This window comes from Mustela putorius, unplaced genomic scaffold (genome assembly GCF_011764305.1).
Source record: "Mustela putorius furo isolate JIRA1106 unplaced genomic scaffold, ASM1176430v1.1 tig00000868_pilon_pilon_pilon, whole genome shotgun sequence".
Classification (NCBI taxonomy): Eukaryota; Metazoa; Chordata; class Mammalia; order Carnivora; family Mustelidae; genus Mustela; species Mustela putorius.
The window spans coordinates 3774704-3846792 of NW_025421502.1; the positions used below are offsets into that span (position 1 = coordinate 3774704).

Below are 72089 nucleotides of genomic sequence, written 5' to 3' on the forward strand. Positions count from 1 at the left end.
CTCTTTAAGGTATTGGTGAAAGTTATAAATCATGGATGGTTTAAGACAGTGGTTTCTTTTCCAGTCCAATATGCTTTCCTTTTGCTCTTTGCTTGTTCCACTTCTATAGATACTACTCTTTGCCTATTATTTTGCAGGATTATCACTTTGTGTACGTTCCAAATTCACTGTAAGCATTGAATTTTTATAAACGATATTCCTAAGAAAGTTTACTTCTATAGTATGCTCTGTAAAAGCACTAGAAATTCCTCTGCCACCATTTTGTTGATGTCAATTTCCCATACAATAGTATTCTAACTTCATCATATTCAACCACAGAATTGGATTTATAATCTATTTCTATCTCTTGCTGTTGCTATTAAAGCTTTTAGAGTTATTTCTGATATCTTCAGTTCGTTTATAAACTGTAATAATAAGTACTAGGGTTTATAATTTGAATTTCTTATAACATTCAATGTCTATATTGCTTTGCAGACTGTAGGTGTTTAGTAAGTGTTTGTGGATCAAGTGATTCAAAAGAAAAAGCACACCTCCAAAACCTTCGCAAAAAAAGCAAAACAAAATAAAACAAAAATCTCAGTATGGAAGCAAATGCCCACTAAAGTTACAAACTGATTCCAAAGAGTTCTCTTCTCTATGCAAATGTCTCTATAACATACAGGTAAGAAATTTTCACTTTGACCATTGTTTTGAGAAAACGTTGAAAGAAGTAATAAAATCTTTTAAAAATCTCTATTTAGATTTGATTTTTATGTTTGCAGTGTTTAAATTATACTTTTATATGAAGGGACAGACAAAAGCAGTGGTAGGGCTTGGCGGATGGACAATTGTCCATAGATCAGCAAATCACTTGTGAGCAGGATCAGATTATTTGGTTTCAGGTCTATGCCTCTCCAGATTATGGGAAAGCAGGTTTACAAGATACTTTGGGTATCATAGAAGAAATAAATAAGATTTAAGAAATAAGAATTTCAGGCCTGCTGTTTATTTGATCAGTTATATTAAAATAAGCATTATTGTTGACTTGAGGGTAAAAACAGACTTTTCCAGCAGACAACCCATGGGGGCTTCAAAAGGAACATCTTTCGGCCTCGGTTTGGAATTACTCCTTTCCTTCCTGGCATTCTGTTATGGAAGGAGTGATTGAGCAACAGAAGTAGGGAACTTTATGAAACACGTGTTCAGGTCTAGAATTTAATTCCAGGCATGCAAACAGTTGAAGAAATAACTGTAGAAAGTAGGTTCAAAGTAACTGGCAGTAACCAGTTCTCAGTTCAAATGGTTTTCAGTGTTAACAACTGACCTTTCCATGACATTAATTTCATTTTCTCAGCAACCAATTATGCCATCACCTTTGGGGCACTTTGGGCCCCCATAGACCAGGTTCAGTGTAAAGAAAAAAGCTCAGCATCTGGCCCTTATTATCTTTTTTGTCATCCAGGCATCACCAAGTGTTCCCATCTGTGTTTAGGCCTGACCACTCATGCAATTTTTATAGTAGCAAGTGAAAATAGTTTGGAAATTTCCAACTTGGAGGCCAACACTTCATGGAAAACTTTGAGAAGCATTTTATTTATTAATAGGAACTCAGTATATTAATATTCTTAGTGTATATTTTTGTAACTTTTTTATTAAATAGATTATCCTTTTAAAAACCACTTTTCTGCTAGGCAGAGAACAGGCAGAAAGTAGAGAAGTTTAATGCACTGAATGCACAAATTAGCATATATGAAAAACAATAGCCTTTTATTATTAGTGTATATATTGTGTAGAATATAAATTAAACAAAAAATATTAAATAAAAACACAACTACCACTCAGAAATCACTACTATTAGCTCCTTACTATACTCCTGGAAAATGTTTATTAAAAAAATAACTATAATAAGCATTCATAATAAATATATAAAAATTTGATATATAAGTTTAACCAAGTTAATTTAAATTTAATATTTAACCCAACTCAAGATGTTTTTTAAACCTTATCTGATAATGTTTTCCTCTTTGAGAGTTAGATCAAATTGGCATTTACAAATAAGAAAGACAAGACAAGGTCTGATTCCTAGAGGGCAGGAGTTAAAAATACATAGAAAGTGCAATTGTTTTTCTCTGTCATGTCACCTGTTCAATGTACAGATAGTCTTCATAATCACATTGGATAGTTGGAGTAGCTGACCTTCAAAATATGGTCAAGAGTATACTGGAGATAGTTAGGCAGAAATGTTTTCAAATTCTCCTAAGCCAGAGGTCTCATAATAAGAAGAAAACAGATGTTGCTGTCAGCAGCAGTTATCAAATCTGGTAAAATCTTACACTTCAGAGAGTAAACAGTACCGGCTATTTCCTCCTGGAAGGCCCTCTCAGTGAGATTCAGATATATTGAGGATGCCCTATGGCTAGGCAGGAGTGCAAATGGGGTTGCCAGGCTCATAGGACCTCTCCCTACATGCTTCGTCTTTGGGGTCCTCCAAGGCTACAGATGTATTTTACATTGATACCAACCCTGGGAAACTGACCTAAAAGACTCTTTAAAATATTTTGGGGCTTCCAAACTCTAGTGAGTAGACTGTCTTTGAGACTGAGACTGTTCTTAGAGCATCGGGGAGGAAGGGGATGGTGTTCCTGTATAGTATCATCCTGAGCAGAGAATAACTCAACAGTGGTGAGGCTCTTCAGGTCCCCTAAGCTAACTGTCACTGTTCCGGCCTACCCACTTCTGGGGTGTTCTGGAGACACACCCATATCTAGTAGGAACCTATAGAAGTCTGGGAGTATATGTCAAACCCAAAGACTCTATTGGGAGCGAGCTAATTGCTTTTGTATTACAACAAGTAGATTCCTATTATTTCTCTCTCCACCTCCGCGGGAAAATTATTAAACATTGATCATATGCTCACATGGAAAATAATAGATCAGTGATTTTACAAAGGAGAGTGAGTTAAGTGAATTTTATATTGCTGCTGTAAAATAATCTATAAAAAGGAGAGTGAAAAAGCAGAAGTCATTAGAAACACATGTTGTCTGATAACACAAATTATGTTCATTGTAAAGGGGATAATATGTAGTTACTGACATGACTAAGAGTTCAGTTGAAATTTGTTAAATTACTTTTTTAAAAAATAAACTTTTAATTTTATTATTATCTGTTGTTAAAGACTTTATTTGAGAGAAAGAGAAAGCACAGAGGGGCAGAGGGAGAAGGAGAGGCAGACTCCCTGCTGAGCAGGGAGCCTGAAGTGGGGCTCCATTCCAGGACCCTGCAATCATGACCTGAGCCGAAGTCAGATGCTTAATGGACTGAGCCACCCAGATACCCCTAAACTTTTAATTTTAGAATAGTTTTAGATTTATTGAAAAGCTACAAAGATTATACGTATGGACATTGTATATCCAGCATCCTGTTTCTCCTATTGTTAACATCTTACATTAATATTTATACTTATAGTATATTACATTTCACACAACTATTGAACCAATATTGATACACTATTATTAATTAAATCCATATTTTATTCAAAATTCCTTAGTTTCCCCTAATGTCTTTTTTCCGTTCCAGAATCCATTCCAGGATACCACATTACATTTAATCATCATGTGTCCTTAGTCTCCACTTGTCTGGGACAGTGTTTCAGACTTTCCTTGTTTTTGATAACCTTGACAGTTTTGAGGAGTACTAGTCAGATATTTTGTAGGATGATCTTCAGTTTGGGCTCATCAGATGTTTTTCTCATAAGCAGCTCAATTCTAGAGTTTCTTGAGTGGAAGACCACAGATGTAAAGTGACATTCTCATCATATCCTATCAAGGGCATATGCTGTCAACATGACTTATCACTGATGGCATTAAGCTTGATGACCTGTTTGAGGTAGTGTTCGTCAGGCTTCTTCGATATAAAGTTACTCCCTCTACTCCCTCCCATACTGTACTCTTTAGAAAGTGAAAGCTCACGTTTAAGGGAGTTATGCTCCACTTTCTTGAAGGGGTATTATCCTCATAAATTATTTGGAATTTTTCTTTGACAGGAGATTTGTCTATTTTTTCCCATTAATTTATTGATGTCATCATTTATTTATATCAGGATGAACTCATGGATATGTATTTTATATTTTGGGTTATAATCCAATACTACTTTATGTATGTTCTTGCTCAAATTGTTCCAGCTTTTGTTATTGGGAACCCTTTTAATAGGCTCTTACAGTGTGTGTGTGTGTGTGTGTGTGTGCGCGCGCGTGCGCGTGTGCACCTTCTTTCTGGCACTTTCTGGCACTACAAGATATCCCAAGCTCATCTTGTATATTTCCTGTCCAGCCCTAGAATTGGCCATTTTTCCAGGAACCTTAGATTCCTTTTATTGGACAATAGTATTAGACACAAAAGTCTGGGTGCTGGTGTGCTGGTTACTACCAGGGTGTGTTATTTCTAAGTGATCTCAACTTGGATATATAAGATTGTATATTGTAGGGAAAAGACTATCTACCCTTCTAGGTTTGTTTGGCTGGGTCTATGAAATAAACTGACAGTAGGCAGATCAACAAGAGAAAAGGTATATAAATTTGTTATTAGGTGCACAGAAGTATCACAGGAAAAAAAAGTGAATACCCCTCGCCCCCCAAATCAGTGAGATTTGAGAACTTTTATATTATTTTGAGAGAGGAAGGGAGTGGGAATGGAGGATTTAGGAGGCAATATATGATCTTTAGGGGAGATGAATGGACTCTTTGAAGAATAGATAGGAGGGAGGTATGGTGTTTTATGACAGAATTTGGGTGTGGTGTCGACTTCCAGTCTCCTCTCTTGTGATAAGAATTAATGTTCCCTGGTTGGTGAAACTCGCAGGGAGGTTATGACAATGAGCTCCTTTTGGAACATCTTTCTTTAGGCCCATAAGGAGAGCTCAGAAAAAGCCTTTTCCTGCATTTGCTATTTTTCAAGTGCCTTCAGTTCAAAATAATCAATGTACCAAAGTGGCATATTTTGGGATGGCATGTCATGAACTCCTTCAGTAAAAATGACATATATATATATATATATATATATATATATATATATATAACCTGTACTTATTTCCATATCTTTTATCTGTATCTATATTAAACTGAATATGAGTTCATACTGATGTCCCTTGTTCTGTATTTAAGGGGAAAAGTTGGCAACAGATGGTGTCTCACAGCAAGTTTTATTTCAGTCCTGCTCTGATCGTATGTGCCAAATCTACTCAAAAAATCATTGTCCATTCTCTGGGCCTCCTCTGAAGATCAGATTGCATTGAAAAAGCACGCTTCTGCTGGGAAGAAAGCACGGCATCAGACTGGAAGTGCAGTAGACGTTAGGGGAAATACAAGAGGCAGGCAAAGGGTGCAACAGTTTTGCTCTTTGACTAGATGCCAGTGGAGATATGAAATATCAAATATGGATATATTTTGAGGCATTAGCATTATTGTTTCTCCGGGTATGAACATTTCTGACAGTCACTGATGAAGAGAAGTGACTCACCCGGTCGAGGTAGTTTGTCTTACTTGACTTGGCAGAGATGAAGCAGGAGCACCTAGCACTAGTAAATGGTATCAGTAAGGTGCCTGTAATTTAAAACAAGTATGAAAGCTGAGGTCTTTTTGTGTCTGAATCTTTTTGCATTGCAAAAATAATGTATTCTTTGTTAGTCTAGGGCCTTTGCAAGCCAACTTAGTGGGAAAGAAGCCCATGCCATCAAACTTGGGTGTCAGTGATAGGGGGAGGGAAGGAAAAGCACAGTATATTTCCATTACAGCAGGAGGCGATTGTGATGATAGGGTAGCCGGGCAAGGAGCTCTCAAGATATGTTTCTTACAACTTGAAAAAGGGAGAAATGCCTGGGGAGAACTGTATTTGGCCAGCATCAGCTCTCTCTGAGCATCTTATTAAAATATCTGAAAGCATAAGTTGACAGGTAAGGAAAATGTGGAAGAACCAGTTTTGAAATGCATTAAGAGATGGCACTAAAGATATGCCATAGCTTATTATAAAACATTCATGTCTGTAAACATCTGATTTGAGAAACTTCCACTTTTCAGGTAGGGAGGATTGTTTGAAAGAAAAGGAAATAAGAGGAATGGAAGATAGAACAATGTCAATGAAGACTTGTTAAAACAAAGATTACTTAAGATCATACTATGCTTTTAGCATGTTTTCACAGACTAAAAAGATAAGACTATGAACATATTAATATTCTTGTAAGCATTACATGTTAATAGTATTTCTAGCTCATTCTATCTAGCTGTACACAGAATGTATCCATGTGTATTAGTAGGTACAGGATTTTTTTGTTAGAGTATTAATATATAATTATATTTATCTTGGTAAACATTTCTAGTGTGTATTGATAAATACCATAATGTAACAGACCAACAAATTAGTCTCAAATTTACCTTTGAAATCAAAGCAAGATAATATTTGTGATTCTATAAACATAGCTTAATATTCTTGGCCTAATGCAATTGGACTAAAACAGAAAAGTATTTTTGGAATTGATTTCATTTTGTGAATTGTTCACATGCATAGCAGAATTCCCCATGCATTGGTGAGTGTAATTGTGCACCTAGGTTTATTAAGGCAAAGAAGCAACGGAAAGTGCATGGCATTGTAGTACGTAGATGTTTAAAGAAAACACAGTATTTCATTAAAGAAGGTGTGGTTGCATAGAGCATATTTATTTCATTTCTGTTCATCAACTCTTTAGGTTCTTCATTCCTTCTTTTTATGATCATTTTGATTCAGGAAGCACTAATACTTGACAATAATAAGAGAAATCAAAAAGATTTCAGTCATGAGGAACTGGGATCACAGCATAGAATTTGCTTGTATTTATCAGTCTTTTGCCAACAATAAAAAAGATCCGGCCTTTTATGGCTTTCAATGTACAAGCTTTCCATGGATAGTGAAAAATGTCCCCTCTTATATGTGGTTATATATATTTAATAATAAGGACCAGTATTTACTGAAAGCTTGCTATGTGTAAGGCACAAAAAAGATAGGCAATAATTTAACTAATCATAACAGTTCCCCCATTTTAGAGATGAGGATCTTGGAGTTTAAAGAGATGTGGGTAAGACTTATACAAACTGTACACTTAGTCAATAGCAGAACCAAGTCTTAAATTCAGGTCTTATAAAGAGATCTTTTAATCTGAAAGCTGATTTGCCTATTGTTCTAATGTTTTCATATAACTAAGGGGGGGTGGAATATGCCTAACCACTGCTACAGTTTTAATATGTACTTGGCTTATAGCCACTGTCTTGCTTGATCTTGCCACCTCCTAAGATTCCAGGGATAAAAATAGCAGCTAAAATTAATACTTAGGGGCCCCCAAAATATTCTGGACCAAGACTGGAGAAAGCTCTTTTCAAGTGCCTATCAATTACCAATTCCAGTTGCTGAAAACTTTTGTGCTAAAACTAAATAGGAAAGTCATGATTAGGACCAAATCTCCAAGTCATAAATCAGTCGCGATTGTGTGTTGGGGTTGGGGAAGACACAGTTTCTTTACAAGTGAGTTCTGCTCTGCTTTTGAAAATTTTATTTTAAACATGCTCTAAAAATTTGAGAAGTAAAACTGCTTTGGAACTTGGGAAAGAGGCCAGAAAGCACAAGGCAGACTTAGGTATGTCAGGCTTAAACATACCCAACCTCTAAGACACACCCTAATGATGGTTTGTCCTGATGTCTTGCGAGACCCTATCTCAGGGATTTATTAGCTTATAGTTGATCTAAGCAAGTTACATATACAAAAATCTCATGGATTTCCTACTCCTAGTTTTAAGTAATGGGCTTTTCTGTCAATCATTTTTTTTCACCTGTTCCTAGTAGCTTCAAGCCTTTGCTGAATCCTGGATATAATGTTTAGTCAACTAAAATGTTATCAAAGCCGAAGACTTGAATCTCACAGTAGCAGCAGACAATATAGAAGACTAAAGGCGCAACCACTACTTTTTAAAAAATCCATCTTGACCAAACCAATGAGTTTATGATTTAAATTAGTCATCCTCATATTGTATTCTAAAGAGTGGGAGTTTTTGGAAGTGACTCAGGTATCATGGAGGGCAAGGTGAGAACAAGAGTCCATAGTGGATGCTGTGTTGGGCGGCTCAGCTCCTCTCCTCAGAGCCAAAGGATTTACTCTGTTAACTGCTGGGAGTGCTGCCAGATGACAAGCCCCAGCTGTCAGCTCTCTCTGGGAATTGCTTTTGGCTGAAGAGCTCCCCTGTCCCAACACAGGTCAATGCTTAAGGGCTGTCTCTGTTTGAGGGCACCCCATAGAGTCGCTGAGGCCTTGCTGTGATTGTATTGCATGCCTCCTTTGGTCTAATCCTGTTTTTTTTTACTTCCTTCACAGTTGCTGATCCCAGAGCACTCCCTAATAAACTTCCTGCATGCTAATTTCTTCTGTTTCCCAGGGAACTGGACCTACAACAAAATCAATTATAGCAGCTCTGCTTTTATTGCTGAAAAATATTGGCTATTCATGTAAGATTTCACTTAGGGCAAACCAAACTAAAAATCTTTGAAAGCCACGGATCTCATTTTAAACAAATGCTTCACCTTATATGAAAAACCATCCTTATAGTTTTGTGCAAGGCCAATTTATTTAAGTTAATCCTTCCAAACCAACAATAAGCAGTGTGTTTTCCTTTTGGGATTGTTTCTTCTTGGGCTTTATTTGTATGTTGCCTATTAAAGCTGAAAATACACCAAATAATGGAATCATAAATATTTTTGATATTACATATATAAAACCAAGAAACTATACAACAGAAGCAATTTTAGCAGATCACAGAAGGGCATTCAGTAACTGGCATATATACTCAAATATTGATAGGATTTTTTACATATCCCATCCCTTCCCCTCAATGAATAACTCTTAAGATTTTGTCTTAAAACAGCTATGGTATAAATAAGGATATTGTATACAGAATTTTCATTCTTCTGTTAAAAAAACTCACATTAAAAAATATACCATCAACTAGCTTCTTATAATAAAGGAGTAAACCAATTAAAAAGAGGCAGGGCTTTATGATAAAATTCATTGTGTTCTGTGGTGGACTGGAAAGTTATCAAAGAAATTTCCAACTAATTAAGTTGTTGGAAGGCTAAATGATAAAATGTTAACTGCTGAAAAGATAACTCAAATTTAATAAGCATGTGTATGATTAAGTTCTGGATCTTAGCAGGTCCTTGCAGAGCTCATTCAATAATTCTAACTTACACAATAGTCAAGACAACAAAGGAGAAAAACAGTTTGGATGCAGAGGCTGATTTTGAGTTAGGTTTTCCTACTACTCTATCGCCTGGGAAGCCATATACACATCAGGCCTTAGCTTTCTGCTGCAGCATTAGAGATGGTTCACTTTCAGGTATGTTGTTGCTTTGGCAATTTCTAAACTTGGTGTGGCAGCAATTAAGTGATATATGGCACATGATATAGAGAGTCAGAAGAGAAACTAAAGATGCAGGGTTGTGAAAGAGTATTATTTATTGGAAAAAATAACAAAGTACTTTATATACATGTTATTTAACATATACGATCCGGGTGACTCGAACATTGTAGTAGTGGATTTATTCTGTAGCCTGAAATACCCAAGCTTAGATACTTGAGAATTATTCCTGATCGCAACTTCTGAGTTTTTTTTTTTTTTAATCAAAATTTAGTAGATAAAAGTCTATTGAAAAATACTGGAAAAATATGAAATTTAGATAGCATCAATGACCACATGTATTCTAAAATATTCTTTTTGGAGAAACAGTGATTTCATCAAGTACAACACTGAAAATACATACAATCTCCTAAAAATATGCAAGTGTAAGATAGTAATCCTGCATATGCAAATAGTAGCAATATTCTTCCATCAAAAGTGAATAAACTTTATAAATATAACATATACATTAATTCACTTTCTTTATGCATTATAAGCATACTTTTGGAGTGAAAGAACTCTAAATACAACCAGTGCTTAATCTTTGTTAATGCATTATAGGGAATACATGAGTAAATGAAGTTGATTTATAAATTTGCCAAATATTTTGAGCATTTATTATGTGCCAGCCACTGTGTTAGACAATGCAATTTGTGAACCAGATAGACATGCTCTCTGCCTGCGAAATTTATTGTCTAAAGGAAGAAGGTGTGAGGGCTGCCTGCATGGCTTTGGTAGGTTGGGTTGTAGACCCTTGGTTTCCGCTAACATTGTGATCTTGGGTTGGAAAGATCCAGCCCTGCCTCTGGCTTGTGCTCAGCATGGAGGATGCTTGGGGTTCTTTCTTTCCCTCTCCCTTTGCCCCTCCCCACTTGAGTGGCTGCATGTGCATATGCATGCTCTCTCAAATAATGAATACATCTTTTTTAAGGAAAGGAAGGCACTGACAAATAAGCTATTACAATATAGCACGACAAGTACTGATAGGGTAAGTGCAGGGTTCTCTGAAAGCACACGAAATAGCAGAAGTGGACTTAACAGAGAAATTTTCCTGGGGGACCTTATGTCTAAAGGTCTTAAAGCTGCGGATGGGTTGGTCAGTTTGGTGGGGAGGGCCTAAAGAGAGAAGCTAAAGCATGTGCAGAGTTCTGGAAGTGAGTAGGCATGTCTCTCACAAGGAACTGAAAAAACAAATTTGGTAAAGCTGAGTGTTGAAAGGGACAGGCATAGTGCAGAGAGATTAAGTACATAAGAACCAGCTCTTGAGGGGCCTTGTAAAACATAGTAAGGAGCAAGCACTTTTTCATAATGGCAACAGGAAGCCACTGAAAAGATTTAGGCGCAGGAGATCAGAGTTATGATTTAGGAAGATTACTCTGATTGTAGAGGGAAGAATGAAGGCAGGGGAGACCAAGTAGGATTCTGTGATAGCTGTCTAGGGAGATGATAGGGTATGAACTAAGTTAGTGATCCTGGGAATCAAGAGAAGTATAAAGATTAAAGATTTTTTAGGAAGCAAAATAGGGCACGGTGATTGGTTATAAGTGGGCAGTGTGGGAGACAACTGTCTTTTGCTGAGACTGGAAACATAGGAAGAAAAAAAAAAAAACGGTTTGTGAGAAGGATGCTGAGTTCCTTTTGATTTGGATATACCGAACCTGAGGTACTAAGGCATAAGCAAGTACTTATGTTGGGCAAGCAACTGAATGTATGGATTTTATATTCTGTACAGTGCTCCGAACTGGAGATATGGACTGCAGAGTTGTTAGTATGAAATGGTAACTGAAACATGGAGTGGACACATTGTCTGAGGCAATGTGTAGGGTAGGAAGAGAGTAGGTTGTGTTCTTTTTACATCATCCTTGGTCAAATCTATTACTAGAAGCATTAACAGGTATGAAAGTCTTATTTTTTTTCTCTTTTTTGACCTGTTGAAGCCATATATTGACAAGAAAAACATTTAAAATAACCTGAAGTCAGTAAACATCTGTAAAATAACGGTTAAGTATAATCTACAAACCATACAAACAGCCCTCAATTGCTCAATATCTAGCTTTGACCATCTGAGCCTTCTTACTTTACAACAAGTCTTTACTTAGGCTGGAATTTACCTTCCATCAGTTCTGTAACTGTTTATTTCCTGATCATCTGGATCAATGGATATGCAGCTCAGTGACAGCCCAGGGAGATTTTGTCTGATCAAAACATGAGATTACGTAGGGATGTGTTGGTCAGAGGACAACCATAATTCATTATTCCCACATGGAAAAGATACAGTTTTGGGTGGGTTGATGGGAATTTGCTTCAATATGCTTCCTTTTCGATCTACAGAAGTCGAGATGCGGCTGTGACCTGTAGGGTGGCTAATAGGTGGCATGCTGCTACTGTTTTAACAACTGGCTTGCCAGGCGAACAGAACCCTGATTTGTTGTGTTTGCCAATGTTGATAGTCTGAATACTCCCCTCATAGACAATTTCAGGCTACCAACTGATGCCACTGAAGGTGGGCTGGAGGGAAAAAGGTATACAATTGGTTTTTGCAGATCAGTTCAAGCTGGCCCTGGCACAATACTGGACCAAGTATGATGATGTGACTGGTGGCCCGGAACAGGAAAATACCTTGCATATCACAGCTTAAGATATGAGAGGACTGAATTCTACAAGACACTGAGTTTCCACTTTAAGGAACATTGACTTATTCATCTCTGGCCAGTTTATTTGTATATTTTAACCTTTCCCATTTGAATGGAGAGCTGTGGTATAAATGATGTATTATATCTAATAACCTTAGTATTGTAACCTCCATGTCTTTATCCATAATCACTAACGGTGTCTAAAATTGGCTTGTATCTGAGATTGAAATGATTGAGAGCCATTTTCCATTTAATTCCTTACACTGTGAACAAAAGAAATGACCAGTTTCTTTTCATTTCAGGGTACAAGTATAATCTACTTGTCTAATATATTATATATTTCTAATATATTTATATTTCTAATATAATATATTTCACAAAAGTCTAATATATTTCACAAAAGAAAATATATTATTTCCATCAAAGAAGCAAAGATTGTTTTTTCCCTATCAAAGCAAACAATTTGATGGTATATTGCTCTAACCAATAAAAAATTCAGTAAGAATAGCAGCAAAATATCTCTTTATGTGATTTAATATATGTCCTGCTAACAGCAGTGTGCAGATACATAGTATTGACGTATATTTTAAATAATTACTATTCAAACTTACTTTACAATTTTTTTTCAATATTAGCACTGGTGGAATTAGAGCTATTATTGTGCATACTGTATCTTTTTTATATTCCAAAGGAAAATTAAATTTCTTGGTAGCATTAGAAAAGAATGCCTTTTTAAATATTTAATGCAGACATACAAAAATCTCATGACTTCTATTAAAAACCTCACAATTCTGCTGTGCACAAATGAAGACACATTTTCAAATAACTTGCCCTTATGCCAAATTCATAAAGGTTTCTATAAAAATATTTCAAACCCACAATGATATAATACAAAGTCTTTTCTTTATCAAACTTTAAAAGGTCTGTATTTATATAAATCCACAGTACTTTTTAGTGCCCTCTGATTGGTATTTTTGTTCAGGATTATCTGATTTTCGAAAACAAAGTTGAACACTTTTCATCAGTATTCTGCTTCAGCATGGAAGACATTGATAAATTATAGAATAATTTTTTAAAATAGGATTGGGTAAAAACTTTACAAAGCAGAATATTAAACACTTCATATACTTTAGTTACTGCCCTGCTAAAGATAAAAATACCCCCATTGTCTCATTTCCCTCTTATTTAACTTGAATTTCTAGATAATTATCTTTAGTGCCCCTCCTTTGTCTATATAGAGGGTCTTTGCGATGCAAGTGTACAAATTTTAGGTTCTTTAACAAAATCCAAAATATCACTAAGCCATTTTCTGTTTTTAAAGTGTATTTAAAGAAATGTTTGTTCAAATATAAAACCCCAAAGTGCTGAATTAAAACACATTAATAACATGACCAGCCAGTTATTGATGTGGCTTTAGCCTTAGAGGAATATTATTAAAATTGACTGTTAAATTTCAAATTTAAGCATTTGGTTTTATCAAAGAGACCAAGCTGATTTTTTTTTTCCTTAAAGACATAGTAAAATATTTTAGCCATAATACAAATCAATTTTGGGGGGGAGACTTCCATGCCAAGATAGGAAATAGATTTTTTTAAATCTTAGAATAATTGTTATAAAAGAACTATAAAATGTAAATTTCTGGAAAAAAATACATGGAAAATGTCTCTCTAGAAAAAAAATACACAACTTGTTAGATACAAGAAAACATAACATTACCATGGGGTGCAGCCAGCAATAGACATGGCTTAAGAGTCTTAAAAAATTCACAAAAGGTAATTAGCACCAAAATTGTCTAAAATTTCAAATGATATACTGAAGTGATTCCAGACCCAAATGTTACACGATAAAAAAGTTACATTTAACTTTCATCAGTCATAATAAATATATCCTTTTCAATCTTTAGAAAATGTGCTATCTTTAACTGATTTTCATCACAATATTAAGGTAGTGTATAGTAATTACGTTTATATTGGTTTGGGCTGAGCAGGAACATAGATATCCAAATTATTTCCCAAATAGTAAGGGGTTATTTGGTGGGTATGGGTGGGGACAATTCTCCCATTAAAACTTTGTTTTAGCTCCTTGCTCCATCATTTTTCTTCTAAAATGTTTTATTGGAATTCTTTATAAGATCTATATTGCCCGGTTTGAATTCCATATCCTGTTATTTTCCCTGCTCACTTTTTGGTGTGTTAAGATTGACAGTGGGAATAAGATGGGGTCTTTAAAAGTGGGCACAGATCACAGTAATAAAACAAGACTTTTGAATAAGCTACCAAATGTATATTCAACCCCGTGATAATCAAGAGTTGAGTTTAGTTTTAAACAACGTCCACTTATAAATTTAATTACAAAACAGCACATAATTTGAAACAAGGCAAACTTTTCAGCTTTCATGTAGTGAAATATGTAACTTCACCAATACATATACGGCTACCAAATATGAAACAACAGCTTATTTGGCCATATTTTACTGTTGCACATAAATAATGACAAGGCAAACAACAGCAACTAGTCCAAGGGCTTGTAAGCCAAGGAACCACAGCATTATCCAAAAGAACATGACTATTACTGGTTCCACAATTCGTTCTCCAAAATACATCCTTGTGAAGCCCATCTCGATGAGGCTTTTGTTCAATTCACCAAAAAGTGTTCCCATCTTTTTGTAGTCATCTCCAACAGGTTCGCCAGTATGATTTTGTGATTCTTCAATATCCTTGAAAACAAAAAGAAAAACAAAAAACCAGAAAATAAAACATAAACATAAAATGAGAAATAGATGAAGGTCCGTAAGAAAAATGAATAGCTCACCGTTCTCCCAAAATACTGGTTGTAATTCTGATAATCATTCAGTAAATATTTGGGATTGTTCCTTTCAATTAACATATAGAATGACTATATCTGTGCCCACCTTTCAAGAATTTGGAAAGCCCCGATTTATTGATTTCTGTAGAACCAACAATGGACCCTCAATATTGATTTATAAGATTACGGAAGGAGCTGATTCATTTCCATTCATTTCCTAGTTTCCTGGGATTATAAAAAACAGCTGCTTAAAATGAGGAGTCATGTTTGTATTATTCTTCCCCTTTACCATGATTTCAAAAAACTTTTCTATTAACCTCCTGTTTTGAGGCAGGGACCCAGATTGCTCTGTCTTGTGAAAGTAAGCTTTTTAGTCCATTCCCTTGACACTGAGACTTCAATGAACCTAGCCTGAGCTGACTTGTCAAGTCTTGTTGCTACTATTGAGCATTTCTCAGCCATCACTGCTGTGATCTTTCAGTTTTAGCCCTGGCTAAGGAGATCTCAGTGTAGGCCCTTACATAGTTTCTTGTCCAGATTCCAGAAATGTCCTAAGTGTGTCTTATTAATCTCATCAGAAGAGATAATTAGTTTTCAAATAGGAATAATTTTGTACAGTAAGTCCAAAAGTCCACCTGGAAGTCAGCTCCTAAGAAAATGTCCATGTGTACCCAATATACATACCAAAAAATATTTCCAAAAAAAAGTTCACTATTTCTATTACCTCCCAGTCTTATTACAAGTAAGGCCTTTATGCCAGTTATTGAGCTACTACTGTCTCTCAGCTTTAAATCAATCCTTGGAATTCTAGAAACATTTTTGGCTTGTTAGTCTCTGCCAATATAGGGACTAATGAAACATTGCACAGCTGGAGAAGGAAAGCAATTTGCTCTCATTTGCTTCTGAAGGGTTTGTTGGTGCTGTCGGGTTTTACTATAGCAACACTTCTTCAATCTGATAGTAGTAATTTCTTCTAGTAGCAGCCACTGGTTTCAACTTGGGGATTTCCCAACACTTGCAGAACCAATTTCAATGTGCCTTCTTGAGACCAGATCCAACCTGTGGGTGCCTATTCCTCAGCTATCTTGTTCTTAGTTCTATGGGATCCCCCCTCTGAGTGAAGAGACATCAGTACTGGGAGAGCAATGATGGGTTCTTGAAAGTCTGAGTTTCAGCTCCACAGGGTCTTTCCCCAATCTTCTCAGTTTTAGTAAGTCTACCCCTTTTCTTGGCTGCCCCAGGCCAGGCCTAGGAGTAGGGGCTGCTTCCAGGTATTGTTACCTACATGAGTTTTAAATTTTAGCATACTCTGTAATTCCCTGGAGGGTTTGTTACAGCACAGACTGTTGGGCCTATCACCAAGGTTTCTAATTCATAAACTGGGGCTAGGACTTGGAGTCAGAATTTGCATTTCTAACAAGTTTCCAGTTGAAGCTTATGATGCCTGCCTGGTGATCATTGTTTGAGAAATCACTTCCTTAGTGTTCTCTTTCTGCCTTTTCCACTCTTCAATGCCTAATTAATAATTCTTTAAATTAAATCATATTTGTTGAAATCATTGATATAATTTATCCTTACTAGACCCTAATATAGTCACAAAAGAAAAACTATGTCACATAGGTGACATAGTTATCTGATCATAATTTATTAAACCTAATTCCATTTAGGAGTCATGATTCAAATCAGTAATTATATACTGAATACCTACTAGCTCATTGTAGGTACAAGATGGAGAATTATTCATAGAACAAAAAAATCTTAAGGTAAAGGGCTTGACATAATAAAAAGTAAGTATTAGATAAGATTAAGTGTGCTGTCTAACCAGAGGAAAGTAAACTTAGAAAACAAAAGTCACCTGTGAAAAAGAGCCAGTGAATTTGAACAAGTTTTGAGGCACTCTTCAAATACATGAATCAAACCTTAGATTCCTTAGTAGAAACCAAAGCTTGATCATTTCAGCCATCTATATAAAAGTAAAAATATTTTTATTTTAAAAATGCCTTATTATCTCATCTCTCTCTATATATACATAATTTAAAGCATATATTTAAGGGAAGAGAGAGTGAAATCTAATTTTTATTTACAATAGCAGATAAAATGATGTTCTTTAGGACTTTAAGGTGATCTTTCCCTATATAACAGCAGTTTATATAGAACACAGAATATCACTGATGAAGTAGAAGAAAAATTAAACTTACTGGGGCATTATTGTTAAGTCTATATTTTAAGTTTAAGCCAAAAGTATTTTTGAATTATTATTTTTAAGCCAGAATTATATTTACATATAATTGTAAAATTAGTTTTGGACTTGCATTTCTATCAAAAAAAGAGTGGGAAAAACAAAATGCTGTAGAGGGATTTGAAATCCAGGCTCCAACACTTAAACTGAGTGACCTTGACCAAATCACTTTCACGGGCTTCAGTTTTCTAATCTACAAAATGGATTTACACGATTCCTTTTGATAATGATAATTTTCTTTTGAATTATACTTTACTTGTTAACCTTTCCTTAATTTTTGTGTTTCATTTCTTTCTTTCTTTTTTTTTTTAAGATATTATTTATTTATTTGACAGAGAGAAAGAGAGAGAATCAAAAGCAGGCAGAGAGGCGGGGGGGTGGGTGATGGGGGAAACAGGCTCCCTGCTGAGCAGAGAGCCCCATATACCAGGACCCTGAGATCATGACCTGAGCCGAAGGCAGAGGCTCAACACACTGAGCCACCCAGATGCCTCGTGTTTCATTTCTAAACTAGTTTATTTCTCACTGATGTGCTGTGATTGGGTGAATTTTATGTTTCTCAGCTTCTCATACTTTTATGTGTTCCATGATGATATTCTACATTATAAAAGAAAAAAAAAATCTTGTTCTTGCCTGAGATCAAGCCCTTCTTCTCTTTAGGACAGAACTTGAAGACTACTTGATTTAGTTTGTAATTCTTCTGGCGCCTCACTTCTCTCTATTCCACCAGTGTCTTATATTGTTGATAATCATTTCTAGCCTCCTTTTCCTACTTTTTATTAAAGTTTTTTGTTTTCTTTTTTACTTTTTCCAGTTTCTTTTAATCTATGTACTCATTGTACTTTTGGGGTTTTCTGTTGTTACCGAAGATTTTTAAACTTTTTTTTTTCAACATGTTTGTGGTTGTAGTACAAAGAAAGTACCCTAATCTGATATGGTTCCTTCTGAAGATTCGCTTTAAATTTTTCTACAGACTGCTTGTGGGTTTTTCAGGGAAGAAGTCGGTGTTGCAAGGAAATCAAAAGAATCAAAACAAGGAATTAGCTAACTCCTAGAGGCTAAGCGAGCAGGTCGCAATGGATCACATCATCTCAAATCCTGAGAATACCTGCTGGGATTGAGACTGTAAGTAGAAGACCCAGTAAGGACCGGTCTTGGCAAGATGTGGGTGTTACAGCCTGTTTTGTTTTTTAATATGAAAAATTTCAAGCAGGGCACGTGGGTGGCTCAGTGGGTTAAAGCCTCTGCCTTCCGCTCAGATCATGACCCCAGGGTCCTGGGATGGAGCCCCGCATTGGGCTCTCTGCTCAGTGGGAAGCCTGCTTCTTTCTCTCTCTCTGCCTGCCTCTCTGCCTACTTGTGATCTGTCTGTCAAATAAATAAATAAAAATCTTTGAAAAAAAAAAGAAGAAAAATTTCAAGCAAACACGAAATTAGAGAAAAATAGTACAGTGGTCCCCTGTACACCTATAATCAGATTCAACAATTACCAAAAGTTTGCCACTTTACAGCAGCACTTCTTAATCTGGACAATCTAAAGGAGAGGAAAAAGTAAAAATCATTAGAAGAATGCTTAAAAGTGGTGTATTTCACAAATGAAGTCCTGTGGAAACATCCAAAATATCCATCAAAGAATTAGATAGGTTTCAAACAATCCTAAAGGAAAGATATTTAAGAACATGGAAAAGCAAATAGGCAGCATTTTTAAATCAGTGAGATTATAGTTAATTTCATTCCAGTATTTTCTATACCCAGAATATCCACCACAAATACATTATCCTAAAAGGTACAAACATTGGTGCACTGCTAAATGTTTAGCAGTAGCCTTTGTCTGGTGTGGGAGTTGGGTGGATCTCTGACTGGAATTGTTTGCCAGTTCCTTAGCTTTTTCCAGTTTCTGTAGCTGGTCCTCCCGCTGTGGTCAATTTCAAGCTACTTACACCTAGCTTGCAAGTTTCCTGAAAATTTAACAATTGGTTCTTGAGGTCTGGTGGGAGCTACCATCAGTACTCCACTGTAGGTACAGTAGTTGAGATAAAGGCCCACATGGTTATAATTGATTAGTTTGATCGCTCCCTTCTTTCCATCGATTAGTGCATTTAATGCAAATTTGAGTTTACAAAGTTGCTAGGCTAGGATAGATAAATAGAATTACTGCAATACAACATATTGAAATTAGGAAAACTGTATTAAATGTATTATGATTTGAGTAGTAGATAGGGTAGATAAAATGAAATACATGTAATGCTACAAAACTATCGCAATTAACAGAATCTTGCTTTTTCTGGTCTGTGTCATACTGATATCAAGAGTTCATTCAATTCTTTTTATAAATTCTTATTTACAATAAAATTTTAAAAGCCTGGATGGTGTGTGAGGAAGTAGTGCTCCTTCAGTGCTCTCTGGCTGCATGAAGGACACCTCCATCCATATGCCAGATCCAAGGGCCTTCTTGACTCCTCCTACTTCCCTCCCCTTTATATCTAGCTCATCAACATATCCTCTTTATTTTACCTTCTAGATATTTCCTTATTGTGTATATTGCTGTTCCATCTGCTGTTGTAATCTCAAAATAATCGATGAACATCTCTTGTCTTGACTATTCCAGTAGTTTCCTAGCTGCTCTTGCATATATTCCTTGGCTCCCCTATAAGCTATTTACCACACTGCAGCCAAAGTGATCCCTTTAAATGCAGATCCAATCACTTCTGCCTGCTTTTAGCCAACATTTTTTTTTTTTTTTAGATTTTATTTTATTTATTTGACAGAGAGAGATTACAAGTAGACAGAGAGGCAGGCAGAGAGAGAGAGAGAGAGGCAAGCAGGCTCCCTGCTGAGCAGAGAGCCCGACACGGGACTCGATCCCAGGACGCTGAGATCATGACCTGAGCTGAAGGCAGCGGCTTAACCCACTGAGCCACCCAGGCGCCCTAGCCCACATTTTTAATGTGATCTATGAGGCCCTGCTTAGTCTGGTTTCTCTCTGGGTCTCTGGCCTCATCCTGTCATCAGCTTCCCTTTGTCTTTTCCTGTTTCAGCCACACGGGGCTTTAACTTCTTGTATAGACCATGCTTTTGCCTGCCACAGATTTATACCTGCTATTTTCTCTGCCTATCACGCTCTCCTCCCTCCCTTGCTCAGTTAATGCCCGCTCCTCATTTAGCCTCGGCCTAAGCCTCGACTCAATCTCATAGCACCTTATAACGCTCCTTCCGTGTACTCTCAATCAGTGTAGATGTATGTGTGATTATTTGGTGAATGTTTCTATCACTGTACATGAGGATATTGGACAATATCTATTTTTGCTGACCATTTATCCTCTAGTATCAGTGTATAGCAGCAGGAGCTGTGTTGGGAATAGCAGCACATAGAAGGAGCTCAATAAATATTTGTTGAATAAATGGAGAAAATTTATCATGTGTCTGGCAAGCACTGGAGCAATAGCTTGATAGATTTTCCATTGCTCACTTCTTGCCAAACAAAAGATGATTTTTTTTTCTAAAGCAAATATTTCTGTTTGGAAAATTATTAAGCATCCACTCCCTCTTTCTTCTTAGAACATATTCCAGACCACATCCCTCAGGTGAGGCAGGCCCTACCTACAGGTCCAGAGAGGACAAGTCTTAAGAGTAATAAACTTCTCTTTACCAGAAGTTGACTTTGGAAAGTGCATGTGATCCACTTTGGAACAATGACTTTTGTGGGTCTTCTTGGGAAAGTCTTCCTAACCCTTCTGACACAACTTTGGAAAGTGATCCTTATCTTCTTCTATTTCTCCACATATAATCCTTTAAGTAAAGACAATTTATTGCATTTTTATCAGTTTTCTATTCCTGCTGTAAGAAATTACTATAAATGAAGTGGCTGAAAACAACAAGAGTTATCACCTTATTGTTCTGTAGGTTAGAAGTCATGTCAGCAGGATTGCAGAGAATCTGCCTACCTTTACTAGTCCCTACTGGCTGTCTATATTCCTTGGCTCCTGGCCCCCTTCCTCCATCTTCAAAGCCAGCAATGTTGCAGCTCTTCTGACCATTGTTCTGTAGTTAACTTTTCTGACTACAGCAGGCAAAGGTTCTCTGCTGTTAAGGACCCACATCATTAGGTCTAGCCTAATGGGATAATCCAGGATAATCCCCCATCTCAAAGTCCTTAAATTTAATCCCATCTGCAAAACCTCTTTTGCCATGTAAGGTATCACATTCACAAATTCTAAGGATTAAAATATGGAAATCTCTGGGGAGGCATTATTCTGCTTACTGCAATATTTTATTATAAAAATTATTTCTTTATATATCTATTTCCTGTCGCTAGCTTTGATAGGAAGGGTAAGCCATTAAGGGCAAGAAATATTTCTGATAAATTTCAACATTAGTACTTAGTATATTGCACTGTGCCTGGCCTATTGTAGGCTCATAATAAGTATTTGTTGAATGAACAATAGTACTTTACAATAACAACATGTTAGGCAATGAAACAAAACAAAAAACCCACAAAAAATAAACAAAAGTTACATATAACATCAAATATTTTATTCCTCTATGAGTACAGATGTGAATTTGTTCAAATATTTATAAATAAATTCTATTAGATTATAAGTTATGGTAGATGCTAGCTAAAATTTACATGCTTGGGGACACCTGGGTGGCTCAGTTTATTAAGAGTCTGACTCTTGGTTTTGGCTCAGGTCAAGATCTCAGGGTTGTGAGATCAAGCCTGCCCCCCACATCCATGCTGGGCATGGAGCCTCCTTGGATTATCTCTTCCTTTCCTTTTGCCCCTTCCCCCACCATTCACCCACATGCTCTCTCTCTAAACAAAACAAATTAAAAAAGATTTATATGCTCAGCTCAATTTTTAAACCATTGTATTTGAACAGTGGAGAGTAATATAAACAGAGGAGTTCATGAGTCCTTGGCTCCCTCACATGTTTGTAATTTTCAGAGTAATATAAATAAGTGGTGGTATTATTGATGATATAGTAGAAAAGCTAAAACTGAGTGCCTACTATGTGCCAGGCATCAGCTTTACACGCTTTATCTTGTTTTCTCTTTCCACAGCTGTGGAGAAATTATTATTTTCCCTCATTTGCAGATAAGGAAACTAAATTTCACAGGTATTAAATGTCTGGCCATTGACTTATTCTTAGTAAATGGAGGAGCTCTTACTCCAGAGACCACTCCTTTAATCTCTGTACTATACTCCCTCCAGTTATTATTACATTATTAGCCTCTGTCTAATGCTGTTTAGTTTTCAGAGTAAATTTTACGTATTTGAACTCTGCAAAAACAAAAGCTATATAAACACACTTCCATTTGTCACAGAATGAATACATTTAACAAAGCGAAAAGAACATCAGCATCTTTTTTTTGTTTTACATTTTTCTCACAGTTTACAGCATATCGAAAGTAAGTTTATCAAGCCAAAAATTATTCAAATTTTTATTCTTATCTTATATAAAAATGTAGACAAGGCAAAGCTATTTGCAACAGTTTAGTGGATTTTTCATAGCCCTTTCAGTATTGACTAGAATTCAGATTCAAGTATGGAAAAAAAGATTACAAACAAAAATGCAGAGATATACTTGGCAGAATTGCAGTAAGGCAACAACAACAAAAACCAAAAAACCAACCATACAAAACATTTCATACACAAAATGGCACAGCAGTGCATAAATTCAGATGGTGCTTTTTGCTCTGTTCTAACATTAATCACTTTGTGTATTTGCCAAATTTTATTCTCTGTATTTGAGGTCCTGGTGAAAGAACATTTGTCAAACGCACAGTTTCCTTCATGATCATACAATAATGGTATGACATGCGAGCTGAAGTGTTCTTACCAAGATAGTGATATTATTATCTTTTCATCCATGATTAAAGACATACATAAAAACAAAGAGGTGTTAGATTGATTCAAAATCTTCTTTAAAAATAAACAAAATTAGTGATGAGAAACTGAAGGTGAACCGTTACATAATCGTAGGATTTTTTTTTAAGAGTGAAGTATCCTTAAAGATAATTAAAACAAAATCTCCTATTTTAAGAAACAAGGAATGAGAGGTTAAGTCACTCAGCCTATTATGAACAGCACAGGTTTTAGAAGCAATTAGGACAGATTCAAATGTTGCTCTGCACGCCTACAAGGCAAATTACTTAACTACTGACCCTCCATTTCCCCATTTGTTAAAGGAACATAATAATACCTAACTCATAGAGTTGTGATACTAAAATGAAGACATGGATAAAAAGCTTTTAGAATACATATACTAATCGTTCAATATATGGTAACTATTGCTATTACTATATTTTTGGTAGATTTATATCTTGTGATTTTTACTTCTCTTTCTATCGTGCCATGTTGCTTGAGATAATTAATACCTTAGGGATCATCCTTCTCATAATAATCAAATTCAGTTGTATTTTTCTTTAAGTGTTATGACAATTTAATTATACAGAAGTTGAGGTGGGATGTTTTCTATGGAACAGGTAAGGATAACCCCCATTAATTATTGTGGCTATATACTGGATATTGCGTTAATTATTGTGTTTTCTGTGGAATTAGGTATGGACCTATGGCACAATCTGTGCACATTAGTATGGCAAGGGGTTCTGTTTATTGATTTATGAAGGGTGTAGGCTACATTCTATAAACAGGCTTTTGCTGAGTGGGTGAGAATTTAAAATGTGCTTTCAACTCTTTTCCTGTTTGTGGTACTACATTTGTGTTACTGCACAGCATTACATGTGCAGTATTGGAAATCTGCTGTTTTTGTCTATCTGATATTTATCCCACCTTTTTCTGCTAGAAGCATGCACCTTGATTTAACTTTGGAGAAACCATCCACTCCACTCTTACTCCCCATGTTTTGGTTGAGGATGTTCCCATCCCCCAGTTTGAAGCCTAACCAATCAGAACATTCCATTTCCTTGGACATATGATTAGTTAAGGAATGGGCATGTAACCCAAGATAGGCCAACGAAACACCTCTACCTAAGACTTTTGCTACAATTATTAAAAAAGAGACATTCTTCTTTCACTGCTATTGGTTAGCTGGTAAGATGCAGGTCATCTTATTACCATGAGGGGAAAGACTGATCTAAATGAAGCCAATATAAAGTAAAGCCAAGAAATGATATAGCTGATATAGTTTCAATACCTAAAACCAGCTAGTGCATCAAACTCTGGGCTTTATAATCACATGATCCAATAAATTCCTATTTTGCGAAATCTAGGGGGAGTTGAATTTTTGTCACTTGGAGCCAAGAGTTCTGACTATAGATGATGACGATGACGACGATTATAAAAAGAATAGCTGTTATTAACCGAATATGTACTATATACTGGAGACTGAGTTACGTACTTTACATTCTTTAATGACACTTAATCTCCCTTTTTTACAGTAAGTATTGTTAATTCCAAACCCTGTGTTTTTCACTATAGTGCTCAACTACTTCCTTATTAATTGGGATTTATTGTTACTAGCAATAACTAATATGACAAATGTATTCATAATATTAAAAACAGCAATTAATGGCATTTCCAATAATAATAATCCAAGTGGACATTTTTAGATATAACTTCCTAAAAGTTGCTTTAAAAAACTATGTAAGAACATGTAGATAAATTATTATTGTACATATTCAGACAACAAAAGAAAATATAGGATAAAAACTAAAATGCTGATTTCTCCTTGCTACTTTCGGTTGTCCTTCCCTAGCTATTAAGGAGAGCCAGCCACAATAAAGCAAACGCAAGGAAATCATAACTGGGTAGGTAAATTTATACATCTCAACTATACATCTCAAGATGCATACCAAGCAAGAGGAAAAGAGTCTTTTTTTTTTTTTTTTAAAGATTTTATTTATTTATTTGACAGAGAGAGAGCACAAGTAGACAGAGAGGCAGGCAGAGAGAGAAGGAAGCAGGCTCCCTGCTGAGCAGAGAGCCTGATGCGGGAAAGAGTCTTTAAATAGAACATATTAGTCTGTGAATTGAGGTTTTTATTGAATGAATGATAGAACTAATGAATGAATGAACTCCTAAATCTTGTCACTGCGACCATTTCTCCTTTTATCTTGTCTATTCAACTACTCCCACTGACTGTTTTTCATCCTCATTGGGCTTGTAGTCGACTGATCTCTAACTTCTCTCAATCCACTAGCTCAGTCCATTCCTTTCTTCTCTATCCTTGTTCTGCTTGAGTTCTATGGCCCAGAATTTCAATAAAGTTTTAAACTCCATTGTCTTCTTGGGCAAAACCTTAATTTTAGAGGAACTTAACTATTTTTTCTGCCCACACCTGAGTGGTACTCAAGACAGTCATAACATTGGGTGTTTTTGACCATTAACCCCCACCAGATCTTCAAATATTCTGCATTCCTCCTTCATTTCTCTGCTCAGCTAATTTTTTCCTGCTCTCTTCAGTCTATTTCAAATCTCTTCTCTCAAACCTCTGCTTCTCTCTTTCTCTATCCCTCATCCTCCAGCAAATTACCTGAGCGAAGTCAGAAAAGAGCTTCCTTAACTTTGTGATACTAAAAGTAACAACAACTTCATTTTATATTCCTCTTCCCTACCTTCTTTTTTGTTACACATAAAGAAATGAGGACGTGTTCCCCTTCTTTGTCCCAATTCCTCTTACTTGTATGTAGGATCTTTTCCAACCTTAGATTATCCCTCTTCCATTATCTTCTGTCTCATGTGTATTGAATCTCTCCCTCTCAACTGGCCCCTCGTCAGTATTTCTACATGCTTACATCTTTACTCTTAAATACAGGCTCCCTCCTTACCACATCCTCTATTAGTACTGCCTTGCCTTTTCTTCTCTTTCATAGCCCAACTGTTTGAAACATTTCGCTTGGTTTGTTTCCATTTTTTTTTTTTTAATTTCATGGTTACCAAGAACTGTAAGAGATTGACATTTTATCCTACCTGCAAGTGAACAAATTAGCCTATCACAGTTTCATGGATGCTGGCAGAAGACATAAAATTTTTGGGTTAGAGGCAAAAGACTATTACTTGGGCCACGTGAAGCAGCACGAGTTTCATGTTGACGTTGGTTCTCCTTTTCACCGAAGTCCCACCAGATGACACAGAGTGGCACAGGTAGATGCTGCAGGCAATGGATTTATATCACAGCTGAGGAACTCTGAACTTTGAGAACTCTAATCTTTTAATATGGGCTACATGCAAACCTTCCTGACCTTTGTCCCAAAGGGAGACATTATCTTTATTATACCGGACAACAAATAAATTTTCTCTCTGTTCCAGGAGACAGTGTCTCTATCTACCAAGTCTGTTCACTTAACAACAAATACCCTTGAAAAAACAGTCTTGAACAAAAGCTCTTAGTGCAAGAGATCCATGCAGAATTACTCCGTCCAATCATATCTCATCCTGTTCCAGTCTGGCTCTGTCCCCATCACACCACCAAAAAGCTCTTGAAAAGGTTGCCAGTACACTGTTATATCAATAAATTAAATAGACATTTTTTTAGTTCTCATTTACTCTACTCCTAAGTACATTCATGATGACCATTTTTTTTATCTTCTTTCACATTTTATTATATCTCTTTCTCCTGGTTCTACTTTAACCCATCTGGTTATGCCTTCTCAGTCTCCTTTGTGGGTTTATCATCCTCAACTGCCATTAAATACTGGCCCTCAACCTCTGGTCCTCAGCCCTCATCTTTCACTCCACATTTTTTCCCCTTAAAAATTAGGTATATTTACTACCAATGAATCAATTATTTGAATATTATGTCCAGCTCAGACCTCTCTTTTGCACATTAGACCCACACATTCAACCACTTTCTTGACATTTACACCTGCATATCTTGAATATACTTCAATATTCAACACATCCAAGGCCAAAACCATTATTTCCTTCCTCAAAACTAGCCTTCATTCAATGAACAGATTATCAGAAATGAAATCCATCTTTAATTTCTATAGAACCCTGGCTTGTAGATTGTTCATTGATAGGTTTTTACTTTGAATGTGTTGCCCTATTGCCTCTGCTCCCCAATATTTCTGATGAGAAGTCAACTATTAATCCTACTGGGGTTCCCTTGTATGTGATAAGTTGTTTTCCCTGTACTTCTTTCAAGATTTTCTTCTTCCCTGCCTTTCAAAAGTTTGATTATGATGTGTCTGGTAGTAGACTGCTTTTTGTTTAATCTATTTGGACTTCACTGAATTTCTTAGATGTGTGACAATGCTTTCATTAAATTGGAAAAAAAATTCAGCCATTAGATTCACAGACCTGTACCCCTGGGGATAAAAATATATTATATGTTTATAAAAAATAAAAAAATTTAAATACTAAAAAAAAAAAATTCAGCCATTAGATCTTAGAATACTGTTTCTCTTTCCTCTCATTGTTATTCCCATTATTTGTACATTGGTGTGCTTAATCATGTCCCACAATTCTCTGAAGTTTTACTCATTTTTTCCCATTTTTTCCTCTGTTCTTTGGATTGTATAATCTCTATTAATCTATCTTTAAGTTTACTGATTTTTTTTTAAAAAGATTTTATTATTTATTTATTTATTTGACACAGAGAGACAGCGCACAAGCAGGCAGAGCAGCAGGCACAGAGAGAGGAGGAAGCAGGCTACCCACTGAGCAGAGAGCCTGATGTAGGGCTTGATCCCAGAACCTTGAGATCATGACCTGAGCTAAACGCAGAGGCTTAACCAACTGAGCCACACAGGCACCCCAAATTTACTAATTTTTCTCTTTTGTTAGCTCAAATATTTTTTACTTGGTTTATTATAGTTTTCAACTCCACAATTTCCATTGAATTAAAAAAGTTCTCTTAACATTGATTATTTGATGAGACTCCATCATTATACTTTCTTTCATTCTTTAAACTTGGTTTCCTTTAGTTCTTTGAATGTATTTATATTAGTGCTTTAAAGCCTTTGTCCATGAAGTACATCATCTGGGACCCATCAAAGGCATTTTCACCCCCTGTTCCGGGGTCATACTTTCCTATTTCTTTCCACATCTCATAATTCTGTGTTGATAATTGGGCATTGTAGATAATATATTTTAGCAATGCTAGATACTGATCCCCTACCCCTATCCTGGAGGTGGTTGCTGTTTCCTTGATTGTTTATTTGCTTAGTGACTTGCTTGAACCAATTCTGCAAAGTCTTTTGCCCTGTAGCATGCAGCCTCTGATGTTTCTACTCATATATTCTGCCACTATTTTGATCTTTTAGGCTCATTATTTAGGTGTTGCTTCTCAGTTAGCACAAGCCATTGGTTAAAGATTGTGCTTAAGCCTCCTTTGCCAGTCAGTCAATTTTGCTCTCCATTATTGGCTGTATCTGTAGGTTAGACACTGCTTTCCTAGTTTGGGATTTTACTTGTTTATCCCACATTCAGCAGGGACTAGCAGCTTGGAGGTTCCCACTCTGACTGTTCCTGAGAGGGCACAGCCTTGGACATGTGCACGGTTTTTCAGACTGCCAGGAGTGATCATATTATTTGTGGGAGTTACCCGTGGGTCATAGTAACTTACTATACATAGCTCCCTAAGTGTTTGATCACAGGTTGTGTTGAAGCCCCTTGTTCCTGTGAGGCTTCTGCCCTGTGTTGATGGGTCTGTGTGCAGCTTGGGGAATGCTTTCAAGTCTGCCCCACATCCTGCTCTGATTGCTCCTGAGTGGGTGTAGCCTTGCACATGCATATTACCTTCCTGATCATCATAGTTGATTATGATGCCAGGAGGGCTATTCTTGGCTAACTTTTTCCCTGGTCCTTTAAAACTTTTGGCTGCTCTGTTGGTTTGATGCATTTTGGAGTTACCAGTCTCCTCTTAATGGCTCTTCATCAAGAGCCATTTTGTTTTGTTTTGTACACTCCTAGGCATGGAATTCTACTCTCCTTACAAATAAAGTCAGTCCTCTCAGTCAGATTTGTAGAGATCTTTACCCATATAAGCTGCCTTTACCCCTGGGTGGAACATCTGCACCAATGCACTGGAGGTTGGGGACAGAGACCCTTTTATTCCAATGACAGTGTCTACAAGTATACACTGAAAGCAGGGGAGCAGCTCTGATCTTGGTCTGCCTCTCTTCACATGGAACCTATACCTTCTGGCGAGTTAGGGCCGGGTAATTGGGCCACAGTGTTCTCAGCTTGCTCTGCTGAGAGTAGGGGCTGGCTGAAGAGAGAGTTTGTCCTCTCAATTATGCCTACGTGGAATAGAATTTCTGTAACATGGAGTTGATTTGGGGTGCAGGAGGATGAGAAACACTAAGTGTCCACTCCTCTATGGTGAACCTGCAGCTCTAGATGGCTTCTAGAAAGAAGTAATGGGTTGTGCAAATGCCATAAAAACTCACTGTTCTGACATATAGTAGATTTTCTTTAAGGAATGTTTCTTGTGGAGCCTGGGTGGCTCAGTCGGTTGAGCAGCAGCCTTCAACTTAGGCCATGATCCCAGAGTGCTGGGATTGAGCCCTGCATCGGGCTTCCTGCACAGCAGAGAGCCTGCTTCTCCCTCTCCCTCTGCCTACCACTGTCTACTTGCGATTTCTCTCTCTCTCTCTGTCAAATAAATAAATAAAATCTTAAAGAAAAGAATGTTTCTTGATTTTCTGTATGCCCTTAGAATAATTCCCAAAGACTGAATAATTGTTGTTTTTAAATAATTTTCACCAGTTAAATTGTTATTTTACTAGGGGGGAAGCCCACTGAGTTCCTTACTTCATTGTTCTGGAAATACTACCTTGGTTGTTTCTGGACGTTAATTGTTTTGGATGTTGAACTGATGAATTGAGGTACAGTTCCTGTAAGAGTGAATTGGATAATACTGGATGGTGGATGGCTGTTTTTTTTTGTTTGTTTGTTTTTATAAAGAGAAAGCGAGACAGCAGGGTGGAGGAGGTGAAGGGGAGGTAGGGGAGAGAGAGAGAACTAGCAGTCTCCATGCCCAGTGTAAAGCCTGACATAGGGCTTTATTTAATAATCCTGAGATCATGACCTGACGGTCAGTTTTTTTTTTTTTTTTTTTTTTTTGATTCAGTCCTGGGATCTTAAGCCTTTGAAGAGTGTTTATTATTTTTCATATGTCCTGTAATGGTCAAATTCTGAGTATAAAAGCTCAACTTCTGAGGATCCATATAATCAAATGGTTCTTCTACTAACACTTATTTACTTATATTTAAAGTTTAAACAAATAAAAATCAATGGGTTTCTTTTCTTCCTTTCTCAGTTCCTCTCACAACCAACATTAAAGAAGCAATTTTCCTTCTTTGCTTGGCAGAGTCTAGCGAATACTTTAGCTGATTTAGTTCATTTTCTAAAGTAAGCCTAAGGTAAATTAACCAGAAATTAAAAGCTCAGAATAATCCTGTTTTTTCCTTAGTTTCTATCAATACATTAAATTTCACACCCAAATCTGTTTTTAAAAACAATTTTAGCATAATTAAAATACTTTTTTTTTTCTTCAAAGATTTTATTTATGTATTTGACAGAGATCATGAGTAGGCAGAGAGACGGGGAAGCAGGCTCCCCGCTGAGCAGAGAGCCTGATGCAGGGCTTGATCCCAGGACCCTGAGATCATGACCTGAGCTGAAGGCAGAGGCTTAACCAACTGAGCCAGCCACGTGCCCCTATAATGCTTTTTTTAATTAGTATTTATAACACCCAGAGAAATTTTTAAAAGATGCAGAAATGACAGGAGTAAATCAAGAATTCTCTGAGCATTGAGGTGCTTGGGTGGCTCAGTCAAGTTAAATGTCTGACTCTTGACTTTGGCTAAGGTCATGATCTCAAGGTTTTAAGATTAGGCCCATGTCCCCACATCAGGTTCCCTGCTAAGCATGGAAACTGCTTAAGATACTCTCTTTCCTTCTGCCTCTCCCACCGCCTCTCTCCCTAAGGAAACAAAAAATGCTCTGAGCATTAAAATCACTGCCTTCTTCCTACTCTTCACATTAAATCCCTGGCAGTCCAGAAAGAAAAATAATGAGCAAAGAAGAAAATATCCCCAGTACATATAAGAATAAAACTACCTTAAGTTATGCATATCCAATATAACATTTATAATCATTTTGCTGTAAAAACACTTTTATTTGTATAACCAATTCAATTCAACAAACATTTTTCTGGGGACATCTGGGTGGCTCAGTTGGTTGAGCATCTGACTCTTGGTTTTGGCTCAGGTCATGATCTTAGGGATTGAGTCCTGAATCAGTTTCTGCCCTCAGCAAGGAGTCTGCTTGATATTCTCTCCCTCTCCTTCTCTCCTTTCCCTCCACTTGCATGCATTTGCTCTCTCTCTCAAATAAAGAAATCTTTAAAAAAAAATCCAAAAATCAAAAAACAAACATTTTTCTGGTGCCTATAATATTTTAGATAAATAAGACTACATTCTTAACTTTAAGAAACTAAGACATACTTATTTATGTAAAAATAAGTATATTTTAAGGCTAAATATGTGTTTAAGCATTGTAAAATGCTTGGCCTTTAGTTCAAAAAAGGTCAGTTTGGTCAAAAAGTTAAATCAGGAGAGTTGGCCAAAACACTACCATTGCCAAAAACACTCACTAACATAATGCTTTCAAATATTTAGTTAAATGATGTTTTAAAAAAATGATATGGTGTGTTTAACTGCTTTTGTCTTGTTATATAACAGAACAGTTGTTATAGCTGATGTACTATAAACTGATTCTGTAGTTATCAAAAATATCTTCACTTTAGCATTTAATCACCTGCAAAGACTCATTTTTGCTTTTAATTCTTCTTCATTTTTAAAGGATGGTCCTATGTAGAGATGCCCTATGTAGAAGTATATAAGCCTTATAAACAACTAAATAATGTTTAAGTGAAGTTTTTAATGAATTTTGTAACATATTTATTAATTTAAAAAACTTAATATTTACTGATTATATGCTGGGCAGTGTTTTAAGTACTTTGATCTTCAGAACCTAACGGAGGGCGCATGGATGCCTCAGTGGGTTAACCCTCTGCCTTCAGCTCAGGTCATGATCTCAGGGTCCTGGGATCGAGGCCCGCATAGAACTCTCTGCTCAGCAGGAAGACTGCTTCCCCCTTTCTCTCTGCCTGCCTCTCTGCCTATTGTGATAAATCTCTCTGTCAAATAAATAAATAAATAAAATCTTAAAACAAACAAACAAACAAACAAAAAAAACCTAATGGAAACCGAGGAAGAGAGATTGTGTAATTTTGTCAAGGTCACCTAATAACTGGTGGAGTGAAGACATATATTCAGGCATTCTGCTCTAAACACCATGTTCTAAAGCCCTACACTATCTGCTTTCTTATAAATTAAAAAAATCTGGTAATTATTCACATTCTATTTGTTTATATCAGTTTTTTAACAGCAGTTCAAACAGTTACACTTGTCTGGATTCATTTATATTTAGCAAAAATGTTAAATTATTTATAAATGGTTTTGTGGCGTTTATCTTTGGTTCACTCTACAGTATAATCTGTGGTCTTGAATGTGATACTATTTGGCCAGGATTTAAAATTTGTCTTTGTTAAAAGTAAACGCCAAACCAATCTCTAATTCTTAATAACACCACTGCCTCTCCCCCAAAAAGAAAAGCAACATCAATTGGTATAAAGACTAAGCATGTAGAATACTTCAGAGGCCGATTTTTTGGGTTTCATTTTTCTAGCTATATTCAGTTAAAAAAGAAAAATGTATCTTATTTGGACAGAAAATAACCACCTTTTATTTCCCCCTGAAACTGTCTTGCCTTAGTAGTATGAACAATAGTACTAACATAGTAGAATGTGATCCAATTATCATAGGAACTCTGCCTTTAAAAATAACATAACTTTGAATGAATATAATTATGGGGATACAAAAATGAAGGAAGAACAATGATAGAAATAAGTTGGGAGTCAGTTTCACAGGCATTTTAGACTGAAAAGTCTTCCCTCACTTCCAAACACTGGAATTCTCTTTCACTCAATCCACTCCACTATCCCACTCAGCCTTTCAAATGAAAGACTTTTTTTTTTCTTTAAAGATCTTGTTACTTTCTTTCAAAAGGACAGGAGTCTCCCATTCCCAAAACACCAACAAGAGATAGTATCATATGGTGATAAACAAATACATGAAAACAAATATTAAAAAAGTAGTAATTAGAAATTGTTAAAAAAAAAAAAAAGCGCCCTCTCAAACCAGAAAAACTGGGTTAGTTTCAGATTTAGCCCTTTTGGCTTTTACTTTCTCCTTGCAGTTTAGAACCCTCTGCCTACTATTTTAACTATGAATTCATAGTCCTATGTTCTCTCCCACTCCCTGACTTTCAGTAGACTCCAATTTCCCAGCTCCTTTTTCTAGGCTGCTAAGTCTAAGGTAAAAATTGTGCTCAGATGCCTTGTTATAAAACCATGTTTGTTCAGTGTCCTAGTACTCTTCCATACTCTCAAGTCCTTTCAGTTATTCCTTGCTAACTATTAATCCAATTTTTCATATTTATTGATCCAAATCTTTCCCATTCTTCTATCTTCTCCTTCCTTAGAGGTATTGCTTTTCTTTTTAAGGTTGACCTATAGTCATAATTGCAAATGCTTTCATTCATCTAAGTATAGAAATGAATTTTTATACTGTAACACTTATTTTTACTCCTAAAACAAAAGAAAAAAATAGAGATCCTGATTGGAATTGTACCACTTATGTATTAGGCAAGCCACACTTTAAAAACAAAACCAAGAAAGGCAAAGATATTACAAAATTAGGGTGCTGGTCAGTATCTAAAAACCAACTAGATAAAAATGGATTCTTAAAAGTACCAGGTCTATTACTGAAGGTCACTGTTCTAGTTGTTTGATTCTGTTGAGAGAACCATCAACATTTCTGACTTTGTGAATACCTCTTTTAAATTAGATTTGGAAAGAATGAGATCTTGCTATTTGCTACAATGTGGATGGAGCTAGAAGGTATTATGCTAAACAAAATAAGTCAGTCAAGGCAGGATAAATTCCAAATGATTTCACTCATATGTGGAATTTAAGGAAGAAAACAGATGAACACCGGAAAAGAAAAAAAAAAAAGGAGAGAAGGAGGCAAACCATAAAAGATTTTTTAAAAAAATATTTGAGAGAGAGAGAGAGAGAGAGAGCATGTGCACATGGTAGGGGAGGGGCAGAGGGAGAGAGAATCTCTAGCCAACTCAGCCCTGAGCACAGAGCCTCATGCGGGGCAATCCCACAACCCTGAGATCATGACCTGAGTAGAAATCAGTAATGGAAGGCACTTGTGACGAGCACTAGGTGTTACATGTAAGTGATGAATCACTAATATTATTCCTGAAACTAATTTTACACTATATGTTAACTAACTAGAATTTAAATAACTTCAAACATTAGGGAAAAAAATCAGAGTTTAGGACAGGAGTTTTAAGTTTGTACTTAGGCCACAAAAGTACAGCTTTATGAAAATCTGAAAACTCTACTTGTTTATGCTGTATCTTCTCCATATTATATTTGAAGATTTAAAGGTAAACATGACTGTTATGTCTAACAGAACTATGCAAATATATGAACCATCCCTGTTGGAATTAAGTTGCTTTTAAAGTTAACTATCATTACTTTCTGAGGTCTATAATGAGATTTTGTCTCATAGCAAAGTTAACAGTACTTATGAATATGACAATTTTTCAAAAAGCTATGAAAATGCCACATATAACAATGCTTGGGAGTTGTTTATTGTGTTTTGTACAATAATAGCTCCTTGTTTTATATAGTGCACTTTTTGTCAAACCCAGTGACTTGGGTGATACTTTTCTTTGCAGTTATGATTTAACCATCATGGTGCAATTCTTTTGAAATGAAATGCCTACTAAATTATTAATCAACCATTCAGATGAAGTGGGGGAAAAGTTTGCTTTTTATTATTTATGGCACTAAAGAATCTGTAGGAATCTGGCTTTATAAATAAGGAAAAGTATGTGGGCTTATTACATTTCTTCTGGAAAAAATACTTCAGTAACAGTATATGTACATAAAGCCACCTTATCTTACAATGAAGTATAATAGTTGTTTTAATGTTATGTAAATGGTGACATAGTGAAAATGACTACAAGTTTGATGCCCACTGTAACAAAGTCTGTGTTTACTCTAAAAAGTTATGTTCCTCTCCTCTCAGCATGTTTTGCACCTGCATTTTATGCAAGATGTGTTGTGCCCTACTTGTGGCAAATCTGCACAGACCTGACTGATTTGCCAGACCAACAGCTGCTTACTTTCAGGAAACCACACTCCAATTCTTGGTGTGTGTCATGTCCTCTCTGAGTATCACTAACCTCTGATTACTTAACTCCAACTCCCATAATTCACAATCCTTGACTTACAGAACAGCCTAGCCTTGCAAAATAATTGCTTTAGTCAATTTGGTTAAATTCAGTAAATAATAATCGAATGCCTACTATGAGCAAGTGCTATGGGGTACACAAAAGAAATTATCCATGTTCTGTCTCATTAAGCTGTTTAATATACAAGGAAGGATATTTACTCAAATCACCATATTAAAACGCTGCTGTACTCTCTCTTACTAATTAAAATGATCTGCACTTTTATAAAATGTTCATAGTTGTTTTTTATTTTTCTGAGCATTACTTCTTAGCTCAGGCAACTCTTCAGATTTCTAGACTTGATTGCTCAACTCCAATTTCAACATTTCCATGGGGATTTCTTACAGGAACCTCAAACTCAATATGCTCTGTACCAAATTCATAATCGTCTGTCCTAAAATTGGTCTTCCTCCAGGGTCTCCTACCTCAGAGAATGGCACAACCCAGAAGTGTAATCAAGAAGCCTGTTAGTCATTGTAGATGTCTTCACCTCCTTTGTCCTTTCTTGTTTACTTTTATTGGCTCATTTCCCTCTGAGTTTAGGTTAGAACTCCTCCGGAACTTATCTGTAGGCCATCTTCTCTTCTTACTCTATAGCCTTTCCTGTTGAAGATTTCATGCTCTCTAATGATTTTATTCGTGCTTACCTGGCTTATATGCTAAAGACTCTCACTTTAATTACACCCTGGCCAAGAGAAAACAATTAGCAAAACATTTTAAATCTTTTCAGGAAAAAAAAAATCCCTGTAGTTTTAATTTTATTTTTCCCCAATTTTTAAATGTAATCATCTCCCATTTTTATTTGCTTATTAGCCATTTGTTCAATAAACTTACTAAACACACACATTCCAAGCCTTTGGTCCTGCAAAAACATCATTAAGTGTGTTGTTAAACTTTAGAGGTCAAGTGACTTCCCCAGAATCAGACAACTATCCAGGATTGAATGGTAGACTTCTGAATATAAATCTGAGTGCTTTCTAATAAACTGTGATGCAAACCTTTATGCAAAAGATCTGAACCAGACATAAAAAAAAAAATTTAAACAAATTCATTATAAGGTATGATTATATGCTACTCCTTAAGAAATGTATTTTATAAGAAATGAAATTTATAAGTCCATAATTAATTTACTTTTCCCTCTCTTCTTCCACAAAGAGTTTGAATTTACTTACAGTAGGAACAAGTGAAAAAACAAAACAAAACAGAGAACTGGAAGGTGGGATGGGTGGGAAAGAATTGAGAATTTAGATTGGGGAAAGATAAGTTACCACAATTACTAAAACCAAACCTCAAATTTGGTTCTACCCTCCTAGGAACTCAAAGCAAAAGAAGGGGCACAGCCAAGTAATTCTCACTTCCTTTAGTCCTCTGCTCAAATGTCACCTTAGTGAGGCCTTCCATGATCACCTCATTTAAAACAGCAACCAACTCCCCTCCTTTTATCCCCCCCACCCCGTAGCACTTATAACCCAGTTACTTGTTAATTTATTCATTGTCTCTCCCCCTACTACAATGCAAGTTTAATGAGGAAAACAATTTGGGCTTGTTTCTTTGCATCCTAGATACAAAGATACATAGAATAGTGCCTGGAAAATAGGAGTTCAATAAAGTTTTTGAGTGAATGAATGAATAAAAAGCTATTGAGAAAGTATATGCTAAATAGAAAAATAACGAATAGACAAATAATACCGAAAACTGTCAATAATACAATAACTATAATCAGTTGTTAAAACAATTGATGTTTAATATTAAACAAATGGATAAAGAAAACATCTTCAGTACACGGTCAGGCTGTTAAAGCAACTGAAGTCTTAAAACAGTAGTTAAGTATAAAGTGTCCAAAGACAGATTTCCAAATAGCTAATCATTTAAACTCCAAAGGGAGAATATTATTATCCAGAAATAGCAGAATCATTATATCCCTTTAATTATATAACTGTTAAATAGACTATGCATACATATTGGTATTTAATTTTGTCTTCATATATTTATTCTCCAGTGTTTTATACTGGATAATTTTATTGATACCATGGATGGTCATACTAAATGGTTAACTCTGTAAGAGATCACTCTGTTCTTACCCTTCTTTAAATTTAAAAATGCAAACTAATGTACTTCTATGCTGTGAAACTCTTGAGTTGAATTGTCTTTGAAAACAATAACCATTCAACACATGCTAGGATATGAACAAGTAGCTGGAATTTATTTGCTGAATAAAAACTCATCATAGATATGAAACCAGCAATGTTGTTCTCATCAAAAATTTTCAGTAGTTATCTTAGTATCAAGTGAAGTCTAGCTATATAACTCAACAGAAAGAACTTCAAATATAAATCAATCCTTGCTTTTCACATATATATAAGTCATGTATTTTCTTTTTCTTTTTTTTTTAAGATTTTATTTATTCATTTGACAGTGTTCACAAGTAGGCAGAGGCAGGCAGAGAGAGAGGAAGTAAGCAGGCTCCCCGCTGAGCAGAGAGCCAGATGCGGGCCTCGATCCCAGGACCCTGAGATCATGACCTGAGCCAAAGGCAGAGGCCTTAACCCACTGAGCTACCCAGGCAACCCAGTCATGTATTTTCATATGCACATTGAAAGTGTGTGTGTATGTGTGTGTGTGTGTGTGTGTATAAAATATTGTCATGGGAAAAGATGAGAACAGAATTAATATTTTCTAGCAGCACCCGGCATTCAAAGAGGAGGGATCAAGTACCCTCACTATCCAACAATTAATCTAACCATGTAGCAAATTTTAGAAATTACTTTGTTTCTTTATTACTATAAGGAAATTAAGAATAAGTAAAAAAAAAAAATGTGGAAATTCTGCATTGTTTAGAATATTGTTTAGCCCTCATAGCTTTTGAGGTATTTTACATCTATAATTAGATAACCAGTAGCACTGAAAAATAATTCTTATCTATAGACACACAAATAAATTCTGTTTCAGTGGAGTTCAATTGTCTTCCCTCTCCTGCCTATGGGAAAAAGCCAGTTTTGAATCCACTTGTAAGTTTATTTCAACAAGTCTTTTCCCCATATGCACATTTGATTTTTTTATTTCACCTGTAAATCAGCTGTAACATTTGCTTGGTTCCCTCATTAATGATGAGTTAAGTAAAATCCTTAATGTGTGATCATTTTATATTTAATGAGCACTATACTTTTACCTCTTCTTGAAAATTATCCTTTAACAGTGCTATTATTAAAATGACTGATCTGAATTTTAATTTATGTTAGTTCTGGGTTTTATCTACTATCTTTCCTATGTTGAGCTCAAGAAAAATTAAAAATAAATCTGCAAATTCAGACCAATTATGTAAGTTAATATCAGTTAGTATTTCAAGATCCTATGCTCATTAGCCTTTCACCTTCTCAGAAATGGGTGGTTTTAAAATACAGCATATCAGGGAAGATAATCCTTGCCTAAATTCTTACAAGTATCTTACCTGGATCCTTAGCTCAATGCACAACTAACACTATTGGTTTCTTTTCTGTTGATTTTGACAACAGAGAATGTTCCTGTTATATACAAAGTCCTCTCTCTCTCTCTCTCTTTTGTTTTGGTGAAGATTTTATTTATTTATTTGACAAAGATAGACACAGAGAGAGGGAACACAAGCAAGGAGAGTGAGAGAGGGAGAAGCAGGTTTCCCATGGAGTAGGGAGCCCATGTGGGCCTTTATCCTAGGACCCTGGGATCATGACCTGAGCCAAAGGCAGCCGCCTAATGACTGAGGCACTCTGGCGCCCCAAAGTCCTCTCTCTTTTGAAACTAATTTTTGTCATAATTGCCCTTAGGAAGTCACATTACTTCAGCCAAATCATCAATTGAGTTTTTACCAGCAGTGTTGCTTTGAATAGAAGGTTTTATGGACTCTATGCTACACCCCAGAGATGCTAAAATAATTGAAGCATTTGCCACAGACTGTGATCTCTGCTCTCATGTTCTTCTAAGCGTGCAAAGGGGGAGTGGAGAGAGGCAGAGAATAAATATTTTAACAAAAAAATTATTAAGATAATTTCAAATAGTGAGAAAAGCTATGAAGAAAATATAACATAATAGAGGAACAGAAGAAGTTGGGTGGGTTGGAGATTCCATGTGGTAAGCAGAGCTGGGATCTGAGAAGTAACAGCTAGGTTGATGATATAAGCTCTGTTAAGGGAAGGGCTGGGGAAAAGAGTCCAGGCAAAAACCTTGAGACAGAAAGGAGCTAGCTATGATCTTGATCTTGACTTGGGATCTTGACTATGATCTACATTAAAAATATGTTTTATATTTTGAACTGGTACATATAAACTAAAGATCTAAAAAATGACACTCATACCATGTGTGATAGATTCTAAAAATTTTATCTATCCTATCCTGTTCACAATCCACTAAATTGGCTTCATGGCCAATTTAGTTTAATTCATAATTAAACACCAATAACACTAGCTTGGTGGTTAAAAACTCTGGCTTTAAGCATGGGTTTGAATCTCAACTCCACAACTTACTAGCTGTGACCCTTTTAATAAATTACTTAAGCTCCCTGTGCTACATTTTTTTTACATCTTTAAAGTAGGGGCAATAATAGTATATACTCACGAGGTTTGATACCAGATTTCTGAAACACTGAACCAGTTTATATTTTTAACTGTAGTGTATTCTTATGTCATATAATTTATTTAAACACATACCACTTATCTTTTTAATCTTTAACAACTGGATGGGTGAAAAATAATTCCTAATAGTTTTAATTTGCATTTCTTTTATTTCTAGTGAGTTTGTACACTTTTCCTGCTCCTTAGATATTAAATATAATCACAATTTTCATTTCTTACAAAATGTACATAATAATATGTTAAACATAAAAATTTACCAACCATATAAAGCTTTACCTAACTGCAGTATCATATATTATAACTTATAGCATGTTTATTATTAGATTTATACTTGTTTGCCATTTATTCAATTTTTTTAAAAAGATTTATTTATTTATTTTACAGGTGGAGGAGTGGCAGAGGGAGAGGGAGAGAGCCAGACTCTCCACTGAATGCAGAGCCCAATGTGGGGCTCAATCTCATGACCCTGAGATTATGACCTTAGCTGAAATCAAGAGCAGAAATTAAGAGCCACCCAGGTGCTCTTAGTATGCCATTTCTAACTAAATGCAATATTATAGCATTTATTATTTATTTCCACTTATCTCCTGAAATTTCATAGATCCAGTAAAGGAGAAAAAACTTTTAGAGGAGAAAATCAATGAGAATATCAGCTAGCTCTCTTTTTGTTTGTTTTATTTTAAATTGGTTTGGTTTATTAAGGTAAATTTAAATACAGTTCAAGTAGCCCTTTCTAATATATAGTACTGTAAGTTGTTTTTAAAAAATATTATTCAAGTATAGTTGACACACACATTAGTTTCAGGTGTACCATGAGTTAGTAATTGAATTGGTCTGTTAAACTGAAAAATACTAAAATTTGTATGCATTTCCATTTTAACCAATAGGATCCAATATTTTATTAAGTTTTAAAACTTTAAGTCCAGTGTAGTTAACATACAGTGTTATATTAGTTTCAGGTGTACAATACAGTGATTTAACATTTCTATTTTTTTTTAAGGATTTTATTTATTTATTTGAAAGACAGAGATCACAAGTAGGCAGAGGCAAGCAGAGGGAGAGGAAGGGAAGCAGGCTCCCTGCTGAGTAGAGAGCCGGATGCGGGGCTGGATCCCAGGACCCTGAGATCATGACCTGACCTGAAAGCAAAAGCTTTAACCCACTGAGCCACCCAGGTGCCCCACTGATTTAACATTTCTATACGTTATTCACTCGTCATCATGAAAAGTGTACTCTTTAATTCCCATCACCTACCTATTCTACCTATTCTACCCCCACATTCCCTCTGGTAACCATCAGTTTGTTCTCTGTAGTTAAGAGTTAGGTTCCAATGTGTTATATCACATTTGCAAACATACCCTATTGAAATCATCAAGTATTTAAAAAGGTAACACACAATTTCAGCCAAAGTTATTAAACATATTTAGAAAGTTGCCTGTGGGGTACCTGGCTGATCAGTCAGTACAGCATGCGACTCTTGATCTCAGGATTATGAATTAAAACCCTTCCTTGAGGGTAAAGATCACTTTTAAAAAAGTTGCCTATTGTAGAGGAAGAGAATTGCTATTTAATGAAAAAATAATTAAATAAGAAAAAAAGGGCTATGCATGAACTAATGAGAGATAGTGTTAGACCATGAAATGAAGAATATGATTAATTCAAGCTATAGGTTAAAAATTTCCACAATTTGTCCTTTTCCTACAATCTACATATTTTTAAAGACATGAATATCTTATATGTGCACTGGATGTTACTACAAGATGGAATAGCTTGTCTAGATGTTACTATAAGATGAAATAGCTTGTCTATTGAAAGTAGTCAAAATCAAACATGTTTCCTTAAAATTGATTCCTCCCCCCTTTTTAAAGATGCATTTATTTATTTAAGAGAAAGAGAGAGAGTGTGTGTGTGTGCGTGTACACACATGAGCTGTAAGGAGGGGCAGAGGGAGAGAATCCCAAAGCAGACTCCCTGCTAAGCACCGAGCCTGATGAAGGACTTGACGCCACAACCCATGAGATCATGCCCTGAGCTAAAACCAAGAGTCGGATGCTTAACCAACTGAGCAACCCAGGTGCCCTGACATTCAATTTTAACTCTCAGCTTAGGGAAGTAACAGTAGCTTCTGTTATATGTCACTAGAAGACTTCTGAGCACCATAAATAAGGTATTCTGAATTCAATTAGATTGATGGAATTTGCCAGTTTTGGGAAATCAAATGTATGTTCCCTTACTCTGTAGATGGTCTACATATGTTCAAGTAAGATTTTGATCAGGAAGATTTTAAAAAAATCATTTTTTTCAGATTAATTGAAAAAGAGAATTAAAAACTTTCAGAGATGTTCAATAATACGATATCAAAGAGAGTATAGTATAGTAAAAACCATAAATAGAAATTTGATTTTCATAACAGTATATTTCATAACAGTAGATATTAAGTATTAATAATAATTTTATCCTATATTTTCCATAAAGTTCAAAATATTAGCATTTTGCTTTTTCTTTGATCAGAACACCAATAAGCTATAGTTGATGCTGTAAGAAAACAGTAACAACAAATAAAGGCAATCATTTCCTCTTCCTTTGCCAAGAAAAGGTGTAGCAGCCAATGAGGTTAAATGGAAAAAAAAAACCAACAACACTGTATATGGGGGAAAAATAGATCAGAAAACAGAAAATATCTTTTGCATCACGTTAACTAGAAATTCAGTTTCTCTGCTGAAATGAAACTACTCTTTTGCTTGTCTTAATATTTTCCCTTAAATATACACAAACATACACACACACACCCCTCACACAAACATCCAACACACTTAATGAACCAAAACATGACTAGTAAGGACTCCTAATGTTTTTGAATCTGCTACAGCAAGATAAGATTGCAACTCCAGAGAAGAAGGCAGAAAATGAAGACAGTGTCCTAAGGCTTAAAGAAGGTGGGTATAAAGATAAAGAGTTTTTACTTAGGCCTCTCAGGACAAGCTAAGGTCATGGTGCTTTTCTTTTTTCCCTTTAAACTTCCTTGACTTCTTCTGTTGAATAGGAAACTGAGAAAAAGATAAGGTGGATATTCTTTTTCCTAGGAAGGTTAAGTGATGCACAATTGAAAAAAAAATCTACTGAAGATCTCCACAAAATGCAACATATTTTAGGTTGGTGAGTTAACTTTTTTTAGAGAAATATTAAATAGTTAATTTTTAGATTAGTAAATCTTAATACTTTATTCAATACATAAGTAATATTTATTCTATAAACTTAAGTATTGCATATACTAAAAATACAGTTTTATGATGTGGTTAGTTGAGAGAGAAAAAAAAGAAGGGAACCAGAAGGAAAAATGAGAGTAAAGGTGAGGATAAAATAAGGAGCTAATATTCATTGAAGGTCAATTATATGCTAGGTATTCTGTATACATAATGTCACCAAAGCCTCATAAGAACTTTAAGAAGTGGGTAGCAAAATACCAGTTACAATGAGGAAATTGAGTATCTGAGGGATTAAGTGATTAGTAAAAAAGTAAAGCCAGAATTCAAACTTAGAATTGTCATACTCCAAAACCCTTTTCATCGTTCCATAAGGCTTAGCTTCTACAGAGGAGAGGAGTTAGTAGAGAGAAAAAGAGAAAGTAGCTGAAAGGTCAGGGAAGAATAAAAGACAGTGGGAGAACGAGACCCTCAATAGGAAGAGTGAGGAAGGAGGTAGGTAGTATGAAAGCGGGGTGGAAAAAGGATGTCAGAGAGAAAACAAAATAGAGAATGTTACTTTAAAGACTGGACAATGCCCTGGGGAACAAGATGAGGTTTAGGGGTGAACTCACCAAGCTCATAACACTTGTTACAGTTATTGAACACTGCTTTTAAAAGTATGAGAGTAAAAAAAAAGTATGAAAGAGAGCAGATCTTGCTACTCAAAGTGCAGTCCTTTCACCAGTGGCGTCAGCATCATCTGAGGGCTTGAGAGGAATGAAAACACCTGATCTACTGAATCAGAACTTGTATTTTTGAAATAAGTCAAGCAGAGAGAGTCAATTATCATATGGTTTGTGGAGCATAACAAAAAGCATGGAGGACATGGGGAGTTAGAGAGGAGAAGGGAGATGGGGTAAATTGGAAGGGGAGGTGAATCATGAGAGACTATGGACTCTGAAAAACAATCTGAGGGGTTTGAAGTGGCGGGGGGGGGTTGGGGCACGAATTGCATGGAGCACTGGGTGTGGTGAAAAAATAATGATACTGTTATGCTGAAAATAAATAAATGAAAAAAAAGAACTTGTAGTTTAATAAGAGGCATAATTATGCCCTTGGCTTTTTTTTTTTTTTTTTTAATGACAATTCCTGACTCATGGCCCTGGAAATCTGGGGAAAACATCATCCAGTTTCTTCTATCCAGACCTTGGGGCTTCTACCATTATGTGGGAGGCCTCTTTGCATATATGAAAAAACAGTGGCTTTAGAATTTGGAGACCTGGGGTCTGGTCTTTTCCATGACTAGTTAGTTGTAAGACCTAGAACAAATCACTGGTTTGAGGAATTACTGTTGGTTTCTTGTACCTCACCAAGAGTTCAAATATATCTTTCTAGGGAAGAGTTAAATGACTTCCTTACCTGTATTTACTATGTTGAAGGGCAAGTATGGTGAATATTATGGACCGACTTGCTTATCCTCTCTACCCCCTTCCACTCAAAATGCGGTACATGGACATAGCATCAGCATTGTAAGGGCCTATTTAGCCGGAGCGGCCCCACCTCAGTTGAACAGCCATTTTGTTGCTTATGCAGTAAGACTTAAACTGACCCTTCCCCGCCAGGGGAACTTACTTAAAAGCAAGTCTGGAAAACCAGTCCCAGGAACAAAGCCCAAATACAAGAGTGGGTCAGGTCAGGTGAAGATAACAGACTGAATGCAGGGATGAGTCGGGTCAGGTGGAGATATCCAATCAGTAAAGCGGGCATACTGTCTCCCTAGCTACCAAGGAGTGTTGGCCCCGGCTTTTGGGCACAAATTCTGACCAAGGTGATAGGCTAGTTCAAATAGCTACTATAGGGTGAATTGTAATTCAACTGGCCACCCATATGTGACCTAGCGTGACTGTAAAGCTTTCTCTGTGTGTTACAATCTCATTCGCCACCTGCGTGTGGCCAGGCCCAACCACATGGCCTTTGCTCTGTAAAAGTTAGTCTGTGAGGCAGGGAGGGGTCATCGCCCTCTCTGTAAGGTATGACCCCGACGGGTCAGTTTGAGGGTTGGTTTGATTCTCGATGCTTGGCACGAAATAAAGCTTTGCTTGACCTTCACTTTGTATCAGTCTCGTTCCTTTGACCATAGACCCATTATTGGGGGACCCAACAAGCATCATTTGGGTGCTTATTAGAGATGCAAAATCTTGGGCCTCACCCTGGACTAAGGAAATCACAATCTGCACCTAATAAGAGATGATTCATATGCACCCTAAAACACAGGAGCACCTTCTTCCTATGGTGACTTTCTAAATGCAGAGGCTAGGAAACTTGAAAACTGTATTTCTTAGATTTCTTTTCAGTGTGGAATCTGTTTAAAAATTAGGCCCCAAAGCTAACATTTATATAATTATTATGTGCTGCGGATTGCTATAAGCACTTTATACACATTAACTCATGGAATCCTCCCAACAATCCTATAAGGTTGATAAAATTATTATTCCCTTTATATAGGTGAAGAAACTGATGTCTGGAGAGGTTAATTAACTTGCCCAAAGTTATAGTTAGTAAGTCACAGAGTTAGGACTCAAACCCAGGTATTCTGGATCTAGAATTTATACTGTTAATCATATTTTTAATAGATCAAAGAGGAAGCTTAAGCCTTCCTTCTGCTGCAGTTTTTTTTTTTTTTTAAACAGATATTCCTGTGGAACATATACTCTGGCAAGTGCTTTTATTTTATTTATTTTTAATTAATTTATTTATTTTAGAGGAGGAGTGCACACATATGCATGAGGAGGAGGAGACGAGGGAGAGGGAGACAGAAAGAATTTCTCCAGCTGACTCCCCGTTGAGTACGAAGCCAAATGGTGACTGGATCCCAGGACCCTGAGATCAAGACCTGAGCTGAAACCAAGAGTCAGAAGCTCTACAGAGTGAACCACTCAAGCGCCCCAGGCAATGGGTTTTATAAAGCTTTCTTCATTTATTCATCTACCTATCTATGAATGAGTATTGATCTGAAAGTTCTAGGTATCACAAAGGTAAGAAGTAGAAATGAAGCATTAGCATTTGAAAGGAAGCAAAATCAATCTATAGATTGGATGATTATATATCTAGAAGATGCAAAGGAATCAAGTCTAAGAGATACTGTTATTTATTAGCATTAGAATTAATAAAAGAATTCAGAAAGGTAACTAGTTAAAAACTAAATATATAAAAGCCAGTAGCTAGAAACTAGCAGCAAAAGGATGATTTGTGAGGAAAAAAATCCCGTTCACAATACCAACAAAAATGTAAAAGCTTAATATAGATTTTACTATTTATAACTATTATGAAGGATTGTATAAGCAAGCGAGAAAATGGATTATCCAATCATTGGCAGAGAAAAAAACAGATTAGCTCCATAACTCCACCCAATACATAAAGATATTCTAAAGAGACAAAACATACAGAATTTAAAAAATAATAATAAAACCATAAATACACACACATACACAAGAAAATACTGGATATTTAACTGATTGTAGGGTTAGAAAGAATGCTCTGAACAGATAGAGATATGTATATACGTTATGCATATGTATATGTGTGGTATGTGCGAATGAAACTACTAAAATAAATTCCTTTAGCAAATAAAAATTTAAAGCATTTTTATTTTTATTTTTTTCTTTTTCCTTTTTTTTTAAAAATTTTTTATTTTTTATGAACATATATTTTTATCCCCAGGGGTACAGGTCTATGAATCACCAGGTTTACACACTTCACAGCACTCACCAAGGCACATACCCTCCCCAATGTCCATAACCCCACCCCCCTTCTCTCAACCCCCCTCCCCCCAGCAACCCTCAGTTTGTTTTGTGAGATTAAGAGTCACTTATGGTTTGTCTCCCTCCCAATCCCATCTTGTTTCATTTATTCTTCTCCTACCCACTTAAGCCCCCATGTTGCATCACCACTTCCTCATATCAGGGAGATCATATGATAGTTGTCTTTCTCCGTAAAGCATTTTTAAATAGAAAATATCATTAACAAAATTATAAAGTCAATAGCAAGCAGAGAAAATATTTATAATCAATGTGAAGTAAAAGATTAACATTTTAGTGTCAAAAAAGTTCAAAGAACATGATTAAAAAGAAATGCAAATGCTCAATAAATATATGAAAGATTTAGTAAACCTCTCCAGCAATATCTTATAACATAAAATAATTTTGACCCACTAAATTGGCAAAGATTAATCTATAAATTATACCATTCATTAGAGGCATGGATGGTTTCCAATCAGCACTCTTACACTCCAATGCTGGGAGTGTACATTGGTGTGATCTTTCTTGAAAGCAATCCTTTAGAATGTTCCAAGATGCTTCAACGAGTTTGACACATTAACCTAGTTCTTTTGTTTCTAGGAATCTAATGCAAGGTAGAACTGTGAGGATTTACAAGGAAAGATTTTCCTTATAGCATTATTTAAAAAGAAAGTGTGTACCTTAATGTACAGTTGTAGGAAAATGGACTATTAGGCAGCCTTAAAATAATTTTTACAAATAATTTTTCATAACACAGGAAAATGAAACAACATGCTAAGTAGCTAAAACAAGAAAGCAAATTCAGTATTACATTAAAACATATTAAAATATATGTGTGTGTAAATACAAGTATAGTAATATGTGAGAGAGAGAGAGAGATTAATGTAGAAATACCATTGTATGAGATATATTTTCTTAAATGTTTGGTATTTTTAAACAAAATGTTACTTGGAGTGGGATTTCAAATGCTTTCATTTTCTTCCCTAGAGTTTTCTTTATTCCTACAGTTTCCAAAGTATATTACTTCAATAACCATAATGAGCTTAGAGCTAAAGATAATGATTCTAAAGTCAGTCTGAGGATAATAGGATCTCTGTGCTCTGGGAGGTACGAAGGGCCATCTTAGGTTACTTAAGTTGTGAACTGCCACATCTAAGCAGATGCTATTCACATTGTAGGCATATAATAAAAGGACTAGAGATGTTTAGTTCTTTACTTATGCAGTAGATCAGAGACTCTCTTATATAAAGCCACCTGATGGTCATAGTTATGAATATCATTGAATCACCTCTCATACATACAATGAATCCACACACCCGTGGATAGTTATACCGTCTCCCTTCAATCCTTTGAGCATTTTGTCTCTTTCCCTTGGTTATCTCTCTGAGATGTCTGATGCCTACTTCAAACTTGACACAGTTCCTTCATCTAAAGGACCTGTTCTATTCTTTCAAGTCTTCCTTTCAGGTCTTCAAGGATACTTGAATTTAACTAGGCTTCCTTTGTCCATCATCCTACCAGGAGAGACAAAGGAACCTTCATTTTCTCTCAGATGGAGTGGCATTTAAGAACAAATAGTAAGAAAAAAAAGCAATGCTTACAATCTTAGTTATTAAGAAAATACCTATTTTACTATTTCAGTATTACATGAAATAAATACCAAGCTATAGATATATTCTGAGCTGGTATCGTACCAATAAGATAAAGGTAGGTTTTGTACAGCCAAAGCTGATACAAGAGACTTCCTGGCTGAAGGAAGGGCATGAGAACTTTCAGACAATAATGGAAAGAAAATCAGTGAAGGAAAGGATGCATGTGGAGGGACCCTTAGCCTAGGGAATAGCTAATGGAAGAAACCTGCTTCATCAAGTTATCAGGTAAGGGCAAAACTCAGTGAAGGAAATAGAAATAGAAAGGTATTTAACACAAAAAATTAGGTGCTGAAAAAAATCACTGAAAGCTGCAGGAGCAAAAGTTCGGTGTCTTCTGGAGCTACTACATTCGAGAGCACCACCATAGCCTTGATCCAGAAAAAAAGGAGAGTCTGTGCTATCTCTTGCTGCTGCCCCCACGGATGCTGCCAGTTCTCTTTCAACAACCATGAGGCTAAGACTGTGGAACACCAAGTGAGTGTGCTAAGCAGAAAGGACATCAGGAAGAGGGACTCTGCCTCATTTCCAGCTAATTAGTGTTGATTTTGTTTCTGTGTCTATCATTGTTTCTGTGGAAAAAGTCACATTAAATTCTAAAAACCAGTCTGCAAAACATGTTTTCAAAAATATTCTCTTGTAATTTGGAGTCTGTGTGCTCTTAAAATAACAAACAAACACATACCATCCCCTAAGGAAAAACTAAATCAAACAACTCCTCAGGATATATTTTATAGTCACTGAATTCATTTACTTCTTCCTCAAACATTTTTATATCTACAGTTAACATCATTGCAAGGGAGTGCATAAAAATTTTAAGTTTCATATGTAGGACTTGAGAAAAAAAGAAAACAAGCCTTAGTGATAATATTATCAATGAATGATTTATCACAAAAGCTTGTTTCTTATACAAAGGGTTGCATTGCCCCAATTTTTTGTTCATTTTTGGTTTCTTTCCAATTTTAGTATATGCGCTGTGGAAGCAAGCACTCATTTTTGGTTTCTTGCTAAGTTCTTCTTTGGTGCTCATTTGTGGTAAATGCATATCTCAGGTATAATTCACAATTATTGTGTATGTGGGCTTACAGTACAAAAAATACATCATTATAAAAAATAACATTTTCTGGGGCACCTGGGTGGCTCAGTTGTTAGGCTCAGTTGTCTGCCTTCGGCTTGGGCCGTGGTCCCAGCGTCCTGGGATCAAGCTCCTCATCAGGCTCCCTGTTCAGCGGGAAGCTGGCTTTTCCCTCTCCCCACTCCCTCTCCTTGTGCTCCCTCTCTCTCTGTGAAATGTGTAAATAAAATCTTAAAACATATATATATTAAAAAAAATTTCAAACATTTTAAAGGAGTATAGGAAAAAAAATTTCCATGACAGGGAATGATAGAAATAGGTATGCAAAGTGCTGGGATGTATGTTTTCTAGTATATATATTTCATTTTTATGTGTCATCCTTTTTCTTTGTACCATAAACAATTTTAGTAAAACCAGAGATATTGATGATGTAAAATCCACAGAAGTGTACATGAAATAATATTTTACATGCTCCCTTACAACATTTGAAAATTTACTTTGAGAACCTAAGTTCAAATGTATTCCCCTCACCACCACCACCACACAGGGAGTTCCTGTTGCTGTTTTCTTCACTTTTCCAGTTGAACTAAAGCAAGAGGAAACTAAGCCCTTTAGCTACTACTGAGTCATGGTATAGTTGGTGTAGTTGGGGAGCAGGGTAGCATTAGGAAGGGAATCAGGAAGATCTCCTGGCAACCAATTATTTGCTTCAGTCACCATGCCATTTCTTATATTGTCATAAGGATGAAAAATTACACTTGTGCACGGTGAGCGAGACTAATGCTAAGGCATATTTTGTGTGTCCCATGCAATGGTATTTCCGTTTTCTGAATGAAATATTGAAATCCTAGAAGTTATACTTTACCTATCAATACATTTAGTGATGATATTGGAGTCTGTGAGATGTTACAAAAAGGACAGATGGAGAGTAATTAAAGGAGACAGGTATCAATTTCTTGTCTCAACACTGCAGGCTTTAGCAAAGGCAGATCATTTGAATTCCTGCTCTTTAATGTGATTCTGAAGAATGGCTGATCTCAGGTATTTTTGAGAGTCTAATTACTGTTTTTGCTGGTGAAGATCCATCCTACATATAACTCAGTTTCTTTTATTAAATTTCTTGCCTACTCTTGAAGACAACTGATATGTTGTAATGCTTATTATGATACTTCATGTACTGAGAACAAATTCAGAGGGTTTCAAAAATTACCCAACTTCTCCTTTCCCTTACTAATACTTCTTTCCGTTTGGTACTAACAGAAAGCAATTTTCCTGCCTTTTCACTTTTAAAATGAAGTTTAGATTTCTTTTGTGTTCATGTGACGAACCTACTCGTGGAGAGTCCCTGTCAGGATATCTATTGTAATACTCGCTCCTACACATGCCTTCAGACATTGATTGCATATCTAGAGAAATACACCCACACCTTTTCAGAAGCGCTAGGTGTGTGTTCAGAAATGCCAAGATGGAGGGCAGGAAGGGAGCAACTATCCCCTAAAACACAGCACAGGGCTATCGACTTGAAGTTGGGGGAAAAAAAATGTTTACATGTAAGGCTTTTAGACCAGTGACCGTTATGGAGGTACTTCCACGGAGCCCCGGGTGCTGGCCTGAGCCTCTTCTGCCCCACAGCCGGAGAAGGGCTGTGCTGACCCCGCTAGACACGCGATCCCAGGGCACTCGCCACCGCGCACGCATGGCCCTGCAGCCCGGCCCACAGCGCGCCTTCTAACCGCTCCTCGGGGCAGCTTCCCCGAACGCCGCAGCGACCAGCGCCCCACGCCGAGCAGAGCACAGGCGCAGCCCGCCCGCCTACTTCCCTCCGCCGCCGGGTGGGGCTCGGGAAACCGGCCGGGCCGCGCCGCCCCTCCCCTCCCCGCTCACCTGCTCGCGCTCCTCCAGCGGACGCTGCCCGCGTCGGCGCGGGCTCGCTCCGGGCTCCGGCTCTGTCCCCGCCACCAGCCGCTCCGCCAGCGCGTCTCCGTCCTCGTCGCGCTCCCCACCGCTGCTGCCGCCGCCGCCGCCACCTCCGCCGCCACCAAGCAGTTCCCCGGCCGAACACATCCCGTCGCCAACTCCCGCCGCCGGGACGGCCGCCGGAGGAGGCCGAGCGTGAAACGCGAAGCAGCGGTCGCCACCCGAGGGCCGGCCGGAGATCCGCCGCGCTGCCACAGACTGGAGCCTCCGGAGCGCGCCCCGCTGGCCAGGGTGCCAGAAGTACCAGCCCTGCCCGGCCTCTCCTGTCACTGGCTCGCCCCGCCCCGGCCCCCGGGGCGGAGCACACCCGGGGGGAGGGGCCACGGCGGGGGCGGAGCCAACGGGGGCGTGTGTGAGAGAACTGAGAGCGACTTCATGTGCTCGCGCGTGTTTGTGAGACTGTGTGAGAATGTACATGAAGAGACTGTATGTACGTGTGTGTGAGAGATTGTGTGTGAAGAAAGGAGTCTGTGTACGAGATAGTGTATGTGTGTGTGTGAGACTGCTGGAGTGTGTGAGAATGACTAGGTACATAACAGACTGAGAGATTTTGAGATTGTTATGTGTGTGAGTGTGTGCGTAAAAGTGTTAGAAAAGCAGTGTGTGCGAGAAATAAGGTGTGTATGTAAGAAAGTGTGTTTGTGAGGGAGGGAGGGGAGCATGTGTGTTGGGGTTGTGTGTAATACACAGTTACACCCCTGCAGGGTACCTCTGTTCTTCCCTGGAGCAGGGGCTGGGCCTGGGTGTGCTGCTGGATGCCTGTCCTGAGTAGCCGTCCATCCTTTGCAAGTAATAACACATTTCTCTCTTTTGTTCCTTTTGTCTTCTGTCTAGTATCTCTCTGAAGGTCTGTGTCTTTGTTAATTGTTTCTTCCATGTGTGTTGGTTGTTGGAGCCTTGGGAGTATTTGGTAGTGTATCTGCCTTTGTGTATATTTCTGTAAATGGGCAGGGATATGTCTTTCTCTCTCAGTGGATGGTAAGGGGGATACAACTAATTCGTTAGTCTTTTCCTTACTACCTGTGATATTGTGATTTATAAGAAATATACAGTTGACCCTTGAAGGTTGTAGGGGTTAGGGACACTGACCTGCACAATCAAAACCCCATGTATAACTTTGGAGTCTTCAAAGAATTACTGTTAGCTTAGTGTTGACTGGAAAGAAGTCTTACCAATACATATATATAGTTGATTAATATATTTTTTGTGTTATAGGTATCATATACCGTATTCTTACAATAAACTACACTAGAGAAAAGAATATGCTACTAAAAAAGAAGTCACAGGAAAGAGAAAATACTTAATAGTTCTATGAAAAATCCAAGCATTAGTGGACTGTGTTGTTCAAGGGTCAACCATATATTTGGTCTTCATCCTGTTGGAACAGAGCTCCTAAAACTTGGAATTTCCTACTGGAGGAGAATGATAAACGTCTTTTCTTATGCTAATGAGGGAATGTTTGGAAAGCCTCTAGTTAACTAAGGATGGGGGCTAACTGCTGGGAGAATAATCCTGGTGACTAATGGGTTAGAATTTTTAGTCCCACCCCCTGAAGTTGAATCAATCAAGGATGGTCAATGATTTAATCAATCATGTCTATGTAATGAAGCTCCACTGGAAGCTCAAAAGGACAGAGGTTCCTAGAACTTCTGGGTTAGTGAACTCATGAACATGTAAGCCGAGTGGTTCGCACAGAACATGGAAATTCAGTGCCCCTTCCAACACATCTTGTCCTCTGTACCTCTACATCTGGCTGTTCATCTGTGTCCTTTATATTATCCTTTATCATATAGAAACTAGTAAAAGTTTCTGTGAGCTGTTCCAGCAAGTTCACTGAACCCAGGATGGGGTCATGGAAACCTCCAATTTAGAGCCAGTTGGTCAGAAGCACAGGTAACAAGCTGGACCTGCAGTTGGCATCAAAAGGAGATTAGTCTGTGGTATTGAGTTCTTAAGGTGTGAGATCTGTGATCTTAGCTCTAGGTAGATAGTGTCAGAACTGAGTTAACTGCTTGATGGTGTTAGAAAACACATATTAAACCACCCTACCCATTTTGTTGAAGGGAAGTTGGAGGGTATTTTAAAAAAACCAAAAACAACTTTGTATATCTTTTACCTGTTTTTTGAGAAAATTATAGACTATTGTATAGATAAAATATCAAGCTATTTGTCAAAGGAAAATTAATGTGCCTATGTATGGAGAAGAATGAGGTATTTGGAATCTCCTATTAAAATGTCTTCAGGCCCGGGGAGGGAATTAAAATAGAAACTTAGAGAATTATTCTATTTATTTATTTTTTAAAGAGATTTTTATTTTTTTAATTGACAAAGAAAGAGAGCACTCAAGCAGGAGGAGTGGCAGGCAGAGGGACAGGGAGAAGCAGGCTCCCTGCTCTGGGCCCTGGGATCATGATCTGAGCCAAAGGCAGAGGCGTAACTGACTAAGCCACCCAGACATCATTTAAAGACTTATTTTAAGATCTGTTTCCTGTTTTTGGTAATCAGGACTATACAAACGAGAAATTATGCCTTTGGATATCACAAATTAGAAAGAAAATTGATCTGGTTTATTTCCTTTCTTAAAAACCTTTTAAGACCCAGAGGAAAGTATTTAATATTATATATATAATGAGAAACAAATGTCTCCATGGGAAGCCAAAAATAGTACCCAATGGGCCTCTTTGCTTTGCTTTAATGACAACATTTTCATTCTTGAAATTTTGCTTTGGCTCTCAGTAGTATTTCTTATAAATAATGGCCTATAAATTTTTTACAAAAAGCTTTACGATTGTATATAGTGGCACAGAGAGCATCAGCCTTTTACTGCCAACTCTGTGGAGCTTAACACACATTTTAAAGTTCCCCCTCTTTTGGCCTGTGTCTGACATCTTGATAAGTCAAGCAGCTATGTACTCTTCAGTCAGGTTACAGAGTGAACAGAAATTCCTTTTATATATGAGGATTCAGAAGGCATAGAATAGATATAGTAGGGCAGGTAAAAAGAGTAATATAGAGCTTAGTTTTGTTCATCTTGGGGGTCAAGTCTTACAGAAGTCCTTTGGTTCTAGAATATACTCTCTGGACTTTCAGAGATATAGGCTTTTTCTTCAAGAATTGTATTCAGTCATTTAACATGTATTTATTGAACACCACTAGGCATTAGGCCCAGGTCTAGGTCCCTACTCTTAATTTCCATTTTATTCTCTTTCAAATTCTGGTCTGTTTATCTGGCAAAATCCAAGAACTTCCACAAAAGAGTGGCCAAAATCTTCTGATTCTCGTCTAGGACTGCTGTCACAACTTCTTTTGTCTTAGTGTTGTCTACCTTTCATTTAGTGAATGAGTTTTCTCTTTGAACGGTGATTCTTTTGTTCATAAAGACTTTGGTCTTTCCTGGAAACTTAGGAAATCACTTCTTTAAAAAAAAATTCTAATAGTAGCATTTTGTGGGAAAAAAAAACCAAACAAAAACAAAAACAAAAACAAAAAACATTATTCAGGTTACATCCCAGACAGCACACTTTCAACCACATCTTATGGGATGGGAAGGCTGTTTTCACTGGACTGTACAATATGGATATTATACGTAAAAAGCTATTATTGCAGTTATCTGTGGCAAATATATTTGCTATTACCTAGGCAACTATGACATGTTGGTCTCAAATTGTGTGTAGTTTAGTTGTGATTTTATTAGTATATTTACCTTGAGTTTTCACAGGAATTAGTAAGTGGCAAGAAACAGATGCCTGTCTAAAGTGGCCTATGTAGTGCTAATGTGTCTTGTGCAGTTGCTTTGGGAATAAGAACTTTTAATCTCTCACTTTCACACCTTTAATAACTTATTTTTAATGTTCTTCCACTCTTACTTAGACATTTTTCCAGAAGAAAATGAACAAATCAGAGCAATCTGTCCTCATTTAGTACAATAATCTTAGAAATAACAAGTGCAGTTATTTGTGGAAACTTCATTTTCAATTTGATTTTTTTTCATATTACTATGATGTTAATTTATTATGTTTCCTGTGTTTTAATTTTTGCTTCATATATGATTTTTTATCTGCTTCTTTTCTGTTTAGTAGATCCTTCAGTATGAGGAATTATTTTTGAGATGTTTGGAATCTGAACCAAAAATCTCAGGAAAAGGTATGGTTTCTAGATTTATATATATGAATTTAAAGGAAAAGTAACTTATTGGAGCCCATGCACTTTCTTTAGCCTTCCTTTAGTTTCAGGAAGCTATATCAGAGAGATGTTGAACCAGTGCTTGCTCAATGTTCTCTAGCCTTCCCAGAGAGACCACTCTGATTCAGAGGAGCAGACATTTGCCCTTCTTGGAATTAATGTTTAGACTTGCTGTTGCTAAAGAACAAAATTCAGCTGAGGCAATTTTAAGGATCGTATTGGCTTATTCAGTGATTTATGGATTGAGCAATATCCAGTATAGCAGACAGAAAGGAGCTCCAAAGAATTGTTCAGTTCAAGAGGGTTTTATAGACCAAAGTGAGGAGGAGCAGGGAAGTTATACTGGGCATTTGCTGACTGGAGCAAAGGGAAGTTTGGAGCTGGGTTAGGTAACTTGTCTTGTGTAGGCAAGTGCTGACTGGTTGAGCTAGGCCTTCATTTCCTGGGAGAGCCTAACAGAGAAAATTAAGTTTTGGTTTGCTAACATGGGGCTTAACATGAGTGGACTCCAACTAAGGCCTAATTTGGTTACTTTAACACTGTTTATTCTCTTCTTTGATGTGACTTTATATATGTGCTGCTGAGTTCTTTCCCTACAGTCGGAATGCAAATTAGGAGTTGCGTTTGGCTTAAAAAAAAATGTTGAGGTTGCTATTCCAATTCACTAGGGGAAAAAAAGTAATTATAAAGTGCCACTTAATATATGTTACCAATTTTTAAAATGTTGTATTGGATTTAGTATGGACAATGCCTTAAGGAAATGTTAAACTCAGTTATTGCCAGTAGGGCTAACATTCTTTTGGTAGTACATATTCAGAACCATAAAAATATCCATACCCTTTGACCCAGTAACCCCTGATGTAGGAAATAACTCAAAAGGGGAAAAGCCTGTTTGTATAAAAATGCTTATGGTAGAACTACAGTGAAGATTTCAAGGAAGCCTGAATGCCAACAGGGAAATGGCTGAGTAAATCTGATACACCAATACAACTGAATGTTAAAATGTTAACAATGGAGATTTTTGTCTTAATGTAGTAAATATATTTACTATAATGCTGAATGAAAAAGTGCAGGTGGGTGGTAGCAGTGCCACCCAGCTATCCTATATCCTAGGAGCTGGGAAGATTAAAAGAGTAATACAAAAGTTAGCTTTGTTCCATTAGGGAATAAGTCTGATAGAAGTGAAATTATATAAACATTGATCAAATCTCAAAAAGAACATTTTTAAATTAGGGGGGAAGGGCCGTATGCGCCCTTATAAAATTAACTTTACTGTTGTAACTTAAAAATAAACATTTGTAAAGATTTGTATCTGTTTTCCTTATAAAATGGGATAGCTGACACCCAAAGTCTGGCAGATTCAACTCCATAGCTGAAAGTTCTATCACCTTTTGTTGAATAATTTAGTTCTTGAATGGGTTTGGATCTTTTATTCATGCTGTTCTCAATAATTTAGAATCTTAGAGTTGGAAGGAATCTAACAGTCAGTTTAGAGCAACCTCCCACCCGATATAAAGATCCCTTCTATAACATTCATGACAGATGGTCACCCTCCTTCTGCTTGAAGGCTTCCAACTATGGGAAACTCATTACTTCATTGTGCCACCTGTTCAGTTACTGGATATCTTTAATTGTTAGAAAGTTCTTCACATCTACTGAATTGAATCTGTAGCCTTTTCTCCTTTGCCTATTGGTCTTTATTCTTTCCTGAAGTATAAGAAAACAGATTGGTCTTTCTTTTCCCCTTAAGATAGTTTTTTGGGCGTTTTATAAAAAGCAATTTTTATCTTCTCTTAACCTTTATTTTTTCAACTTTTGCTTATGGATAGATGTTGTAGAATTTTTGGATTTTGCCATTTGTTATCTGTACCTACTTCTTGTGTTAACAGTATCCCAGCTTTTTTTTTTTTTTTAATTGATCCAACTCTCTCCCACTCTTAGTCTGTGATTTCAGTGAATATGACTTTTCCTAAGTCCAGGACCGGGAAATATGACCATTGCTAAGTAAATCAAATGCATTTAACCTTGTTTTCCTCCCATGGCCACAGAGATTGGTTAAAGGATGGACACAACATGACCAAGTCAGGCTGATCAGGGTCAATAAAATTTAGTTCTGGGACTTATATTATAAGAAAAGCAAAATCTGATCTACAGGATTGGTGTGTGATGATATGAACTCGGAAATATAGGAGACCCACCTTATAGCCTAATAATGAAGCTGACCTAGTGGAATACATGACTGAGAGATGAACATTTTTAGCCAGTTCCTCTAAAAGTTAAGTGACCCCTATATGCCTTTTTCAGTCATGTTGGCCAATGAATCTATCACTATAATATTCACTGTTCCCCCACCCCTTTTCTCATAGGCCATCTTGGGATGGCTTCATCACTTAATAAAGGAATTAGAATGACACAGGCTCTAAATGAGAAACAGAAGAAAGGAGTAGTTTGCAACTATTAGACTGCGGAAATTTGGAGAGTTCATTTAAAGCCTGGTATTGAATTCCATCATCAGTTAAATGAGCAGGTTGAAGTAGACAATTTTAAAAACCTCTGTTTTAAAATTCTATGATTACCATATGACTTTGCCTCCAGATCTAGCCTGTGTGTCCTGGCTGCTATCTTTTGCATTTATTCCAGTCAGTCAGGCTGTTCTTATTAGGAGATTAATTCTCAAAAGCAAAAGGATAGAAACAATTTTCTTATGCTGCATATTCCTTTATCACTCAAATTGCCTAAGGTTATTTTCTGCACCCTCAAATTTTTAAAAATGTTTTTATGAGCATATAAATTGTCCTATTAATATTCTAAGGCATCTATAATTTTAAGACCCTTTACTCAGCAAATATTAGGTCTCTAACCCTTTTGTCTCCAACTTGTTATTTTGAAAGATTTCAAACCTTCAGCAAAGCTGCAGGAATAGTATAATGAATACCAAGAGAGCTTTCTCCATGATTGACGAGATGTTAATGTTTTGTCATAACATTTGCTTTCCTGTGTGTTTTCCAGGATATGTTTATATGTTTAAAATGTATATGTTTATACTCTCAGTATATATTTAAAATAGTGTATAAAGAAAACTAAGGACTTTTTAAAAAACTAAGGATGGGGCATCTGGATGGCAGTTGGTTAAGTGACTGCCTTCAGCCTTCAGCTCAGGTCGTGATCCTGGTGATCTTGGGGTGCCAGGATCAAGTCCTGCATCAAGGCTCCCTGCTCAGTGGGGAATCTCTTTCTCCCTCTGACATTCCCCCCACTGCTCCTGCTCTTTCCTTCACACATTCTCTCTCTCTCAGATAAATAAATAAAAGCTCTAAAAAAATAAAACTAAATAAGGACTTTTCAGAGGAGTGCGACCCTTGTCTGGGAACATTTAGAAGGATCCAGAGAAGAGAATGAGTGGAGGTGGTAGAAGGTACAAGTTAATAATTCAAGAGTTTTGACTTTGCCTGAATTCTAATCCTGGCTCTCTCTAATTCTCAGTTTTTGTATTTGCAATATACAGGTATTATTGGCACTCAAGTTCATAATCAAAACATACTAATTAGTATTAATGTAATGTGAGTAGAACTAATAATGAGGTAGTGTGATTTTTCATTGCATATGGGAAACATATAGTTATTTTTTCTCTATAGATGAGCTTGGACCTTGAGTTTCCTCACATATGAAATAAATTAGTATATTCCCAAAAGGGAATACAAAAAACTTTAACAGAAATTAAAGTGTATGTGTTTTTGGCTGGGCGAGCAACCCCATGCTGAGAGTTTCAAACAGCATCTGCAAATATGGTGCTAGTGGAAGTAAATCCAGATTGAAGGAAGAAGATGGGTTTCATCTCATGTACCAGTTAATCTTAATGACTGCCTGGTATACTGTGTAAGATGGCTTTTAAGAACTTTTTGGCAAAGAATGACTCCCATGGTAAGGGAAATATGAGCAATGGTGCAAGTGCCCTGTCTTTATCATCTTTGATCTAGGTATGAAAGACAAAGAAGGCAAGTTTCATCAATAGGGCATGACCTTGACAACAGGCAAATAAATACTATTAAGGGGGCACCTGGGTGACTCAGAGGGTTAAGCCTCTGCCTTTGGCTCGGGTCGTGGTCTCAGGGTTCTGGGATTGAGCCCCATGTCGGGCTCTCTGCTCAACTCCACCACCCCGCTTCCTGTCTCTCTGCCTGTTTGTGATCTCTCTCTGTGTCAAATAAATAAAATCCTAAAAAAAAAAATACTATTAAGACTGAGGGGAGAGTAAAAATCAATAGATTTAAAAGAAATATTCCATCAAGCCTGTTAGTAAACCAATAATATGTGATTATGGCTATTCTAGCATTTGTCACATTATAGTAATTCTTTTTGTTTATGTATTTCTCTTTTTCTAGAGGGAAGATCCACTGTTAATCTTTGTGTTTTACCAAGTGCCGGGTATGTAGTAGGTACATAATCAATGTTTGAGCTGATTCAGCCATATCTAAATTTTTATGAGGTTTGGGATAAAAGGCTTACTCTGTAAAACTCATCCCATATCTATGCTCATTTTGAGGCCTCTTGTTCTGCTTTGTTTCCAATTAAAAATATCTGTGGAAAATTCCCATCTTGTATCAAGTAAGGTAAGACCAAAAAAGATGTTTGCCAAACTTTAATCATTATAGAGAAGAAGCAGAAGCCCCTGCTAGCTAAATTCTTTTTTAGAGTTTATGTAGGACAGAATATAAGTTGGGAGTAGACTTGGGGGACTTTAGACAAGCAAATTTTAGGCTTTCTGTGGATACTAACTAGCTCCTTTCTGCTTCTGCAGCAGATTAGACATGGTATCTATTTAAAAACTAGAAAACTAAAATTCTGTGATTCTTTACCTTCTTAAATATTCAAATTACGGGCAGTCCCTAACTCACAATTTCTGAGACTTTTTCCAGCTTGCACTTTCCACATCATTCATTGACACTTATAAATAAAATGTGTATTGTTGTGTTCAGCAGCTGGAGAATGATTCTTTTAAGCCATTAGAGGAAGAGGGCCAATAGATTAGTATGGCCCCTTTGCGGTGCTTTTTGGAACACATGACAATTAACTATTCAATTGAATTTTGACATAACATTTTTATAAATAAAAGTGACAGTGTGCTACATAAATAAATAAAATAAATATATAATAACATATAAAATAATACATAATAAATAAGTACATAATAACAAAAAACAAATACATAAATAAATAAAAGTCCTGTTGAGATGTATATAAGGGTATGTATAGGTCTCATAAAGTTAACTGCAGTTGAGCAAAGGTCAAAATCATCAGGCTTATCCCTAGGGGCACAGTTTTGGCATCAGCAATACATGATTTAATTTTATTTTGTTCAGTTTATCTGTGAGGTTCAATTATCAGGGAAGTTAAGAGTAAAAAGTTGATACAAATTGCTAGACCTGTATTTTCAAATTGCACCAATGAAATGTTTGTACCTAATGGATTTTCATAACTAAAATGAGCACATTTAATGCTCATGTAAATTTATAGCAATTCATTGTATATAAAATCAGGGGCTTCCTCTATTTATTTGATAGTTGCTTTTCTTAAATTGTACTTGAGTTTCTTCAGTTTTTCCTGTGCTAATGATGTTTTGCTGTTTGGTATCTCTGACTCTTTTTTTAAAATTTTTTTTTAAAAGATTTTATTTATTTGACAGAGAGAGACACCGCAGAGAGGGAACACAAGCAAGGGGAGTGGGAAAGGGAAAAGCAGGCTTCCATCAAGCAAGGAGCATGATGTGGGGCTTGAGCCCAGGACCCTGGGATCATGACCTATGCCAAAGGCAGCCGCTTAGTGACTGAGCCATGGAGGTGCCCTGTATCTGACTCTTAATAATGTTATCTATCTAGAATACAGGAATAAGGAACTGAGCAAAAGGCCTTCTGAAAAACTGTTAAATCTTTTGAACATTATAGTACCTCTACTCAGGAAAAAAAAAATTCTGCTTGGGTCTTCAGTCTGTTTATTCATAATCTATTCACGATTTTTACAATCTTGATGCAAAAATACTATATTATTTAAGTTTTGTTTGCAGTGTGATTGTGCAAGGAGTCACTTATGGAAAAAGGGCACAAAGAATTTTGAGTCCTTTTTTATTCTCAGTTGCTTAAACCTTTACAAGGCCTTATTCTATACAGAGCAGTGTAGAATGAAGAAATGTCATAGGGTGTTACAAATGAAGTGCTATGTAATTTAGAAGAGAGGGAGATTAGTTACCTAACTTCCATACTTATAGTATACACATGAAATAGAAAACTGAGAGGAAGGAAGAACTGTTGTAGGCAGGCATGTTGTCAGAAGCTACTATTACAGCTGATAAACTAACACCTAGAGAGAACTTAACATTATTCTAGAAAACAGGCATTTGAACTTAAATGTCCAGGAGTGGGACACCGAGGTGGCTCAGTTGGTTAAGTGTCTGCCTTTGGCTCAGGTCATAATCCCAGTGTCTTGGGATTGAGTCTAGCACTGGGTCTCTTGTTGGGCCGTGAGCCTGCTTGTCCCGCTGCCTGCTGCTCCCTCTCCATTGTGCTCTCTCCCTTTCCCACTTTCTGACAAATTAAAAAAAAAAATCTTAAAAAAAGTCCAGGAGTCACTTAGTGTAAGGTCAACATTAAGAGGTTTTGAGGACATCACTGAATAATACAATAATCTGTATTATAATGATTCATAGACTTTCGGGATAGAAGTTCTCTTAGAGGTAATCTAGACTCCATATTTTTATTTTGTATTTTTTAAAGAATTATTTATTTATTTGAGAGGGAGCGAGAAGAAGCAGGGGGAGGGGCAAGAGGAGAAGAAGATAGAGTCTCAAGTAGCCTCCCAGCTCAGAGGGGAGCCCAACGTGGAGCTTGATCCCAGTACCCTGAGATCATGACCTGAGCTTAAACCAAGAGCCAGCTGCCTAATCAGCTGAGCCACCCGTACCCCTAGGCTCTACATTTAATTAATGATATTTAGAAAAGATTAGTTCCTTGCCTTATAGTCTTACTGGTGTGTGGAGTTATTCTGAACTTCGTTTTTCTCTTTTCCAGTCCTTTTCCAACCTCCCCACCTGCCATCATCATCAAATCAATCACGTTGTCTTCTTGTCTGTATTTTCCTCAAACTTGTATTCTTTTTTCCGTGTTAGTTTTCACTGTCTTATATCAGACCTTCTATATCTTATGCCTGGAATTCTTCCACCAATTACCTAAATCCTCTTTGTCCTTCCATTTCTTATCCTTCTTAAATTTATATACCACGTATCCAGCCAGAGACATCTGATAGAAATACAAGTGTGATGGTGACACTCTTGACTTTATGGTGCAACAGCTTTCCACTGTTTGCAAGATGAACACTGAACTCTTACCCACTCCTTCCCTTCTTTCTACCATCAATTCCTGATACTATATGTGTAATTAGAGGCTGACTTGGTACATTGCCCCCTTCTCTCTTCTCATTCTCACTCCAAATTCACTTGGCTAATATCTCAACCTTTAGGATTTGTCTCAGATGCCATCTCCTCCAGGAAGCCCTGGCTAAGCTAAAAGGTCTTTCACTATCCAGTGATTGATTTTCATGGCATCCTGTTATTGGATTGACCCATGGTACCATAATTATGTATTTGGCTCTCCTACTTGAATATGAACTCTTTGACAGATCATGTTTTATTCATCTTTATATACCAAAGTCCACTTCAGGTGCTCAATATTAGGACATATTAGATGCCCAGTCAGTGTGCACTGAGTACATGAACAACTATTAGAATAAAGCTACCTGAATACTAATAGGTAAGTGTTCTTCCTTTTATACTCTGTTCATGAAACTGGCTATGAATTAGAATCACCTGAGAAAGTTTTTAAAAGGCACATATTTCCGGGCTTTAATCCTGTCCTAGAAAATCAGAATCTTCTCTCTCTCTATATATATATTTTACAGATTTTATTCACTTATTTGACAGAGAGAGATCACAAATAGCAGAGAGGCAGGCAGAGAGAGAGGAGGAAGCAGGCTCCCTGCTGAGCAGAGAGCCCAATGTGGGGCCCACGCCTGATGCAGGGCTCGATCCCAGGAACCTGGGATCATGATCTGAGCAGAAGGCAGAGGCTTTAACCCACTGAGCCACCCAGACACCCCATCTTCTTTCTATATTTTCATAAGATGACCTAAATGATTCTTATGAGTCAATCTACCACCTGATCTCAGATTGGAGTTGCACAATCTGTGTTTTGCACAAATGTTTCTTATCATAACCTTAAAGAATAAGCCCACTTAAGAAGTCAAGGTAATGTGCAATAAATTTTAGAAATATTTGCATTCAAGATGGTTAATTTTTTTTTTTTAAGAGATAGTGAGTGTACTTATGTGGTGGGAGATGGCTGGGTATGTGCAGGGGAATAGGGAGAGAGAATCTTAAGCAGGCTTCACACTGGGCCCCAATACAGGGCTCGGTCTCATGACCCCGAGATCATGACCTGAGCTGAAATCAAGAGTCAACTCACTCAACTGACTGAGCCACCCAGGCACCCCTAGATGGTTAAATTTGTTTTAAATGTGTATAAAGGATATACTTCTTTGAAAACTCTGCATACCTTAATTCATTCATTAATGATCTGGAGAGATGAGGTTTTAATTTTTGTTCACATCACTCAATTTATTTTCTTACTGTCCTAATGCCTTTAAAGGGGTTGCATTTCTCATGTTAGTTTTCTTTGTGTGACTATAGTTGACCCTTGGACAATGCAGGGATTATGGGTTCCAACCGCTTGTGGAGTCAAAAATCTCCATATAATTTTTAACTTCCCCAGAACCTAACTACTAATTGCTTACTGTTGACTGGAGGCCTTACTGATAATATAGTCAATTAACACATATATTGTATGTTATATGTATTATATCTGTGTTCTTACAATAAACTAACCTAGAGAAAAAAATGTTAAGAAAATTATAAGAGAAAAGACATTTATCGTACTTCGCCATAAAAAATCTGTGTATAAGTGGGCCTGTGCAGTTAAACCCATGTTGTTCAAAGATCAACTGTACTTTAATATCTTTTGCTCCTTCCTCCATTTATAATAAGGAAAACTCCATTTCTTCATGGCTCAAATCTCCTTTTCTAATAAAATGCACCTTTTCAACTTTTGCTTTTTAAAACTCTTGATGTTTCATTTATCTGCTCTGGGGATTGGTTGCGTCTCTGCAATGTACCTCAAGATTTTCATTTACCAGAGACGTGGGTCCTGGCTTTCATCTTGCCATCACATTGAACTGATTGGTTTCTGTGGGTTGTCAGGAAGCTGCTGAGGATAGGAACTGAGGTGGGTGGGAGTTTGGCTGACTCCACAAGTTTTCCATGTGCACTGTGTGCTCTTCGTGCTTGAGCAGGAAGCTGGTCTCCATGGGCAGACCTGGGAGGAGGAAGACAGCCACTGTGTGGGTGGTTTTGAAGAAACCTCTATTTTTCCTGAACCCAGCTGGTTTTTAGTTTCTGGGTAGTAGTGCTATAACAACCTTCAAGTTTTGCCTTTGATTTAGTAGGAATTCTGGCCTGTGTTTAAAGATGACTTTGAATTTGGACCTATTTTTTAATACAATTTACGAGTCAGTTTATCTCCAATTTTGGATTTCCATTAGATACATTTTGCATAAATGTTTACTATTTTTAGCTTTAATTATGTAATTTGTTATACACCCAGTGACCTTCTGGGGGAAGTTTATACTACTGTCTGCATAATTGTAGGAGGAAAATAAATTGGTTATAATTTATGTTAGTATTAAGATTTACATGACCTTAAGTTATGTACTAAATTAAAGGCACAAAAGACTTAAGTCTTTTCTAAGATATTTCTTAAAAGATCACTAAGAATATAGACTAATTTAATAACTGCATCTTCTGATTCTATTGTTATTTTTGTTATTTTGCTAGCATTACACATTTACTTAAGAGATCTTACATGTTGTTGAGTGCTTACAGTCTCATAGGGAATACAAAGCATTTATACAACTAAGTATAAATGTTTTAGAGCTCAGAAGATGTCAGAATGAGGCAGTGGGACATCCCTAAGGTCTTCAAAGATTTCTATTCTGAAAAAAAATCTTTGTTCTGCCTTGTCCCAGACCTAAATTGACTGGTTCATGTAAGGACAGGAGGGCAGTTATAGGCAGATACCCTATGGTGGTTTATGTTTGTTAACTGTATAGTTATTGTGTAGTCCTGAGCATATAAAATGGCATAGTCCTCAGCAATTTTATTTAAGTGTTGGTGAAGTGATTCATTTTCATTATTTAATGAAATGTCTTTTACCAAATTTTGCTTGTTGTTTTCCTATATCTCCAGGAAAATCTGCATTACAATCTTGGGTGTTAACTTACAATATTAAGTTTCATGCTAAGACATAGTTTAAACATGGTTTAAAAAACCTATTGTTGGGGTACCTGGGTGGCTCAGTGGGTTAAAGCCTCTGCCTTCGACTCAGGTCATGATCTCAGGGTCCTGGGATGGAACCCCACATCAGGCCCTCTGCTCAGCGGAGAGCCTGCTTCCCCCTCTCTCTCTGACTGCCTCTCTGCCTTCTTGTGATCTCTCTGTCTCTGTCAAATAAAGAAATAAAATCTTTTAAAAAAATAAAATAAAATAAAAAATCTATTGTTAAGTTTAAAAATCCACTAAGGTCTATGACTTTCTTTAAGGTAGTATTTAGGTAATATAAGATGGGGTCTTTAAAATGGCATTAAATGTTGTGCTAATGTAGCTTCTCAGTACTGAAAGCAATTGACAATTTCACATTTAAATGATATTTTAAGATTTAAAAAAAATTCGATAGGACTTAGTTTTAAGTACCCCATATAAAAATATAGAATGTAATTTATAGGTTGGCATTTTATTTATTTATTTTAGTTTTGTTTTTTTTTTTAAAGATTTATTTATTTATTTGACAGAGATCGCAAGTAGGCAGAGAGGCAGGCAGAGAGAGAGGGGGAAGCAGGCATCCTGATGAGCAGAGAGCCCGGGGCTCAATCCCAGGACCCTGAGATCATAACCTGGCCTGAAGGCAGAGGCTTAACCCACTGAGCCACCCAGGTGCCCCTAGGTTGGCATTTTAAAAATCCTTTGAGATGGAGCCATATCCCTCACAATTTCAGCTATTTCATATTAAAGAATGCAGTCCATTATGAATTATACTTTAGATAGTTGGTCTCAACAGACTTGATATTTTTAATATGTACAAATAGTAATTGAATATACTATATTCTCTGCCTCTAAACCAAGACAGTGGCTTTTATGATTTACTGTCTTAATAAGCAATTAAGTGATTGTGAAAGAGGTATCTTTTAAGATACCTTGGAAACATTATTATTATTATTTTTTTAATGTCATGGCTACCAGTAGAATGACTAAGTTCAAAGCAAGGACATTACTTGGTAAATTCATTAGCCTAATTTAGCAATGAAGAGCCCAGGCTGTGCAGTCAGATTGGGTTTTTACCTTTATTCTGTTGTTCATTAGCAGTGTAACCTCAAGTGTCTAAGTTCTGTTTTCTTGTCTGCAGAGTGGGACTAAAATATGTGCCTCTTTGTGATAATTTCATGAGAAAAATACATGATGTGCTTAGTGTAATGCTTGACATATAGTAGTAAATATACATGTTAGTTATATGTTTATCGATAGTAATACATGTTAATTTTTTCTTCAAAATTAGATTTTGGTAGATTATAAGCTATTAGTGACTTTTAATTGGTTAAGAACCTTAAGAAAGCATCTATTTCACCTATGGATTTACTGGTGGGGAGACTGAATCCTATAGATTTAACTTATTCTAGTTGAAATGTAAAAGGAAGAAAAATCCATAATTTGGTCTTTTTTTTAATGGTGGTGGACATTAGTTCTTTGTGGAAAATGGAAAAAATGAGATGGCCACTTGGACAATAGAAGTCTGATGTATTTAATATTTAATGATATTTTTAATAGATCATGTTTCTGCTGTATTAGTGTAATTATTAATGCTCCTTTCACCCTCAAAAGTGTCTCATTTTAGACAATACATTACATGATCTTCCACTTTAATTGTATTTATACAGGCAAAGAGTAGCAACCATCTGGTAATTTGTGGACTGGGTAGATCCCAAAACAGATTACTTTTTTTCTCTGGTTCTAAAATTAGGAAATGACTGGAATTACTGGACAATTACCCAACACTTTCTTAATCTTCTGAGTGCAGTTCTCTAGAAGAGGAGTTATTAACTGATGGCTTTGTGGGGAGGGAAAGATCTATTAACCTGCTGAAACTGTAAGCAAAATGGTGTGTGTGTGTGTGTGTGTGGGTGTGTGTGTGTGTACGTGTGTGGGGGGGGGCTGTATTTTTCTGGGAAGCATGTCTGTATTTTCAAAGGTAAGAACCATTGACTAAGAACCACTCCTCTACCTTTATTCCATTCACAAGTAGCTGGCCCTGTTGCCCTGTTACCCCCCGCCCCGCTTTTTTTTTTTAAAGATTTGTTTATTTATTTGACAGAGAGAATGAGCAGAATGCACGACAGAGGAGAGCAAATTCCAAGAGGACTCTATGTTGAGTGCCACCTGTGCACCCTGCCCTGTTATACTTTTTAAATATCAAATCTGTAAGAGATAGGGAGAAATTTCAAACAGTGCTTGAATATACTTCTATAAATTTAAAACTCTTTGGTGAAAATTATTAAATTGACCCACATGAAATGTTGACCAAATCACTTGAATATGAAGCACCTGATAAGAGAGCCCACTGACAGGAAAAGAAAATCTAACACTGAACAGTGGGTTTCTGAAATGCATTGGGGCCAGGATAAAGAATTCTTACTAAATTTTGAGCGAAGGAAATGGCTATTTTATTTGGTTTAACTGATCATCTCACACGTGAATTTTATTCAACCACCTGTGTTGAGAACCCCCTTCATGAAATCATGGTACAAGGAGCTATTCAAGGAAAATAAATATAGAGTAGATAGTTTTCCCCATTTTAGGGAAATTTGGGAGAGATTTAAATTGGGAAATGAGTAGGTTTTCTATGTTTGATGTGACTTAGTGGTATTCTGACACATTATTCAAGGAAATACAATTTTGATGGGGGAGACAGACTTAAATATTATATTTAAGTAATATAATGCATAGCAGTATAAAATAAGCAGTGAAATGAGTCTCAAGTAACACACCATGGGTATGTAAAGGAAAGGCAGGGTTAATTTTGATGCAGTGATCAATGAGTAGGCAGTGATCTTTTGTGGAAAGCAGATGGACGTAAGGACTCAAGAAACATGATTTGCCATGGTTTTCTCTTTCTGGTTATACTCCCTTTCTGCGCTTGATCCAATTATTTTTTTCTTAGCCTTTATACTTTTTTTGACAAGGGGAGGAAAAATGGTTTCTAATATGACTAATAGAGGAGCATGTGTTTTAGAGTGCAAAGCACTCAGCTCCCTAGGATAAAGAGTCTAAGTATATACTTAAATCCAAATATAGATAGATAGGAGAGTATCTGCTGTGTTTCAAGGGAGTACACTGACCAGTTGAAGGAAGTTTGCTTTATTTTTTGTTTTCTTTTTTTTTTTAAGTGCCCTGAGTTTTTGAAATGATAACCATTAGAAAAAAAGACAGTACAATTGCTCAGTTTTAAATAACTGCCTAACTTGGGAACAAAGTCCCAGGAGAGGGCTGGCGGAAATAGCTCATGCTTTTTTTAGCTGACTGTATTTTAACTTTATACAGAGAAAAATGAAATCTATGTAATCAAAGTATGCATAAGTATATATAGAAATTAGAAGGCCCAAGTTGTCAAGTGGATATAGATTCCTCCAAGGAATACATAATAATTCAAATATTATAATATAACACACATGCACACAGGGTTAGAAGTATGTATTTTGGCCTAGTGATATAGAGACACAGGCTTCATTGGGGAAAAGAAAAGCATAATGTATAATTCTACCTACATTTAAGGTTTTTTTGGTTAGAAAATAATCCTTATTACTATTTATTTAATTCATAAACATTAAAGGTCTATGGAAATTTGATTCTGAAGTTAATTTTCTAGGGAGACGTGTGGATGCTGGAGGTCATCTCTCCCAATTTCCATATCTCACAAATGAGCAATTGGAAACCCCGAGAGAGACTGTGTGGCTTGCTCAATTCTTCTTCCATCTGTTATTTAACCCCATAGTCTCTCCACTGTCTCAGTGGTTTTTATGAGTTTTCAAAATTCATGACAACCAATAACTGTAATTAGGTATCTTAGTAAGAGTGTCTGAAACTTGAAGTGACTGATTGTTACGTTCTAATTTTCTATATATCCTCATTGTTGCAAGAAAAGAAAGAAATTTTAGGTTTTCATTACAGGTTCTTTGGCTATAACTGTACTTGGAAAGGAAAGAAGAAAATGGAAGTAAGTATTGAAATCTTAGCTCTCAAAATAAATAACAGCTTTATTGAGATATAACTCACATGTCAAAGTTCACTCTGAAGTGTGTGATCCAGTGGTTTTTTTGTATGTGCCCTATGTTATGAATATTATCACTACTACCTAATTCTAGAACATTTTTATCTCTCCCCATCATATCCATTATCATACCCCATTCACCTTTCCCTTCCAGCCCTGACAATGACTAATCAACTCTCTTTTTCTATGCATTTCTTATTCTGAACATTTATATAAATAGAATCATATGTAGCCTTTTGTGTGTGACTTCTTTCACTTAGAATAATGTATGTATGTAAGGCTCACCCAGGTTTACCATGTATCAATTCTTCATTCCTTTTAATTATAGCATAAGTGTTCCATACATGGATAGAGCATATTTTGTTGTCATTCATCAGTTAATGGACACTTGAGTTGTTTTACTTTTTGGTTATTGTAAATATGCTGCCATAAACATTCATGTACAAGTTTTTGTATGGGTGTAGATTTTCATTTTTTTGGTACATGCTTAGGAATGGAATTCATGGTGGTATGGTAACTCTATGTTTAACATTTGAGAAACTATGAGACTATTTTTCAAAGTGAGTGTACCATTTTATGGCTCCACCAATACATGAGAGCTCCAATTTTTCCACATATTCCCCAATACTTATCAGTGTCTTTTTGATTATTGGCGTCCTAGTACGTATGAGGTAGTAAATGGTTTTGATGAGCAATTCCCTAATGACATGATATTGAGCCTCCTTTCATGTCTATGGGCCATTTGTGTATCTTCTTTGGAGAAATGTTTATTCAAGTCCATGCCTAGTTTTAATATTAGATTATTTGTTTTATGTTGTTGATTTATAAAAGTTCTTCATATATTCTGGATACAAGTCCCTTATCAGATATATGATTTACAAGTACTTTTTCTCATTTGGTAAGCTGTCTTTTACTTTCTTGATGATGTCCTTGAAACATATAGGTTTTGAGTTTTGATGAAATCCTATTTATTTTTTATTTTGTCATTTGTGCTTTTGTTGTTATAGCTAAGAAACCATTCCTTAACCCAAAGTCATGAAGATTTACTCTTATCTTTTCTTCTAAAAGTTTCATAATTTTGGTTCAAACATTTAGATCTATGACCAATTTAAGGTGAATTTTTTGTATATGATGTGAGATAGGGGCCCAAACTCATTCTTTTGCATGTGGATATTTAGTTGTTGCAGTAGCATGTATTGAAAAGATATCCTTTCCCCATTTTGAAGGGTTTTGGTGCCTATGTCAAAAATCAATTGATCACAAATTTCATGGTGTATATCTGGGGTCTCAATTCATTTTCATTGGTCTATAATTCTATTTTGTGCTAACTCCACATTGTCTTAGTTACTGTAGCTTTGTGATAAGTTGTGAAATCAGGAGATAAGAATCCTTCAACTTTTTTTTTCTTCCCCAAGGGTGTTTTGGCTATTCTGGGTCCCTCACATTTCCATACGAATTTTACGGCCACCTCGTTAACTTCTGCAAAAAAGAAACAAACAAACAAACAAACAATCAAAAAAACCAAACCAGCTGGAAATACTTTTTTTTTTTTTTTTTATTTGACAGAGAGAGAGAGAAAGAGATCACAAGTAGGCAGAGAGACAAGCAGAGAGAGAGGGGGAAGCAGGCTCCCCGCTGAGCAGACAGCCCAACGTGGGCCTTGATTCCAGGACCC

The 72089-nt window shown here is 36.5% G+C and overlaps 1 protein-coding gene across 1 annotated transcript; it reads right to left on the minus strand.

Annotated features, from left to right (window-relative positions):
- Positions 1–9486: 9486 nt before the first annotated feature.
- Positions 9487–52049, minus strand: FAM241A (family with sequence similarity 241 member A). Its single transcript, XM_004748070.3, has 2 exons — positions 51666–52049; positions 9487–14794 (listed from the first exon to the last, which is right to left on the minus strand). The coding sequence occupies exons 1-2, from the start codon at positions 51843–51845 to the stop codon at positions 14549–14551; spliced, it is 426 nt and encodes a 141-aa protein (XP_004748127.1). The 5' UTR covers positions 51846–52049; the 3' UTR covers positions 9487–14548.
- Between the last annotated feature and the right edge of the window lie 20040 nt (positions 52050–72089).

Excerpts from the sequence above, each read along its gene's own strand:
- FAM241A (XM_004748070.3), bottom strand. The coding sequence starts at position 51,845 with ATGTGTTCGGCCGGGGAACTGCTTGGTGGCGGCGGAGGTGGCGGCGGC. Across the intron at positions 14,795-51,665 it reads CGCTGGAGGAGCGCGAGCAG|GATATTGAAGAATCACAAAA; the intron begins GTGAGCGGGGAG and ends TTTGTTTTCAAG.